The sequence below is a fragment of the Macaca mulatta genome, chromosome X (genome assembly GCF_049350105.2).
Source record: "Macaca mulatta isolate MMU2019108-1 chromosome X, T2T-MMU8v2.0, whole genome shotgun sequence".
Lineage (NCBI taxonomy): Eukaryota > Metazoa > Chordata > Mammalia > Primates > Cercopithecidae > Macaca > Macaca mulatta.
Genome location: NC_133426.1, coordinates 107,467,406 through 107,529,344, shown reverse-complemented (window position 1 = coordinate 107,529,344; position 61,939 = coordinate 107,467,406). Strand labels below are relative to the sequence as shown.

The window sequence follows — 61,939 nt, the reverse complement described above, 5'->3', positions numbered from 1 at the left end:
GGTACAATATATACAGGGGTCGGGGTAGCCCCTTTGGGTCTGGCTGTGGGCCTTATTCTGCTGCTGTCTCTCCCCTACTTTAGAAGTTAGGATTTCTCAAGTCCTCATCTTCAAAGGACTACAAAGGAGGTTACTGTAAAACTTTACATAAAGAAAGCAAGATTGACTTGCCTTGACTATTCAAAATGAAATTAAACAAAAGCTCCTCAGTTGCATATAAATGTTCCTTGAGTCAGGTCCAGGTGGAGCTCTGTTTCGCAGATAGTGGGCCTGCTCTGTTTGGGCCTTTGACCTGCTAGCATGTCCTGGCTTGCCACTTGAAGTGTTAGCGATAAACACAAGGAAGGGCATTCATCTCGCCCAAGGTGCAGTCTTTGCCTTTGGAACCACAGACCTAGTCTGACCAGAGATTTTCCACATGAACTCATTGTATCTGCCTTCTGCCCAAAACTTGCCTGCTGCCTCTCACAGTTCCCATATTTCCCTGGAGGGAAGAGGGAGAAGGGACCTTTTTGCTCCAACTTTGAACATTTCCTCCATGTTCCATTCTACCCAGCAACTCCCTAAATTTTTATTTTGCATTTAAAGAATGAGATTTCCACTAAAATCCCAGTGGAAGGAGCTTCTCTCTGTCTCACTGCTCCCCGCATTTGTTCTGGGCTCATGATTTATGTCCCATCACTCTGCTTTCAAGACTGAATTTTCTCAGGTTGAGAGCCTTTCATTTCCCTCTTTCCTCCTGAGCCCACTCTGAGCCTTGTGTCTGGGTAGGATTATAGAACATGGAAATTTTCTCCTTGCTTACAGCTTTCAGTTGTCTTTAAATGGAAAGTAGGAAAAGAAGTAGCATCAGGATGGCATAATGTCTAAGAACATTATGCCTCTAGAGCCAGGCTGCTGGTGTTGAAATCCTGACTCTGCCACTTACTAGCTGTCTGATCTTAGGCAAATTGCCTAATCTCACTCAACTTCAATTTCCTCATCTGTAAAATGGGGTTAATAACAGTACCTACCTCATAGGGTTCTTGTGAAGACTTCAGAGCCAATCAGTAGAGTGTTTAGAACAGCACCTGGCACATAGTGCTCGAGCATGATGAGCTCTGCCTCCCCATCCAGCCTGCTTCCTTCTCCCCTGAAGTCATCCACTGATGACCCCCTGAGTAAAGCTGAAGGAGAGAGGCTGCTGAGTCTTAGCTATGACTCTGGGTTTCATGACTGTATGAAAGAAGCTTCTCAGCAGCAAGAGAGAGAACACTTTTCTTTCAGACACTGGCACACCATTGAGAGGGACTGCAGTCAGAGCAGGGATCTGTGTGTGGCTCCACCTCGAATTTTAGGCCTGGTATGGCTTGATTTTTGTGCTGCTATAGCTCCCACCTGCTCTGTGCTCATCTCTCAAAAGGGGATGAGTATCTGAAGAAGTGAATACATGAGGCGGGTCTGTTTTGCTTTTCTTTCCCTGCAACCTGCAGTGGTGGTTTTGAAGTTTCCTAAGTAACAAGCTGGGAATTCCTCTGAAGAAGGGAGAGAATTGTTTGCCTTCTGCTACAGAAACGGGAGGCCTCAGGAAGAAGGGGTTCTTTCCCGTGAGCCAGCTGGAGGGCCCCAGAGAGCATTCTGCTCTGATTGGATACATCTTCCCAAGCTCTCTCCCACTGCAGGGTTTTCCTAACAGTGAAGTAATGGTTCAGATAACATTTGCTGCCCAATGCCCTAGAAGGGGAAATGACAAACAAGTTCAAGAGTGTTTTGGGCCGGGCATGGTGGCTCATGCCTGTAATCCCAGCACTTTGGGAGACCGAGGTGGGCAGATCATGAGGTCAGGAGATCGAGACCATCCTGGCTAACACGGTGAAACCCCGTCTCTACTAAAAATACAAAAATTAGCCAGGCATGGTGGCGGGCACCTGTAGTCCCAGCTACTTGGGAGACTGAGGCAGGAGAATGGCATGAACCCGGGAGATGGAGCTTGCAATGAGCCGAGATCGCGCCACTGCACTCCAGCCTGGGCGACAGAGCGAGACTCCATCTCAAAAAAAAAAAAAGTTTTGTACCCTGCTACCTCATCCTATAAGGAAAATCCAGCTACACTTGCTTAAAGTGTAAGCTGGTTTCTGTTGTGCTCATGCTGCCCTCTGCTGTCACCTCAGGGTAGAGGAACCAGTTAAAACAGCCAGTTCGTGAGTGAATTTAGGATTTACTTTTCTGAAAGACTTTGGAGAGCTGGGCAGGGGCCCGGGTTAGGAAAGGAAGAACTTCTACCCCCAACCCACTGCCCAAGGCCTGTCCTCAGTCCCTACCTAGCTTCTAGGGAAACTATTAAACAGCCCTAAAAGGATGCCTGGAAACGTTGTAGGATTTGGCAAACTCACCCACCTCAGAGTCCTGTCCCTAGAACTGTGGGAAACCATTTCCTCCTTTTATTAGGTCTCAGTTTCAGCTAACTAGAGGAGCTTTTCCGTTGACTTCAACCATGCCCTGGCTTAAGTTCACTCGCATATGTCCCTTTGCTCCCGGCGCTGGGTCAACTCCTGATTGCTCAGTAGGTAGTCATCAATGAATGTGAAGATTTCCTCGGGGGTGACAGGTTCCATGTAGCGGTCTCGGTCGATGCCCTGCTTGTCAATCAACACCATATTGAAGTAGGAGCGAGTGAGGCGCTGAAATTGCCTAGAGAGAGCAGCCCAGGGAGGTATGAGACCTTGTCTGGGCACCTATCCCCCCAGGCTCTACTACCCTCTGACTTTTTGCACCTCCACTCATGGACTAATTCCTTCCCCACCTCATCCCTGGTCCCCATCCCCTCTACTTCCTGTCTCAAGTCTCTTTGTTTTTCTGTGTTCAGACTCTACTCTTGCTGCCTCTATGCATCTAGTTCTGCTAAGCAGTCCCTTCCTCACCTCAGCTGCGACAGCTTTGTTATTAGGCAGTGCTTTCATTGTAGGCCCTTTTAAGCAGGGCTATCACATATTGCTGTGCAGGCTGCACAGGGTGACTCCAGGGGCCACCCACTGCAGAGACTGTGCTGTGTATGCACATCATACATGGCAGTCCTTAGGTTGATAAATACCTTCTGGTTAACTCTTCCATCTGTAGCTGCAAGTCTGCAGTCTCCCTCTGAGTGTTTTCTAGTCTCTTCTCTAATTGGGACTGAATCTTCCTGTCCCCGCTGAGACTGCGCTCTAGAGGCAGGTATAGTTTCTCTATTGTTTAGAGGCACTGCTCTAAAACAGAGCAGTAATGGCTTTCTTGGCCCTGAATATATGTGAAGGTATTAGAAGGGTGAGACTGGATAGATAATGAGAAAGACCCACTTCTTCCATTACCTGTCACCTCTAATGTTCTCTTCCCCTGGAGTTGATAGATATGACTCAGATTTCAGTGCTTAAAGATGCCTTTTGTGATGGGCATGGTGGCTCATGTCTGTAATCCCAGCAGTTTGGGAGGCCGAGGTGGGCAGAACACCTGAGGTCAGGAGTCTGAGACCAGCCCAGCCAGTATGGGGAAACCTGTCTCTACTAAAAATACAAAAATTAGCTGGGCATGGTGGCGCACACCTGTAATCCCAGCTACTCGGGAGGCTGAGGCAGGAGAATTGCTTGAACCTGGGAGGTGGAAGTTGCAGTGAGCTGAAATCGTGCCATTGCATTCCAGCCTAGGCGATAAGGGCAAAACTCCATCTCAAAAAAAAGAAAAAAAAAGATGCCTTTTGCTCCTTTGGAGACTGAAGGCAAAGAGATGAGGCCAGAAAATAAGAGCCGGGGCTTATCTGAGTCAAGTTTGGGTTTACTGTCTCAGCCCTGGCTGTGCTTCAGAGTCCCCTCAGGTGCCTTTGTAAAAGCACATTCCTAAGGTGGTGTAGGGTGGGCCTGGTCATCTGTATTTTAAGCCCTCATTTGATTCTGATGTTCTGCCAAAGTAAAGAACTCTCTGGTCTTACCTAATGCATCCATAAGAGTTCAAACACAAGAAGTGCCCCGAGAGAGTAGTGTCTGATGGTTCCCCAGTAGTCTGCTTTTGCCAGTGTCCTGCCTAGGGTTTCTCCCCCGGCCCCAGCCATCCTCCCCAACACCGCGCTTGGCAGCCTCCCAGCCTGGACCTGAGCTCCTCGATGATGTTGGCTGACAGCTGTTGCTCCCGGATGCGCCCCACCTCCTGAGGTGGCTGTCCCACCAGTTCGATGATGGTCACATGCCGCAAATCCAGTCCACAGGTGGATTGCTGGGAGGGAGAGAGAACATTTTACACAACAGGGCTGTGCGTTCAAACCTAAGGCTACTTGGCTGATTCCTCGTGGGACCACATGAAGCAGTGTGGGAAAGGAGCCCCTTCTCCGCCAGTGATCACGTAATCACGCTGTGGGGTCTACAACAACCTGTTCCCTGTGTCATTCCGGAAGTACTTGCCCCAACGGTGCTTCCTTCATTCTACTGAAACCAGTTACACAAAGTGGGGTAGAGAAGAGAAATTCAATGACTAAATTGCAGGAACATAATCATTGTTTAAGTTTGCATAGGTTTTAAATTACATAAGTTCTTAATGAATAGCCAATGTGATATGATAATGGCTGTTGTTTATTGAATACACAAACCTAATGCTTTGTAGACGTAATCTAATCCTCACAACACCCCTCACAAGCCAGGTGGTGACAATAACATGCTGAGCCAAGATTCAAACTGAGGACTGATGCCCCCTGCCCAAGCATGTGCTCTTTACCAATAGGCTACCTGGCCAGGGCCTTCGCTCAGTCTCCAGGATTTCTCCAAAACTGTGCCCAGTGCTCTTTTCATTACCCCTTGTTACCTTCCTCGCACTGGGCAGCGCAGCTTGCAGTCCAACCCCGGATCTCCGTCCTGCCTTGTCTTGCAGGATTACCTACTAGCCAGTTACCAGGGTGAGGTTTAAAGAGACCTTGAATACTCCCCGGCACCCCACCTCTGTTTCATCTTTGGGCTTCCCTTCTAGTCCTCACCCTCAGGGTCACTATGCTTGCTGACAGGTTCCTTTTCTTGTTCTTACTCCCTTGCTTCCAACTGAACTGTTGCCTTTGTCATCCTTTTTGGGTCTCTGGATGAATAAGGTCTTTTTGGTCTAGACCCTCCAGCTTTTTTTTTTTTGTAAAACTACTTCCATCCTGGGCCCCTGAATATTCACTCGGCAACTTCTAAGATTCAACCTTTAGAAACCTCCTAAGTAGCTTTTTCTCCCACATGGGTATCCAGCCCCTTGCAGCTCCCCAGAGCTGCTTCTGTTAGTTTTGTCAGCATACCCTGAATTATCTTCAGTAACCTAGCCTGTTCTTTTATAAGTCCCCATAATCATATTTATTCTGTCCTATCGACCTCTCCCTACCAGTGGCTTTGGCTAGGTATCTCTTATGTTAAAAACTGTCATGTAACTCTCATTTTACTTTGAGATATCATAACGCTTTTCCTTCTTTTCTGCTACTGGTAGTGGCTAAGAGCACAGATTCTGCAGCCAGACTCCCTGTGTTCAATCCCAGCTCCACCACTTACTAGCTAGTGACCTTGGGCAAGTGACTTAATCTCTATGCATCAGTTTCCTCACCTATTTAATGGGGATAACAATAGTATCTACCTCCAAAGGGTTGTGAGAATTGGATGAATATGTGTAAAACCCATAGATCAGTACTGGATACCTACGTAGCACTTACTGCATAAGTGTTCGTTAGTGCTCTTATTCCTTGAAAACATAAACATAGTTAATTCCCAACATTTACATTTGATCATAGCTGTCTTGCAAGTCTCTTCAGAGTGCTTTGCCACACTCCCTTCCCATCTTTCACCCAGCTCCCTGCAAGTCACAGCCACCACTCCAGTGACTTTATTGCCTTTTCAGTAAAAGCAGTTTCAAAAATGTGCTAAATATGTCTATGGTAAGACTGATCAAATGCTATCCACAAAAAGTTTCAGGAAGTAGGTAAGGTTTGTGCTGCAGAGAACATCTCTGATTTGGAAAAGGTAAGGGGTAATTTACAGGAGATAAGCCCTCATTAGGGGAATGGGCCTTACCTGTAGCATAGAGATCTGCATTTTATAATATCGGTTGGAGGGATCAGGAGCTGAGATGATGAGGAGTCGCTGTTTCTCATAGAATTGATCCAGGAGACCAGCAGCTGAGTTGACATTGACGTTAATCTTCATAGCTAGGGCAAAAGCAGGTGACCAGTCAGAGTACGGCTTCTCCTCCATCCCAGCTTAGGTAACCTAACATCTTGAGGTGTTCCAGTCTTTCAGGTTACCTCTCTCTGGCTGTTTCTCCTGTCCCTTGGGGGAAATCCTAAAAGAACACTTGGAGATTTTAAACCCTTCTTCTTGGGGTAGGAGTAGTCTATGGGGGAATGTTAGTCTTTAAATTAGACACATCCCAGAACCCCCCATTCCCACATCATATACATTGTTACTGGACCCCTGTGCCATGAGGAAGATCCTCCAAAGTTCCCCAGATCACCACATCCACTTGCCCCTGTTTCACTCACGAGTACAGATTGGTGGTGAACCTGACCACTGGCGGCTGGATTGACAGACCCGGGAGGGTGTCCCCTGGCGATCATAACCGCCATCACAGTGGTATTCACAGGTGGCACCATAGTTGTCCCCTGCTGAGGTGCAGGTGAGGTAGCCGTGCTGCGGAGGTTTCAGAGTTGGGCAGCGTCTCACTGTCAGGGAGGAGCTCAAGTTAGAAGTTATGGTGTTCCTTATAAGAAAGAAAGGCTAAGAGGGTGCCCATGCTGGGCTTTCTAGACCAGAAGACTTAGGATGATCAGAAAAATGGCCTTTCTATATTTCCAGTGGCTGGAGATGGAGCTGGAATTTTCCTTTCTTAAGGAATTAAATCTGAAATGCAGACAAAGGTTTGTAAAGTCTGGAAACACAGGTGAATATACATGTTGTCATCAAAAGACTGACAATCTTTAAAAGAAAATATTATCTGTTTCCAGACTTTATGGACGTGCTGTGTAAAGATGACTACCTTGCAGAATTCCTCTTAATAGCAGAAATAAGTTGGAGGAATCTTAAATGTTCATTGGTAGGAGAAGGGTTTAGCAAATTATGATATATTCTTAGAGTAGAATATTATGCTGTCATTAAAAATATTTCTGAAGAATTTTAAAATAACATGAGACAATTACTTTGTTAATGAAAAGTGAAAAGGATGATTTATGATTGGATATACAGTATAATCGCAACTATATGTTTTTTAAAGTATGTATAGAAAAAAGACTGGAAGGAAAATACCAAAAAGCTAATAGCAGTTGCCTCTGGATGATGGGGTAATACATTTTTCCCCTTTATATATTTCCTTATTTATCAAATGTTCAACAATAAGCATGAATTATCTTTATAATGAGAAAAGCAAAACAAAACAATACAACACAAAGCAAAGAGGAAGAATCAGGTAGCCAACACCACCAATTTTAGCAGAGGTGAATGATAGAATGAAGGCAGATTACATGTGATCATTTTGAAGTCTAAGAAGAGAAATGGATAAAGAATATCCTTGTGAATTTTATCTGGATTTAGGATAACGAGAGTCTTGTTGATGAGAGTCTTGTTGGAGAGTCAAGGTCTCAGAAACATGTGTATGCACATGTAATGTTGGCTTCCTAAATAAGCCTGTTTGGTGAACTTGTTTTTCTCCCTCCCCAGTATAAATGAGGTGTGTCTCTTCCAGGCATAGAGAGGAGAGACATGGGGTGGGTCAGGGTAGAGCAGGATTAATGAACAATATGGAAACTAAAGAATTCTTTCTGACCTTGTACTTTCACAATGAACTTGCAGCTGGCCCGGTTGTAGGCTCGGTCATAGGCAGTGTAACGAATCACGTGCTCCCCTTCAGGAAAGTGAGAGCCAGGCTCAGGGCCCCGAAGTGTCACCCTGCATGGGACAGGGTGAAAGAAACACTGAGGAAAGAAACCCTTAGAATTGAAGTCTGAGGCACATCCCCACTGTCACCTTAGCCTGTGCAGTTTCAGTGTGACCAGCCTGAATGACTGAGAGAAGCCGAGGGAAGGCATAAGCGGCATCCATTATTCAGGCTCACCTGGTGATGGTACCATCAGCAGAATCTTTCACCAATGGCGGGTCCCAGTATACTCGAGCAGTCAATTTCTCTGGCTCTGCCATCTTCTCACGTGAGTGGGGACAGCGGATCTTGGGGGGATCTATGTCTGCCAAGGTGAAAAATCAAGTGCTGACTCGTGGGCCCCCTGCTTTCCCTGGAGGGAATCCATTGAAGCAGTGCCACACACCACACACCACACGCTGGGTAGGTAAAAAGTTCAAGGTGCTCAAGGAAACTGGGGAAGGAAGCCCAACTCCAGGGGAGAAGATCATTTTGTTCAGCAAATACCCAGGGTGCTACCCTCATAGCTAAGAGGAATGCCTTCTGTGGTGAGAATTCCACATCTCTTGTCGATATAATGCTGAGGTGGCTCTTTGCACCAGGACAACTGGGAGCAACCAGCATTTACCTACACATACAGGCTCGCCTCCACTCCATCTCCCATCTTCCATGCAGATTCGGCTGCGATCACCTTCCAGGTGGTAGCCACTGGAACAGCTATAGTCACAGCGAGAGTCAAGAAGCACTCCATTTGTGCAGGTGTAAGTGCCACTAGTGATGAATGGCAGTGCGTGGCATCTCATCTCTAAGAGAAAACCAAGTGGCAAGCTCAGTGGCTTGTGCAACTATGTGGAGGTGATGTCTGGGCATCTAGCACAGGGAGAAACATATCAGAGAGAGCAGAAAATACAAAAACCCTACCTGAACTGCCCTTACATTTTTGTGCCTAACTGCCTTTTCCCCTAATTGTCTTTGTATTTTCGTAAAGTATAGCAGCACCCTTGGGCAGAGGGGTGTCAAAAAAGTAAATTACTTGTCCAACCATATAGACTTCAAAATCAGACCTAACATTGTACATTGCCAAAATCCATAGAATATGCAACAAGAGTGGGCCTTAATGTAAACTATGGAATTCAGGTGACAATGATATATTAATGTATGTTCATTCAACTGTAAAAAGTGTAACACTGTGGTGGGAGATGTTGACAACAGGGGAAGCTGTACATGTGTGGGTGCAGGGGATAAATGGGAAATATCTATATCTTTCATTCAATTTTGCTGTGAACTTAAAACTTCTCTGAACAAATAGAATCTATTTTAGAGGGGGAAGTAAAACAATTTATCAAGAGTAAAAAAAAAAATCAGACCTGAGTTTGCATCCCAGTTCTACTTCTTACTAGCTCTGTAACTTTAAGAAGTTGCCTCATCTCTTTGAGTCTCAGTGTTTTCTTCAGTGAAATGTGGATACTTCATAGGATTGTTGTATAAATTAAAAGAAACAATGCATATATCCTCTGGGCTCATTTAGGGCCTTAGCAACTGAGAATTTTTGTCTCTTATTCCTCAAATGCTAGATGCCCTTGAGCACGTTCAAAGCTGCTTTTCTCCTCCAGGCAATACTCATATAATTTTGGGGCTCCTTTAGGCACTGCTCAGCTGAGGCTCACTTACATGCCAACTTGGGCTGACTGGGCAAGAATACAAGTCAGAGCAGTGCCTGGAGGGCCAGGTGTGGTATTTGGTAAAAGAGGAATCCATGTGCCTTGGACACCACATGTGGCAGAGGTGGAGCCTGTCACCATGGATTAATTGTGAGCCTATGCTTGCTAAAGTCTTGTTGGAGATACCTGATACTTGAGAGAAGGAGGCCATATATTCCTTTAGGTTGTCTAACTTCTAATCCTGACTAAGTTCAATTGTTGAAGCTTTGAATAAAGATCTGTATTAGCTATATTCATTCTGTTTCTTGGCAAACCAGACTTAAAGATTATTGCATTTTCTGTTTTCCAGTGTCCCTTTGTAAAGACCTATGCAAAAATGACCTTCTTGAAATCAGGGCGAAGACAAAAGATTTGTCTCTTCAGATGAATGTGTTTGCTTAGTATCATATGACAGGAAATATGATAGATCCAAAGCATTTGCCCTTTTGTCTCTTATGAGGAAAGTCAAAGCCAGATTCAATGCTCAAATGTAGTAATTGACTCATTGTAGGCACCTGGAAATATGTATGTCACCATTCTTTTTTTTTTTTTTTTTTTTAAGATGGAGTCTCGCTCTGCCGCCCAGGCTGGAGTGCAGTGGCGCGATCTCGGCTCGCTGCAAGCTCCGCCTCCCGGGTTCACGCCATTCTCCTGCCTCAGCCTCCCGAGTAGCCGGGACCACAGGCGCCTGCCACTACGCCCGGCCAATTTTTTTGTATTTTTAGTAGAGACAGGGTTTCACTGTGTTAGCCAGGATGGTCTCGATCTCCTGACCTCGTGATCCGCCCACCTCGGCCTCCCAAAGTGCTGGGACTACAGGCGTGAGCCACCGCGCCCGGCCACCATTCTTTTAATTGATTTTATGTTCACTTGTACTTTACAGCTCTGTATTTTTCAATTGTATCAGACCGATTCAAATTCCTGTTGAAAATGATGGGATCTAAGTCCTGAAACAATTTAATTCCAGTCACCGAGAGGGGTGTGGTGACTGCCTGCTTTCTGGCTATCAAGCTTCTCTTCTCTACAGCATCTTCTCTGACTAGCCCCATTTCTATATGAATGCTCAGCACTTCTGCATCCAGTTACATGACATTCATGTGCACACATTTGTGTTTCTATCCCATTCATCTATAAGCAGCCTGGGAGTATTTGAAGAATTGAGTAATACAGGAAGTGACCAATACAGGGCTGTGCATACATGGGTGTCCTACAAATGGTGTTCTGCCATGGACATATGGACAGGAAAAGCTCAGCTGCTGAAAGGCTGTGGAACTTGAGTAAGAGGTAGAGATTTGGAAGCTGAAGGGGGAAATGATTTGGAATGTGTATATATCAGCATTTTCACATTCTAGACTTAGGGATTTTTCTTCTGACTTTCAGAAGAAAATGAAGAATAGCAGATGTTTCATAGCTTCACTGCCAAGGTCTTCTAAGGCTATAGGCCAGGAAGTACAGCAGTTGACCACAAGTGGAAAAGAGTCTAAGACCACACGTCCTTAGGAGCTCCAGAAGAAGATCTAGGTCCACATCAGACCTCAGGCCCAAGCCTTCGCTCTGGCTATGCACTCCTGGGCTCCCCGAGTCAGAAGAGATGGTTGCTCCTTAAATGCTCATATTGCTTGGACAGTAACCCAGAGAAACTGAACTCGAATGTTAGGATGGGGAAAGGCCCTGCTGGGGGGCTTGTGGAATATTCTCAATTTGCACTTGAGAGAAGGGCATATTAGTAACACCTCCAGGCATATACCCTCAGCAGCTGGCTGGCTGGCTTCTCTCGAATACATGCATCAGCATATGCACACACACAACTTACGCCTGCAGTAGGCAGTTCCAGACCAGCGACGGCTTGGCAGGCATTGCACCGACCTTCTTCCAATCAGTCGAAAGCCCCGGTCACAGGAGAGCTCACAACGTGTGCCCAGGCTGCTGTGATAATTTCCTCCCCTCGGTGAGTAGCATGTGGCTTCTCCATCCTGGATATTTAATGTATAACACCATCGGGGGACTGTAGCAATAGAAGAAAGACAAGCTAGAAGTACAGTAATCAAGACAGTGTGGTGTTGGTGAAAAGACAGACAAATAGGTCAATGAAAAAAAATAGCCCAGAAGTAAACCCACACAGGTGTGTTGAAATTATTTTTGACAAAAGTGCAAAAACAATTCAGTGGAAGAAAGCCTTCAGACAAATGGTGCTGGAGCACTTGTACTTCCATATGCAAAAAAAAAAAAAAAACCCACCTCAACCTAAGTCTCACACCTTATACAAAAATTAACTCAAACGGGATCATGGACTTGAAAAAACAGGAGAAAGTCACCGGGATTTAGGGCTAAGCAAAGTGGTCTTAGGTATGATACCAACAGCACAAATAATAAAAGAAACATTAAATTTTTTTTTTTTTTTTTTTTTTTTTGAGACGGAGTCTCGCTCTCGCCCAGGCTGGAGTGCAGTGGTGCAATCTCGGCTCACTGCAAACTCCACCTCCCGCGTTCACCCCATTCTCCTGCGTCAGCCTCCCGAGCATCTGGGACTATAGGCGCCCGCCACCATGCCCGGCTAATTTTTTGTATTTTAGTAGAGATGGGGTTTCACCGTGTTAGCCAGGATGGTCTCGATCTCCTGACCTCGTGATCTGCCCGCCTCGGTCTCCCAAAGTGCTGGGATTACAGGCGTGAGCCACTGTGCCCGGCCAGAAAAATTAGATTTTAATAAATTAATGAATTAATAAATTGGACCTTGTCAAAATTAAAAATTGCTCTGCGAAAAGACAAAGCCATAAAAAGGGACTAGTATTTAAAATATAGAAAGAACTCTCAAAACATTGAAAAAGCAAACAGTCCAGTTAGAATATGGACAAAAGATATAAACACACATGGCACTGAAGAGGATATACCGATGGCAAATAAGCATATAAAAAGATGTTCAGCATCATTAATCATTTGGGAAATGCAAATTAAAATCGTAATGAAATACCACCTATATATCCATCAGGGAGGGTATCCTTTAAAAAAAAACGGGTAATACCAAGTGTTTGTGAAGATGGAGAGAAACTGGAATTCTCATACATATCTGGTGGAAATGCAGAAATACAGCCACTTTGGAAAATATTTTGGCTATTTCTTATAAAGGTAACACGATACCTTCTTTTTTTTTTTTTTTTTTTTTTTTTTGAGACGGAGTCTCACGCTGTTGCCCAGGCTGGAGTGCAGTGGCGCGATCTCGGCTCACTGCAAGCTCCGCCTCCTGGGTTCACGCCATTCTCCTGCCTCAGCCTCCTGAGTAGCTAGGACTACAGGCGCCCGCCACCGCGCCCGGCTAATTTTTTGTATTTTTAGTAGAGACGGGGTTTCACTGTGGTCTCGATCTCCTGACCTTGTGATCCGCCCGCCTCGGCCTCCCAAAGTGCTGGGATTACAGGCTTGAGCCACCGCGCCCGGCCACGATACCTTCTTATAAAGAAAGGTACACTTACCATATGACTCTGCAATCCCACTTAAAGGTATTTATGCCAGTGAAATAAAAACCTGTGTCCACACAAAATCCTGTACATGAGAGTTAAAAGTAGCTCTATTCATAATTGCCAAAAGCTGGAAACAACTCAAATCTCAAAATTTTTTTTTTTTTTTTTTTTTCAAGACAGAGTCTCCCTCTGTCGCCTGCAGTGGTGCAATCTCGGCTCACGGCAACCTCCGCCTCCCGGGTTCAAGCTTGATTCTCCTGCCTCAGCCTCCCCAGTAGCTGGGACTACAGGCGTGCGCCACCACGCCCAGCTAATTTTTGTATTTAATTTTTGTATTTTTAGTAGAGATGGGGATTCACCTTGTTGGCTAGAATGGTCTCGATCTCTTGACTTCTTAATCTGCTCGCCTTGGCCTCCCAAAGTGCTGGGATCACAGGCATGAGCCACCGCACCCGGCCTCAAATGTCTTTCTACGGGTGAATGGCTGAACTAACTGGTGTATTCATACAAAAGAATGAAGTGCTGATACATGATGCAACAACATCAATCAATCTCAAATGTATTTTGGGAAGTGAAAGAAGCCAGACTCAAAAAACTACATACTGTAGAATTCCATTTATATAACAAAAATATAGGGACCTAGGCAAAAATACAGTGACAGAGTACAGATCAGTGTTTGCCAGAGATTAGGGGTAGAGGTAGGGAATAACATCAGAGGGGAAGCGCTGGGCAAGAGTTTGAAGTGATGGAACTGTCTCATACTGTGGTGGGAGTTATGTGACCCTATGCATTTGTCAAAACTCACAGAACTGTACACCAAAAAGAGTGAGTTTTTCTGTGTGTATGTTTAACATAAAAATTTAAAGGATAATACAAAAATGTAAACTAGAGAGAGGAAGGGAATGTGACATCAAAGAAGGCTTCTTTGGAATGAAAGTCTAATCCCAGTTCAGTACTGAGCACAAAAGGTTATAGGGCTGTTAAATCATAAAGGCATCATAAAGATGCCTCACAGGCTATACAAAATAACTGACTCTTTAGTGGGTTCAGAGTTTAAAGGGGCACATAAAAACAAGCAGAGAGCCACCTGCCCAAGGATGCACACACACAGCATGGCATGGGTCTGTTAGCCTAGGGTTGGGAAGGCTAAAGCCCCATATGAGTTGATTCAGTTCCCACATCCTAAGGGACAAAAAAAAGGGGGGAGCTTTGAAAAAAAAAAGTAGATGAGACACCAAAGGAACAAAGAAAAGCTAGAGCCTCTTTCTGAGTGCAACTGGAGAATGAAGACAGATGACAGTGAGAAATCTTTTCTTCAGTAAACACTACTCTTGGGGCTACCAGCATTACTTTTGAGCCTGTGGCAGTGACACATGGCTGCCATCTGGAGACACCATCTCCAAATTACAGAAAGTCTTTTAAGCACTACAGTTGCAGAGCTGTTGATTATAAGGCCACAACACATATCACAAAGATCTTACTTGGCAGGCTGGGACCTCAACAATCACTCCCATTCTATATCTCTCCCACAGTCTGTCAAGGAAAATACACATCAGATTGGAATGGGTAGAATAAGTAAGAACGGTAAAGGGAAATATAAAGGTCAGGCTAAATGCTGAGACAGTAGAAGAGGCCCCAACTATTGTAAATAAGTTCAAATTTTCTGACCCAGAAAAAATCCTGGCATAAAGACAAAAACGTTGAAAGGCTGGAGAGGAGCAAACACAATCTCAGTTTTCAAATAAGGAAGAAGTCTCTGGGAGCTATAGCCTAGTGACACTGACAGCACTGATAGCATAGTGTTCTAGACTATTTAAACGTAAGGCGTATGCGTTACACAGAGAAGTAGTGATCTCCAGGAACCCTCTGGAACAAGTAATTCCAGATTGACCTAATTTCCTGTTTGGGCAGGGTCACCAGACTGGTAGAGCAGGGGAAATAGTGGATACACTATGTGGAAGTAAGTGAGGCATGTGACAATGCTTTTCATGTCATTGATGTGGATGAGATGAAATACAAGAGAGGTGACAATATGGTTAAAATTTCATAAGTGGCTGAGCAACTGTACCCAAAGAATGCCCATGGGAAGCTGATCGAGGATGTGGTTAAAAGAAATCAAGAAGGCAATTCCATTTACAATAGCTACAAAGAAATCTAGAAATAAACTTAACCAAAGAAGTGAAAACCTATACACTGAAAATTATAAAACATCGATGAAAGAAATTAAAGAGGACACAAAAAATAGATATCCCGTGTTCATGGATCAGAAGAATTAATATTGTTAAAATGACCATATTGCTCAAAGCAATTTACAGATTCAATGCAATTTCTATCAAAATACCAACATCATTTTTCACAGAAATAGAAAAAGCAATCCTAAAATTCATATGGAACTAAAAAAGAGCCAGAATAGCCAAAGCAATCCTGAGCAAAAAAAAAAAAAAAAAAAAAAAAAAAAAAAGCTAGAGGCATCACATTACCTGACGTCAAAATATATTGTAAGGCTATAGTAACCAAAACAACACGGTATTGGTATAAAAATAGATATATAGATCAATGGAACAGAATAGGAAACCCAGAAATAAATTCATTTATTTATAGCCAACTGATCTTTGACAAGGCCATCAAGAACATACACTGGGGAAAGGACATTCTCTTCAATAAATGCTGCTTAGAAAACTAGATAACCTTTTACAGAATAATGAAATTGGACCCCCATCTCTCATATCCAAAAATTTACTCAAGATGGAGTAAAAACTTAAATGTAAGACCCAGAAGTACAAAATTACTAGAAGAAAACATAGGGAAAACTCCTCAGGATATTGGTCTAGGCAACAATTTTATGGTTAAGACCTCAAAAGCACAGGAAACAGAAACAAAAATAGACCAAGAGGACTATATTAAACTAAAACGCTCCTGCACAGCAAAACAACAACAACAAACAACCGAGTGAAGAGACAACCTCTTGAATGGGAGAAAATATTTGCAAACTACTTATCCATCAGGGGACTAATAATGTCCAGTATATACAAGGAACTCGAACAACTCAACAGTAGAAAAACAAATAATTCCACTAAAAAAATTGGGCAAATGACACGAGTAGATATTTCTCAAAAGAGGACACACAAATGGCCAACAGATATATGAAAAAATGCTCAACATCACTAATCATCAGGGAGATGCAAATCAAAATCACACAATGAGATATCATCTCACCCCAGTTAAAATGGCTATTATTAAAAAGTCCAGGTGCAGTGGCTCATGCCTGTAATCCCAGGACTCTGGGAGGCCTATGCAGGTGGATCACCTGAGGTCAGGAGTTTGAGACCAGCCTGGCCAACATGGTGAAATCCCGTCTCTACTAAAAATAAAAAAATTAGCCGGGCATGGTGGTGGGCGCATGTAATCCCAGCAACTCGGGAGGCTGCGGCAGAAGAATTGCTTGAACCCAGGAGGTGGAGGTTGCAGTGAGCCAAGATCATGCCATTGCACTCCATCCTGGGGGACTGAGTGAGACTCTGTCTTAAAAAAAAAAAAAAAAAAAGAGACATAAATAACAGATGCTGGCCAGGATGCAGAGAAAAGGGAACCATACATTGTTGATGAGAATGTAAATTAATATAATCACTAAGGAAAAGAGTATGGAAATTTCTTAAAAAATGAAAACTAGCTGGGCGTGGTGGCTCACACCTGTAATCCCAGCACTTTGGGAGGCCAAGGCAGGTGGATCACCTGAGGTCAGGAGTTCGAGACCAGCCTGGCCAACATGGTGAAACTGTTTCTACTAAAAATACAGAAATTAGCTGGGCGTGGTGGCAGGTGCCTGTAATCCCAGCTACTGGGGAGGCTGAGGCAGGAGAATCGCTTGAACCTGGGAGGCAGAGGTTGCAGTGAGCCAAGATCACACCACTGCACTCCAACCTAGGCAACAAGAGTGAGACTCCATCGAAAGAAAGAAAGAAAGAGAGAAAGAGAGAGAGAAAGAGAGAAAGAGAGAGAAGGAAGGGAGGGAACTAGCACTACCATATGATTCAGCAGTCCCACTACTGGGTACCTATTTAAAGGAAAAGAAATCAATATATCAAAGGGATCTGCATTCATGTGTTTATCACAGCACTATTCACAATAGCAAAGATATGGAATCAACCTAAGTATCCATCAGTGGACTAATGGATAAAGAAAATGTGCTACATATACATAATAGAATAGTATTTGGCCATAATAAAGAATGAAATCCTATCATTTGCAGCAACATGGATGGAACTGGAAATCATTATGTTAAGCAAAATAAGCCAGGCACAGAAAGACAAATACTGCATGTTCTCACTTAATTGTAGGTGCTAAAAAAGTTAATCTCATGGACATAGAGAATAGAATGATAGATACCAGAGAATGGGAGGGGTAACTAGGTGGCAGGGGGGATGAAGATAGGTTTGTTGTGGATACAAATCTACAGTTAGAAGAAATAAATTCTAACGTTTGATAGCAGAATAGGGTGACTGTACTTAGCAACAATGTTTTGTATATTTCAAATTAAGTAGAAGAGAGGACTTGATAACAACACATAAAAATAGTAAATACTGAAGGTGATGGATACCGCAAATACCCTGACTTGATTACTCCACAGTCTATGCACATGACACTCAACATGTGCCCCATAAATATGTTAAGTATTATGTATCGATAAAAGAAAAAAGAATGTGGTTAAATACTGTATTGCAGGCTGGGCGTAGTGGCTCATCCCTGTAATCCCAGCACTGTGGGAGGCCGAAGCAGGCGGATCACCTGAGGTCAGGAGTTCGAGACTAGCCTGGCCAACATGGTGAAACCCTGTCTAGTAAAAATACAAAATTAGCCACGTGTGGTGGTGTGTGCCTGTAATCCCAGCTACTTGGGAGGCTGAGGCAGGAGAATTGCTTGAACCTGGGAGGCAGAGGTTGAAGTGAGCCAAGATCACGCCATTGCACTCCAGCCTGGGCAACAAGACCAAAACTTTGTCTTAAAAAAAAAACAAAAAAAACAAAAAAACAAAAAACTCCCCTGCCCCTGCCCCACCTAAAAAAAACCCAAAAATACTGTATGGCAAAATTGTCTGGTGGGAAATGTGTAAGTCTTTATTGTGTATCTCCTGTGTTCTAGGCACCATGCTACATGTTTTCCTTTTCACATATATCATCTCATACAGTCCTCCCAACAGCCCTGTAAGGTATGTAGGTGTCTTTCCCTCTTTCGCAGATGAGGAAGTAAATTGCCCAGGATCCCTAAGCAAGTAGTGGGTAGAGCTGAAATTTGAACCCAAGCTTTGTCTGCTCCAAACCCCATGTCCTATGTAACCGCAGTGTCTGCCACTGCAGATATAAAATAGGCTACTACTTTGAAGTAAACGCTGACCTTGTTGAATAGATAATATATCCACATGACTCAAAACCTCAAAAGTATAAAAAGTTACAAAGTACAATGTCTTCCCCCAACCCCTGCTCCCATGCCTACCCTGACTTAGTCCCCTCCCAAAGAACTACTTTTAATATTTCTTTGTGCAAATAAAGCAAATGTTGGCATAGCTTCTTATTTTTCCTTCCTTTTTAATACATAGGGTAGCATATTATGTCCACTCTTCCCTCCATTGCTTGTTTGGTAAACTTAACAGTTGTATTTAGAGATCTTTCCATATCACTACATAGTAAGCGTGCAATTTATTTAAATGAAATAACATTTATAAAATACATAGCAGTGACTGGCACATAATAGGTGTTTGTCCAGAGTCCAAGAGCTGGAAGGGGGAGAAGCTGAGATTTGAACTCAGGCCCATTGTCTCTGCTTTCTGTAGCTATTCATCTGTCTATCTCTTTTTAAGGTGTATGCAGAAAATAAAGTGCTGACAACAGTTTTGAAAGGGCCTTCTCTGTTATCTTCTATTATCTTCAGATAACCCAGGCAGTGTGACTAGCTTGCTCACAGATGAGGCAAGCTGCAAGGAAAGCAACAGCCCAGCTGACTCCAAGCTAGGAGTCAGGATAAGGGAATGACAGAAGGTGCAGGATGAGTGAAGATGATAGCAAATGACATACCAATTTGCTTTGAAATAATGGTCTGGTTGTTCTGGTTTTTTTCCCAGTCTTCTTTTCTAGAACAATGAGTTATATTTTTGATGAAAGAGATGGATTAAGCATGGCTCTAGAGTCAGACAGATCTGAGTTTAAATTCTCTGTGACTCTCTGAATCTAAAACTTCCCTGAGCTTAGTTTCCTGGTTGGTAAAATGGGGGATAATAAACCATACCATAGGGCTGGTTGTGAGAACCAAACGAAATTTCATTTGTAAAATATTCAACCCTGTGAATGTTTTTCCCTAAGTCAGTGTCTGGGTTTGAGCCAGTGTCCCATCTTTCCTGAAGCAGCAACATGCTGTGGTTCCCAGCATTCATTTGGAGCACGTGACTGAGACACACGACTGCCATCTGGAGACACCATCTCCAAATTACAGAAAGTTCTTTAGCACTACGGTTGCAGAGCTATTGATTATAAGGTCACAAAGACTTTACATGGGAGGCTGGGGCCTCAGGTTGTACTTTTCCTGGACACTCCCTCCCCCTCATCATTGCTAACTTCACTCAATTCATTTTATGCCAAGACTAAGTCCTAAAAGGAGCTTTGAGACACTAGACCTCCAAACCAAAGGCCCTTATGCAGCTTATATTTCTCCAAAGGGCTTTATGCTCATTTAAGAAGAACCAATGAAGAAGGTTAATGTTAATAATAGGGCTGCAGACTCTGTGAAAGTACCTTCTGCATCTGTTGCTTTTTACTAGCCACCTCTCCAAACTATAGTCTCCCATAATCTGGCTTCTGCTCCCAGGATGCTAGTGGTCAGCATCTACTTTTAACCATGGCTGTGTGAGAGTAACACACATGACTCCTTAAATATAGTTAAATACAGTTGAAAACAGTTAAATACACAAGTACAGTTAAAAACAGTTAAATACAGGAATACAGTTAAAAACAGTTAAATACACAAGTACAGTTAAAAACAGTTAAATACAGGAATACAGTTAAAAACAGTTAAATACAGTTAAAAACAGTTAAATACAGTTAAAAACAGTTAAATACACAAATACAGTTAAATACAGTTAAATACAGAAATATAGTTAAATACAGTTAAATACAGAACTATTTTCTTGAGGGTAATGAAAAGTAAACCAAAGAGGCAGTGCATAATGAAGGCCAAATAAGTGTGTCTAGACAGTAAACATTTATTTCAGAAGAGGTACCTAATAAGTACTCAATAAATATTCAATGAACGAATAAATGGGCAAGGGAAAGCTCAGTGTGGGCTAAAGCAGTTGGGAACACAGTACTGAACACAGCCTGACCAAAGTGCAGATTTCGTGTAGGGAGAACAGGTAGGAAGTTGTTAGTCTGGGAAGCTAGGCCGAGGCCAGATTCTGATTTAAAATGATCATTGTGGGTCACTAGGTTTGGGGGAGGGGGAAACATGAGTCAGATAATCCAGTTAGAGGCAACTGTATTATCCATGTGTGAGGTCAAAGTTTTATTCCCATGGATTAATAAAGAAATGACAGGTCTTTGTGACTGACTGGCAGGAAGTGATGAGGAAAAGGGGGCTGTTAAAGGTGACAGGACCTATTAGAGGTGACACTGAGGTATTCTGAAGTCTGAGTAACTAAGAGAATGATGGTAGTGTTATCAGAAGTAGGAAGGTCAGTAGGTGGAACCCTTTTCAGGAGAGAGGAAATATTTTTGTTTTAGACATCTCCAAATGGAAGTGTGTAGCAGCGGTTGGAGATGTAGTCCATCAGCTCAGGAGACAGGTCAGGGTTGACCCAAGTTCAGATCCTAGTCTCATTCTCTCTATTGTCACCACCAGAGAGTCCATCTCCTTTCCCAGTTTCAGCTCTGACCAGAATTGTGAAATGCCATGGAGCCCAAGGAAGGGGGATTAAGAAGAAAGGAAGGTGCTCACTGCTGCTGGAGAGACTGAGAGACACGCTCAAGAAAGGGTCATGGAAATTGGTTCTCTCATGGGAGAAAACTTTTGTCTTCAAGAGATGTCATTTCAGGTTGTAGATTTGTGAGTGGGTGAGAAACAGACTGTAGAGAGTTTAGGAGTTAGTGGGTGCTGAGAGAGAGAGGGAGTGGGTGTGGACCATTTGGCAGTGAGAAGAACATGAGTAGATGGTAGCTACGAAGGAGCTCAGAGGAGCTCAAAGCTCTGATAATTTCTCAGTTGAAACTGTTTTTCTTAAAGGTCACTGTTTACCTCCTTGCCAAATAAAATCTTTTCTCTACCCTCAATTAGATTTCTTTGCAATATTTGACACAATTTATCTCTTACCCCTTCCTTTCCTTAAAACTCTCTTCTCCTGTGGCTTCTGTAATATGACAGGTACTGCCCAGATATCTTCCTACATGACTGACCACTAATTCTCTTTTTTTCCCCTTGCTGGTTCCTCTTCTCCTACTCATGTCTACAGATGTCTTCTAAAGCTCTGACCCTGGCCTTCTGCTCCCTCAGACAACCCATCTATCTAAGCTGATGACTCACACAACTTCATCTTTCTGCTTCCAGCTGCCTGTAGGGCATCTTTACCAAACCAGTTTTCTTTTTTAACATTGTCTTTCTGAGAGGGGTCCTACAATTCTTCCAGGTGTACAGACTGAGTGCTTTCAGACATCAGTTTGTTTCTTAGCCTCTTGGTACATCAAGTCTGTACTAAGTCTCGTCGTCTCTTTCTTTGAAACATTTATGGGGTTCATCTGTACCTTCCATTTCTTTGCCACCACCCTCAGTCATCTCTAGCCAACATTACTGTAGCTGGTTCCTGGAGAGTCTCCCTGACTCAGGCCTAACCACTGAACCCCTATTTCTGCATAGAATAATCAGGTTAATGTTCTAAAATGACAATTTATTGTGTCATGCCCCTGTGCAAAAACATGTGATGGGCTCCCTGTAGATCCTAGTACAACAGGTAAACTCTTCTGCCTGGCTTGCAAAGCAAAGAAACAAAGAATCAGAAATGGAAGGGATATCAGATACCACCTGGCCTAACTTCCCTTTTAATGCAGGAATTACTTACTGTGCAGCATTCATCACAGATAGTTTTCCTGCCTCTCATTAGTATTGTCCCTAGATCACGGAGTCTTTCCTAATTTGGTCTCACTCTTTATATTTAACTTTTTTTTTTTTTTTTTTTTTTTTTTTTTTTTTTTTTTTTGAGACAGAGCCTTGCTTTGTCGCCCAGGCTGGACAGCAGTGGTGCCATATCAGCTCTCGGCTCACTGCAACCTCCACCTCCCGGGTTCAAGCGATTCTCCCGCCTCAACCACCGGAGTAGCTGGGATTATAGGCACGTGCCACCATGCCTGGCTAATTTTTTGTAGTTTTGTTAGAGATGAGGTTTCACCATATTGACCAGGCTGGTCTCAAACTCCTGACCTCGAGTGATCCACCTGTCTCGGCCTCCCAAAGTGCTGGGTTTACAGGCATGAGCCACTGCACCTGACCTATATTTAACTTTCTTTGATACTACTCCCTCCACCTTCCATATCCTCCAATCAGGCCGGTTTCTTCTTAGCTCCCTTCTCTACCAGGTTTGTTCTTACTTCCACATTTTTAGCCATCTGCTTTTCTGGCTGCTCTCCCCTCCCCTTTCTAGTTCTCAAAATCCCACCTATCATTCTAAGCTTAGCCTAAATGTCATCTTTCGTGACCCCTTTCCTGACTTCTTTTTCTTAAATCCTACTGCATTTACTGCTATCACATAGCTTCACACTTACTTGCCCTACATGTGCTAATTTTATACACCCCCATCACCCCCAACAGAATGTCAGCTACATGATGGGGACAAAACCCTATCTGAGACCTTGTATCACCCACAGGCTTACCTTGCACAGGATTAGGCATTGAGTAACTAGTCGATACTTAATGATTAATAATATATGGAGAACCTTCAGGCTGGAGAGGTGAGGTCACACAGTAAGTCAGTAACCCAAGTTCATGACGAGAAATCACAGCCCCTGATTCCCTGTGCTGCAGTTTGGGCACATGTGAGCCAAGCCTGATGGGGATGCTTCAGGGAAGGGCCTAGGTCTGAGGCCAGAAAAGAGCTTTTCTGGGCTTGAGAAGCAGGGTAGATTACCTCGGTAGTCCAGGGCAGGAGCCCGTGGGACCTCCTCTGCATATACTTCATTGTAGCTTTCATCTGGATAGTAGCCAGAACCTAGAATAAGGAAGACAATATCAAGATGGTGTCTTGATTTCTCACTCAAGTCCTTCCCAACCTTCCCCCTCTCGTCCAACTTTGTCACTTCCTTAGGACATGGCATTCCATGGGTGGGGAGCCAGGTGGATATTTAGTGGGGGAAATCCTGTGTTGTAAGGCAGCAGAACTATTGTGGGTGAATCTCAGCACCTCAGTTGCATAGAGGGCAGGCTCATGGTTGTGGGGCCAGTTACTGCGAGCACTAGAAGACTCCATCTAAAAGAAAAAAATTGAACCTGACCATACATCAATCCTGTCAATCTGGACTATAAATGACCCATTTCCTTGAAGCAACACATGAGTCTTGGTAAGACACTGGGGACTAAGCTCTGAGAATGGACTGTGGTCCCAGATAGGAGGAAAAAACAGAACCTGTGTCTTCCCCCTAGTGACAGTCCTGCTCACAGTCCTCAAAGAGAAACAGTTACTCAGGTTTCCACTAGCCCACAGGGCACGGGCCTTTTTGTCATTGGATTACCATTGCTGGGGGTGGCGTGCCAAGGCCAAGAGGGGTGACTTATAAGGCAAGAGGAAATGAAAGCAGTTTTGTGAGCACTTTGCCCTGGTTTGGAGAACAGAGACGGCAGAGTCCTTCGGATAAATTTTCTGTTTCTCTAATCACAAGGAACTTTAACGGAGCTGCCGAGCTAGGGAACATTCCTAATCTATCTCCATCCAGTTAAGTGGCCCAGTCCCTAGTGGAGGCAGGTCTGCGGCTGTCTGGGAGACTAAACAGTGTGTTCCACCAGACGGCAGGAAATCGGTCATGAATACGAACTAATTGGAAAACAACTTGGTCCTTTCCGGAGCAAAGTTTCCGGAAGCCTTCCTTCCAGCCTCCCCGAGCCCTAACGCACGCACAAGAATAGCGTAGCCAGCTGTGTTGGAGTCAAGAGACAATTCCGTTATTTCCAGGAGAGGGTGTGCTTCCAGGACAGGGCTGGGTTTTAGTGCTGGAGCCCTTTGGCCTGTGTAAACACTCAGGCCACAAGCTTGCCTCCTCCTCTTGGGAAGAGGCACAGGGCCCCCTGCACTAAAGGGCGGAGCAGAGGGCGAGATGATGAAGCTCCTCCATTCCCCACAAGCCCAGACTAGGGGTGGGGGAGGTGAGGTATTGGGAAACCAGTCCAATTTAGTGAACAAGGGAATGAATCAATTGAAAGTTTGCCTTATGAAATCATGTCCTCGTTGGTTTGCCCTCATTCCAAAGGAAAGAGTTCATTTTTTCTTTTTCCCCTCTTTCTTTTTTTCTGTTTTCCCATTTCAGTTCTTCTGGCTTCTGTTTATTTCTTCTCAGGCCTCATCTCCCCTGCTCTCTTTTCTCCCATAACGGGAGGTTTCATTGGTGGGCGCGGGGGAGGAGAGGGGGGTCATGGAATTCTCGTCAGCGGTTTCAGTTTGGTATTAGCCTCAAAGCCTTATAGGTCTTGTAAACAGGAGGCCAGATGTGTGTGATTCCCTAAAGTATTAGGTCTCCCTGCTCCGGTTACAGAGTCCAGCTTTTGAAGAAATGCTCAGCAGGGAGCAAAGGACTGTTTACCAGAAGAGAAAACAGGAGTGTCAAAGCCCTGTGGCTTGATAATGGTAACAACAACAACAAGACATGACAATGGCTGCTAACATCTCTCAGCTTACATTCTGTGTTAAGCACATGACATATGTTAGCTCATTATGTCACCATAACATGTCAGCAGGGTAGGTATTACTAATGTGCTCCAATATAAAGCCAAAGAAACGGGCTTGAGGAACCAAGGGGGTTGTCCAAGGTCTCCCAGTTATTAAGTAGCAGAGTGGGCATTCCAGCCCAGGTCTGCTTGACCCCCTAGATACCAAACTCAGACACTCCACTGAAGATGGTGATTAGGGGAGAGCTTTTGACGATGTCCAACTGGGGTAAAAGTCCAAAATCTCTTTTGCAATCCAGCTTTTTTACTGTGTGTGTGGGATCGAAGGCCACCAAGCATTTTACATCATTCCAGATTTACAGGGGGTGTAGGAAAACTGTGGGGGAAGACTCAATAAGATAATTACAGTCTCCATCAGGGTGCGGAAGTACGCTTTGTGTGGAGAAAGTTCAGACCACCTTGCCACTTTACACCTTTCCATTTTCCCATTTCCCCTCTTTGCCTACCTTTGAGTATTTTTTTCTTTTTTGCAAATGGTGGAATTCTTAGATGGGTATAAGAATGAAATTAAAGGGGAACACTCCCTACATTATTCTGTCTGCTTGTCCCTCTTTAGCCCTGGGGGAAGGACTTGGGGAGCATTCCTCAGTTCCTTTAGATCAATCAGTGCTTGGTTACTGTGTGGTCTGTTACTGGGCTCCTCCAACCTCCATAGTACAGTCAGGCCCTCTAAGCACTGCCCTTCACAAAAGTATAGTTAGACATGTAATTGATAGTTAAAAGACTATTTCAAGATTCATATTAATCCTTGGTTTATGATGACAAATACAGTCTGACTTTCTGGGCTGCACAGATACGCCAGCACACACTTTTAACCCATTCTTTGCTTTATTTATATTCTTAACTTTTCCCAACCACTGCTGATTATTCCTGGACCCTTTTTCTGATTAGCCCTGAATCCACATTTGGCTGCTTTTCTGTGCTATGCTCATTTGAAGACAAGGCTGTAGAAGTAAACAAAACAGTCCTGGATGCATAAAGAGTGCTCAATAAATATTTGTTGAAGGAATGAATGAACAAATGCATGAAGGCAAGCCCAACAGCTGAGCTAGCAGTATAGGGGAAATGTCTCTCATCATGTGGTCTCCTAAGGATAGAAGAGGGAAGGATGAGTGGGATTGCAGGGCTGGCGGAGGCCTCACCAATCTGAGCTCCTCAGGAGTGGTGACTCGTGATTCATGTGGAAGTGGGGAGTTCCATCTTTTCAAATAGCCCTTTGAGAACCTCAACTGAATCTAACTTTTAAAAAACTGCTCTGTGCTCACGACTCCAACAGCTCAGGCTTCTGTTTTGGGAAAGGTAAAGACCTTTGCATGCCATGAGGTTTCATACAGGTGTTCAGAACTGGGCTTCGAGCCATGTAATCTCCACTGCTTTAGTCCTGTGGTCTTTGGCTGGATTTTGGTCTCTGTAAATGAACTGAAGCTAGGGGAGGTTGGGGAGGACAGTCGCATATTTATCTCCTGGAGACTTGGGGCACCTTTAACCCCAAACAGGATATGCTCTGCCAAGGGCTTGACTTGAATTTTTTCATCTCAATGTCAGTCCTTGTGCTTCACCCCCTACAAAGCCAGGTTAAGCCAAAAAGGGGAAGAAGTTTGCATATTTGTTTGAAAACTTGATGCAGCTGTTCCAGACAAACAGAGCTACTGCCAAAGGCCTCCACCAGGAGCTAAGGGCATGTGGAAAATTTTAGCTGCAATGACTGTGGCTGTGATGGGAGCAGTTTGTTATTTACTCATCTCTGGATATTTTCCTAACCCCATTGGTTGGGCCTGTCTCCTTCCCCCATTCCTCCCTACTGGCCCCTGTGAGGGCAGACACTGCAGGCCACAGAATATTCTTAGCACTTGGAATGCCAGCTGGGCCCCATATAAAACCTCTGTATGCCACTTCATTATCCTGCCCTCATCCCTTCCCTCTCCCCTTTCCCTCTTCTCACTGAGTTTGTTCTCTGGCTCTCTGGGTGAAGAATGAAATGTTCAGGAATCCAGAAAACTCCATCCCTTCTGAAGTAAAGAACAAATGAAAAGAAACTGGGAAATTCCTGATTAAAAGGATGTGATCTGTATTACCACTAACAGCTTTGGCATAAAAGGGCTATAAAAATCTCATTTTATAAATAAGGTCAGGGAGGGAGGGAGGGAGGGAGGGAAGAAGTCTGATGGATTCTTGTTTCCCTTGAATAGATTGCCTGCTCCCTTATTTTTCCCAAATGAGATTTGTGGTCTAAGTCCATTTTTGTGGTCTTGACAAGGGTATTTGACTCATAAAAGGATTAATATTAATAAAGATTTGACTCATAAAGGATTTCATATTAGAAAATGGTTTTCAGGGAGCTAAGTACACAAGCAGGTGAGACAATGGCCTCAAAGGTGATGTCCAACCTTCTCATGTTTGTACTAGTGTGGCCTATTTCAAATAGCTCTTGTTAGACTGCCTTAAAAGCCTCCTTTGGTAGTCTGTTGCAATGTTTAACCATCTTTATTGTCCTTTAATACTTTTCTGTATAGAAAATAAGTGTCTCTTTTTGTAGTCTAACTCTTTCTTCTCCAAGTCTTGGTCTAGGACTTATCCTTCCGGGAAATAACAGACAACAGCTCCTAGAACTTACCTGCATACCATGTTGGTGTCACTGCTGGAGTCAGGAAGAACAGCAGAGAGAGAGCTCCTCTTTGAGTTAGTTGACTGGCCATCCTTGAAAGGGAGGATTATGGAGACAAGAAAAGATGTATGTATGGCCTGAAGTACCAGGGTAAAGGAAAGTGACTTTCAGAAGTCAGCCATCAATTAACTTCCAAAAGTGGGGAAGCAGAAATATGGGATCTGTGAGGAAGAAGAGAGATTTTATAATTAATGAATGCTTTTTATATTATCTCCCTCATAAGAATCTTTCATGTTATAGAATAACAAGACTCTGTTTGTTATTCGTGGTCCCTTTTCCTCCCAGGAGGAGGAGGACGTAAAACAACCAATCTTCAACTGACCCTGGTGGGATCAGATGCAAATGCTCCATGGTCCAAGTTATAGAGAGGGACACTGAAGTACTGAGACTAGGAAAAGGCCAACATAAAATTACATGGAACCAGTAGGGAACCTGGTGACCTAAAGGCTACCATTAGGTTTCATTCATTTAACTAACATTTCCTAGCCACTAATCTGGGAAAGTGTTAGCATATGTGGTCTAAGAATTTGAACACTGACGTTACACAGGTCTGGATGTGAATCCAATTCTGTCATCTGTTAGCTATGGGGTCTTGGACAAATTTTTTAACTTCTCTGAGCCTCGGTTTCCTCATCTATAAAATCGGAATAATAATACTCTCTACCTCATGAATTGATTATTGCCTGTCATATAGGGAAGTAATTTATATATTAGACAATATTATTACCAATTTTGTATTGGACAGGACTGAATGTTTCCCTTCTTTAGTCTCCCAGGCAGTAACTATACTCTGGCTCTGTTCTTAGCTTTGGGTTTTAAGGCTTAGTGGTTTGGTAGTGGCTTCTGGCTTTCAAGTCCAGCCTAACCCTCTAGTTTTACCTTGCTGGGCCAGCAGGAAGTCAGCGAGGTAGAGGAGGACCTGCTGAGGTACATGAGGAGAGGGTGAACAAGCTCCAATTGCCCTCTCACTTCCTACCCTGTCCTCACCCTAATGGGATGAGAGTTTTGTGGTTCTCAGTAGGCAAATACTTTGTAAATGACAGTATTAAAATTTGCTGCCCATTGGTATAAATTGGCCACTGGGCATTTCAGCAAGCACCCATTCACTCACATGCTTTCAATGAAATGCCATGCTCAGGGGAGGAGTCAGTCCTAGAAATAGAGAAACAAAAACGTGGTAGATTCTGGCCAGAGTTCCTAAGGGACATGCAAAGCCCAAGAAAGGGAAAATTTTATTTTCTAATTCATTGCTACTTGGTTTCAGACTTTGTCTAGAAAGTGACAGGGAGGCAGGATGGAGAAAAAGAGTAAATGAAGGAGAAAAGGGAAGTAGAAAGATGTGGGATGGAAGGAAAGAAAATCTGACAGAGCTGAAGGAAAGAGATGGATAAACACAGAAAGAGGCAACAAAAGGAGGAGAAAGAGGAGATTAAAGAGAGATCTGGGAAAACAAACAGTTAGATAACTAATCACCAACCCCTCTCCCACATCTAGCCTCCATCTAGTTCCTTTGTTCTGGAGCAGAGGCATTCCTTTTTCAGACCCAATACTCTGAACCTGTGACCTCTTACGTGTCCAGCTTCTCCCCAATCTCAGGCTTAATACTTGACTCACTAGAGTCAACCATCCCATCCCTCTGCTGTGGGCCAAGAAGTTGCTGGGAACATGTGTTTGCAGTCAGGTCACAGCATAAATGAAAAGCAGCATATGATCCAGCTTCATAAAATAACTTCTCCCCCGACCTCCACCCCCAGCCATGTTGCCCAAGTTCTGGATCTCCTTATCCCCTTCACAATTGTGCATTGGGGTAGTGGAGTGTGGAGGGATTAGTTGCAGATCTTACCTGTTTTATGGTATTTTGTGCCCTTTTTCTCTCTCCTCTTTCTCCTTCCTCTCTGCTCCTCTCATCAATTGGAAAAAACCTTCTACTTCAACATTCCTAGAACGAGTGGCTCCTGGTCTGTCCCGACCTCCGGGATTCTGTTAACACTGCCCAGATGTTACGACGTCCGCATCTGCCAAAAGATTCCTTAAAGCTATATTATCCCCGAAGCTATAGTTATTCCTGTCTCAGAGAAGGGTTTTAGAAAGATGGGGGAGAAGGAACACAGGGATTAGAGGAACTCAGTCTGTCTGCTGCAGAAGAGGGGGAAGTGTGAATGGCACTGGCTCCAAGCCTGTGAGTATAGTGATGACTAACACAGAGGCTGGCTTAAGCGGCCTCCAGAGATGTGTTGCACTGAAGAACACTTCTTTTTATGACTCAGCATGACATAAGAATTGAATGAAAAGGAATTTCACAAACAGAAACACCAAAGAGAGGGGAAGACTGTAGCTGATTTTGACATTCCCTACAAGATTTCTCCTGTAATTCCTTAGGCTCCCAACTCTGAATTATCTTGCAATCTATATGGTATCAGGTCAGATACACTTTGAAACCCTCATGCCAGTGACCTAACTTCTCTGGACTTCAGTTTCTGTTAAGATTATATTGTTTACAAAAAAAACCCATGTACTTCTTGCCTGAAGAATCAAGACTGATTTCCCTTACTAAGAATGGAAGGAAAGCATGCCTGGAGAGGCTTTAGTGGGAGGCTGTTTGAGCAAATCTAGCTGCATCCCAGTGGTCTCTGATGGAGGGTTACATTTCACTCAGCAAGATTTTTTCATTTTAGTATCTGATAATAAGACTGTTCTGCCATAGCACAGACCAGCTACTTACAATCTCCCTCCCCTCACAGTTGACATTTCCATCTCTTGGAAAATCAGTGGTTATAGAAGGAAGAATTTTAAGCTGTTGTAGAAAGGGTGTTTCTCCTGTGTATGCAAGCAAATTGGTAACCCCTTCTCAGTCATAATGGGAAGAATTGTACTTATGATAATACAAAGTTCAAAAGCAAGCCTGAGCCTGCTTCATTTCCAATCCACCTGTGACAAATATGTATTGAGTATCTACCATGTGCTTAACAGAGTAATACCTATGTAAAGAAGATGTGGCTGGGCGCAGCGGCTCATGCCTGTAATCCCAACACTTTGGGAGGCTAAAGAGGGCAGATCACGAGGTCAGGAGTTCAAGATTAGCCTGGCCAACATGGTGAAACCCCATCTCTACTAAATACAAAAAAAATTAGCCGGGCGTGGTGGTGCCTGTAATCCTAGCTACTCAGGAGGCTGAGGCAGGAGAATTGCTTGAACCCGGGAGGCAGAGGTTGCAGTGAGCTGAGATCACGCCACTGCACTCCAGCCTGGGTGAGGGAGTGAGACTCCGTCTCAGAAGAAAAAAAAAAAAAAAAGAAGACGTGATCGTCATGGCCTTATTCATTCCATAAATTTATCAAGTATCTACCACGTCAAGAGTGGTGGATGTAGTGGTGAACAAGACAGACAAAATCCCAGGCATTGTAATTCATAATTAATTCAACAAATACTTGTTGAGCATCTATTATGTGCCACACGTGGTTCCAGGTATTTGAGAAACATCAGTGAACAAAACAGACAAAAATCCCTGCCCTCATGGAACAGAGGAGACAGACATCAAACAAGCATGTTCTTAATTACAATTGCGTGTGTTTAGGGAATCTTTATTGGTCATCTACTATAAGCTGAGCAGTGCAGATACAGTGGTGAGCAAGTAATGTGTGATTCTTGATCTTATGGAGCTTACTGTCCAGCTCCCGGAGTTTATGTTTAGTAGGGGAGAGAAAAGGGACGCAATCAATTATAAAACAATACAACTCCCTATGGTAATAAACTACCAAAAGCTGCGTTACAGACTTTAAGGACGCTAGGAGGAGGTCAGAGGAGGGGGGCATCTGAGAAGAGGTGGGCCTTGGTCTAGTCTCAGGCAAAGGAAATGCCATCAACAAGAGCTCACTGTTAGGTCAGAGGAGGGAGGGGCCAACTGCTAACAGGTTTCAGGGAGAGACAGAAAACAAAGTTGAATAAATAGGGTAGGGCCAGAAAATCAGATATAGGAGGTTATTTTAAACTTATATGTGAGAAAATAGTGAATATATTAAATTTGTGTGTCTGTGTGTTTGAGTGTGTGTGTGTGTGTGTGTGTGTGTGTGTGTGTGTGTGTGACAGAGAGACAGAGAGAGAGAGAGAGAGAGAGAGAGAGGAATATGAGAGAGAGAGAGGGAACAAGTAAAGTAATACATTCTACCAGAGTTTTTCTTTCTTAAACCCCCCTTTACTGGCTCCCTCTTGGCATAGCATACAGTCTGAGTTCCTTAGCATTGCATACCATGCTCTTCACAAGCAAACCCCATCTATGTCCTTAGCCTAGTATTAAGCACATCCCATGCCTCCTAATTCTGGACACACTCCGCCTCATGCTCTTCCTTGAGCTTCTTGTTCTTCCTTTCGCACCCCGGAGCCTCTGCACAGACGTGTTCACTCTGCTCTATAGTCCCTTCCCTCCTTTCTTGGCTTATTGGAGCTCTACCCACCCTTGCTGCTGAGAAGCTTCCCCCAGCCCATCCCAGCCCAAGTTGGTTAACTTTGCCTGCCTTTTCTCTCACAGCACTTTGTACATATCTCCATTTTAGGACTTTTCACACTTATTGACATTGTTCTTTACTTATCTCTGACTCCTACTAGACTATGAGTGCTTAGAGGGCAAGAACCTTATCCTAGTCTTCTTCATATCCCCAGCCATCCAACACAAAACCTAGCACATGCCAGGGTGAAGATGCTGCGTAAGGCCTCAATCCCACTGAAAGCTGGAAGGAGTGGGATAGAGGGGTTCCAGAAAGAGGTTAAAGAAGAAAGTGAAGGGGGAGAATATGGAAATCATAGGGAGATCAAAGTAAGGGGATATGTCAGAGGAGAGGGACAGCATTCTTGTGAAGCATTGGGATTAATAATATAAAGAGCTCACCCAAAACAAGTGAGGTTAATCATAATAACCCCAATGTTTCTGCAGCATGTACTCAGTGTGTAAAACACAATGTTAGACACTGCAAGGCTATAAAGTGAAATAAAACACCTCTCCCTATGGTTTGGTTGGGAAGATAAGACAAAGGTAGATAAGGAGACTGACAGCATCCAGGCATAGTCAATTTCTTAAGTTTCTTAAAGTTCAGTACCATTTTCAACTTTAAGACTTTTAATATGAAGCCCCTCAGCAGTAAATAAGGTATTGTTTTATGAAATATTAGATATGGAAACTGACTTCCCTAGTTGAGATCTCAGGAAAGCTCAACCAGGCTAGACTAGAAACAACTTTCTTAGAAAATGGACATAGAATTGTGAATTTTAATACCATTTAAAAGTATTTATCATGTCTGTGTGTCCCAAACTATATATTATGAGCTTTTTTGAAGAAGGCAAGATCAGGGATGGAAAGGGAGTAAAGGTTTCACAGAGCATCTGAAAGGAGTGGATGGGAAAAAAAAGGAATAAAAATAGACAAAGAATAGAAATTCAGAGAAGGAGAATGGAAATACACAAGAGACAATAGAAATAAGGAGATATTCCATTAACGCAACGGATTTTTAAAACTGTACATATGAATTAGCTCTTTAAATAATGAGGTATCTGATGGCTGTAATACAAAATGTGAGACATTAAGAAAACAAGTAGGATGTGCCTTTAAATTCTATGATAGTCACTTAGCCAAAGGTAATTGAAGGGATGCTAGAAAACGGATTAGAAAATGAAAATGGTAAAGTTATTATGTGAATAAGAGATAAGATGTACTCTCAGTGATACAGCTGATTTTTTTTTTTTTTTTTTTTTTTTTAGTGGTTCCTAAGAGAGACAGTAGGAATGTCCCAAGACATTATCTAGGTACTCAATTTAATTTTTTCTGTTTTATGATAGTGTGATACTGGGATGGCTTAGACATTTAATTTTTTATTTAATTTCAACAATCAATCCTGAGTAATTACTGTGTGGTTACTCCCAGAGACCAGTTATGACCTCAGTGAGCAATCAGCTCAACAGGGATTGGCCGAGCAGAAAATGAACTCATCAATAGGGCATTATGTCCTAGGGTACTGAGGACAGTATAAAAGGGGACACAGGGGCCCTGCCACACTAGCTCTTCAGTAGTTTCTGAACATCTAGACGGTAGGATGTAGAATAGGTAAGTAGAAATGCAAAGCAGATATTGCAGTAATTGACTAAACGGCTGAGTTAATGGGAGTGAGTGTGTAGTTTAGACAGTTATGCTGTTAGAGAAAGAGGTGAGGGAGGAGGGGCTTTTTACTGAGTTGGGATTGAGCTGGATATTCAGTAGAAGCAGAAAGTATGAGTGAAGTAGAGGGTGGGCAGGGACTAGGAAATAGGACTTGTTTATTGGGGGGTTGATCGTACTTACCTGGTACAGAGCGGAAAATTCACATTGGAAAAGCAGTAGGAAATCAGTTGAGATTGTATTGGGATGAGGGGCTTGGTAGGGATGGAGGGAGGTTGGAGGTGGCACAAGGGAGGTCTGACTTAACAGTGAGCCCTTGTTTATGTCATTTCGCTTGCCTGATGTCTAGCAATGAAAAACATTTACACCTAATCTTGAAGGTTACAGGAAGTTAATTGGGAAGGGAGAGTACTAAATGTTCAATGTAAAACAAGCAGTAACAATACTTAAAGTATTTTCCTTTTTTTCCTACGTGGTTGGCATCAAATTGTGTTTCTGTGCTCAGAAAGAGGGAGAAATTAAGAGGTTGAACAAGAAAAAGTTCTGAACTCTCTGCCTTATCACTCTGGGGCAGGTAGGGTTACTTCCTAGGTGACTGGGCTATTGGAGTGAAGGCAAAAGCCAAACTCAACCAAAAAACCCCAAGTGCAAGGCAGAATTGGGGCAATCATTGAGGTTCTTAAGCTTCAGAGGTTCCGAGGGGCCCTTGTTTGTGGTTAAATGTCTGTGCAACAGCAGTCTTTACTCAGGTTACTCTGAGAGGAGGCAGCTGTGTGTACAACAGCAGCTACGTTTCATCACAAAGTGGGCCCCATTTCTGATGAAAGACACAGAAGTTACCCAGGTTTAGTCCTAGGCAGCTTACCTAGCCTCTTTCAATCTGTTTCTTCATCTGTAAAATGAAGGTGCTAGGTGTGTCAACCTCATAATAGGGTTTTTGTGATGCGTGCATATGAGGTAACGTGTATCAAGCACTTAGTGATAGTGGTTGGTATATAGTCAATGCTCATTATCACAGTCATTATTAATACTTTAAAGAATACATTTATCTAATGGCCTAGGGAAATACTTCTTAAATTGCCTTAAATGGGATTAGATGCCCCTTTGGTCTGGGTTTGTACCCAGACCCAGGCCTAGGTTTGAACTAAATTGAATTTCTGGGTTTGGTGCCATGGTGGGCGTGGGGAGATGGAAGTGGGTGTAGCAGAGTAGGAGGCAATGGTGCAAGGTGTTGTGGCCATAGGAATATGAATTTCCAGGTCAGCATTTGGTTTAGTTTGGCACCGAGTGTTATTCAAACAAAGCAGCGTTGTGAGTGGTAGAGGAAGGGAGAGGAGGAAAGTCAACACATTCTTGGAAATAAGATGTGGCTTTTGCTTTGCTATTTTGTTTTTTCTTCAGCTACAGATATATTTCTTTGCTCTTGGGCTCACACTGTAAATCCCTTCCAGTACATAGTACAAATCTAAATTTCAGAGAAACTTCTCTTTAAGATGACAAGAAGTTATCAAGACTTCCCTTGATCCTTGTTTTTAGTATAAGAACCCCTCAGTTGGGGTCATTTCGCCTAGGGAGAAATCTTTGCATGTACTTAGACACCTCCCTCCACCATGTTGAATATCTGCTATTTCCTAACGACTTTACCTCAAAGTGTTTGAAGGTGTATGTAGATGTACATTTATCCATTCTCCATGTATTTGTGTATTAGGCCTTTCAAATTTTAGTAAAAAATTTTAGTATAAAGCCTGGCAGTGCAATAATTAATTTTCCAATAGTTGCTGCCTTGCACCTCAGACGTCTGGCAAGATGTTATAGGATCTGGTCCTAGGTCAATATTCGAAGCACAGGGAAGCTCTGTGTGACCAAGTCAATGGAACTTTCCTGTGTTCTGGTCCTGAGATGTACGTTTAGAGCAACGTTTCAAGCAGAAAAGTCTGAGTATTCATCTCTCCTCCACAAATACAGGTCTTTTTGCAATGGCAATAAAGTAAATAGCCACTTGTGATATTAAGCTTGTGTCAATGATGAAGGGTTGGATTGCATAGGGAACTGATATAGCCTTCTAACCCCATTCCTCTAGAGATAACACATACTCACTTAACACTGTCTTTGCCCTCAAAGAGCTGACGTTTTTGTTGAGAAATCAGACCTTAACACACCTCCTGTGCTGTAACAACATAAACCGATATGTTCACAATACATAACATTAGGTTTTAACCTCTCTGTAATCAGCTGGGTTTTGATGGGAAAAAACAGGTGGCTGGAATATACAGTGCCTTTCTGTTTTAACATTTAAGAGGAGGTCACACTCACCAGGGATGAAATTTCCATAGCACTCTCTTTTTAAAAGTTTGCAGCGAATAGCTGAACTTACATTTCACTATTATGTAAAAATACTTTCCTTCAACTTTCCAATTACTTAGGGGATAAAAGAAGAGAGGAATACTGGGGTTTTGCAAAGTCCTACAGGGAAATTCTAAAAGTCATTATTATCTTTAATACCTAGCTTAGAAATTCTTTCAACAAGTGGTTATTATTTTCCTCAATTCATTCATATTTCCCCTTCCTACCCCATAAAACAATGTTCACAAACCGAAAAGCACACAAGTGAGAAAAAAATCAGCCTAATTCCACCAGAGGTAAATTTCACTGTTCCTTTCAGTTTTTGTCTAAGCACACGTGACTGTATGTATTGCTTTGCAACCCGCTTTCTTTTTGCAAATATATTTCTTGTGGGTATTTTCCCATGTATTTTCCTAGGTCACTTTTAACCTCTTCATTCTTTTTCTTCTCTCTAGGGCACCAGGGGCCAGGGAGGCCCAATCTCAGAGCGCTGCGGGCTCTGCTGGTGATATAAACAATATGGTGAAGTTATAAGGAGAGGGGAGGGGTGGGGGGGGACGGGAAAGATTCCTTAGGATAGAAAAAAAAATGAAGAAAGCTCCACTAGAAGACCTACGAAATTTCCGACACTAGAACCTTTGTATATAGTTCTCGGTAACCTTCGGCAGGGGGCGCTTGGAAATTGTTGCCACTTTCCGGACAGCCTCCCGTACTTTACCCTCTAGAAAATTGTACAGTGTTTCCGGCCCTTCTCAGTTGTGGACGCTCGTAAGTTTTCGGCAGTTTCCGGGGAGACTCGGGGACTCCGCGTCTCGCTCTCTGTGTTCCGATCGCCCGGTGCGGTGGTGCAGGGTCTCGGGCTAGTCATGGCGTCCCCATCTCGGAGACTGCAGACTAAACCAGTCATTACTTGTTTCAAGAGCGTCCTACTAATCTACACTTTTATTTTCTGGGTGAGAGACGAAGGCGCCTGGGGCTGGCAGGGGATCCTGGGCTTTTAGGTGTGGGGGGGTGTGACCCTGAGCGGCGGGAGCCCAGGTCGGGGATGGGGTGGGGTTTGGGCGGCCATCGCGCCTGGGACCCTGACGCCGGCGACCAGTGACTGGGCCTCGAGCAAAGAGCTCAGGCATCTCGCCGGCGCTGGGGTCGGAGTGCGGGACGAAGGTAGCCGACAGGCTGAGCTGGGACCCAGACGTACCAGCGTTCGAGTTCGATACGGGAGGCGAGGTGGGCGTTAAGCCCCCAGAGCAAGCAGACGGTGACCCTGGACATTTGCAGAGGCAAGCAAGGCTTGCCCGGCCCCATTGAGGGCTCACTTGCATAATAGTGTCTTTCTTTTCACTGCTTCATAAGAGAGGAGTGTTTCGCAGGTAAGTATGGGTATGCCTCCACTCCCGCCAGTCTATCCTTGGGCTTGCTTTTGTGTACCATTCCTTTGTACCCTGTGCTCATCCCTAACTGGAGAGGATGGGGGAAGTTTCTGGAATTCATAAAATCACTTTTTTTTTTTTCACCTTCAAGGTTTTCTTCCTAAGGTTGGAGTAAGACAATTAAGGAAGTTTTGATCCCTAGGGTAAAATATGCCATGGGCTAGTGTTTACACACAAAAAGATGAATTTTAAGAATTTTGATAAGATGCCTTGTCCACGGCCTACTCTTGTGTGCAGCTCTGCTCCTCATCCCTTCTACCCTTCCCCCTTATCTGCCATATCCCAGAATATCACACCTATTGTGCTTTAAATACCTCATGCTTTGTGTTTTGAAGATGCTGCTATACACAGTGTGTAACTGTTTGTATTCTCTGAATTCCCACATAGATCACTGGCGTTATCCTTCTTGCAGTTGGCATTTGGGGCAAGGTGAGCCTGGAGAATTACTTTTCTCTTTTAAATGAGAAGGCCACCAATGTCCCCTTCGTGCTCATTGGTACTGGTACCGTCATTATTCTTTTGGGCACCTTTGGTTGTTTTGCTACCTGCCGAGCTTCTGCGTGGATGCTAAAACTGGTGAGTCCTTGTTTTCATTAGAATTGATTCTTGGTTTTAGAAAAGTTTTGTATGTTATAGGATTCCTTTCTTGGAACTGGCCATGGCCCTTTACAGTTTTTCCTGTTCCTTATGAAAACTTGTCAAGTAACAGTTCAGCTGCCAGTTTCCACTTTCAAAATAGACATGTTGTTATTTTCCCTGCCCTTTTCAATGAAAACATGATGAACCAATTGAGAAGACGACCATTATTTTTTTCTTTGACTCCCTTTGCAGCTGTGCTATATCTTATTTATGCTGACTTGGACTTTCTTTCTTATCCTGCAGTATGCAATGTTTCTGACTCTCATTTTTTTGGTCGAACTGGTCGCTGCCATCGTAGGATTTGTTTTCAGACATGAGGTAAGCCTGAATTAGGGAAGCTTAGCATGTTAAATTTATCCTCTAAAAGATAAAAATGGATTTATTTAAGTAGAAGAGTCAGACCTCTGTATTTAAACCTGTAGCTGACAGTAATGGCCTTCTTGTAAACATTCTGGTTCACTTCTAATTTAAAAGAAAATTTAGAAAATTGTAAAGACTGATAGTCACCAGAAGAAAATGACTTGTATTTCCTGTCATTTTTCTGTGTGTAAGTACCTATTAAAACAGAGATAGTACAATTTATAACTTTACTGATAGGAAAATATTCAAAGCACAAAATTGATAACCTTCTTATGCCTTGCATTTTGAAAAGATTAGATATACTTAATGCAAATCATCAAAAGTTTAATATTGGGCCAGGCGTGGTGGCTCACGCCTGTAATCCCACCACTTTGGGAGGCCAAGGCGGGCGGATCACGAGGTCAGGAGATTGAGACCATGCTGGCTAACATGGTGAAACCCTGTCTCTACTAAAAATACAAAAAAAAAAAAAAAATTAGCCGGGCATGGTAGTGGGTGCCTGTAGTCCCAGCTACTCGGGAGGCTGAGGCAGGAGAATGGCGTGAACCCAGGAGGTGGAGCTTGCAGTGAGCTGAGATCGCGCCACTGCACACCAGCCTGGGCGACAGAGTGAGACTCCATCTCAAAAAAAAGAAAAAAAGTTTAATATTGAATTAGAAATCAGGTAAACTTGGGGTAGTTCAAATATCATTCGGTGAGTAGCAAAGGCTCATCAATGAGAGTTCTTATAAAGTGGTAGCACAGTCTCCCAAAGTAAGGTTTTGTAGCTTACAAATTCCATAGGCATCGAATTTGTACTCAGTTTAAAGTGGAAAAAGATTAGCAGGGTGCAGAATACAGCAGTACTGCATGGCCACTCAGATAAATACATATTCCCACAGCACTTTGAACTTGTAGTGGTTCTCATCATATATTTTAATGTTTTGCTTAGTAGTCCCCTCAGCTAACCTATATCCCTTAGAGGACAGGATTGTACCATGGAAGTTAATTACCATACATGTTGCTGCTGTCAAAGATATGACCATTGGTCAGATTCAAGAACTTACTTGACCTGAAACCAAAAGAACTTTCTAGAGGATTTTCTTACTGACATTGTGTTTCTTTGCTATAGATTAAGAACAGCTTTAAGAATAATTATGAGAAGGCTTTGAAGCAGTATAACTCTACAGGAGATTATAGAAGCCATGCAGTAGACAAGATCCAAAGTACGGTAAGTGGTCACCACCACCTAGAGGGGAACACATTCCCTGCTGCCTCAGAGAAAAGAGTAGAATCTGGCTACTAGATGCTATCCACTTGTAGGGGAAAGAAGTGTGACGTGTTTCATTTTCCTCACATGTGCACCTGTTCTCTTCTGTCCCTGCTTACATCATAGTCCGGGTACTGTTAGTACCAACTATAGCAGGAAAGTAAAGCCAATACAAAACTGTCATGCATGGTGCTAATCAAGGACCCAGTGCTCATCTCTTGAATCAATTCAGGAGAGAGATCATTGAGATTAGTAAGTGTTTTGAGCACAAATTGCAATATTAGGTTAAATGTTTGACTACAAAGTTGTAATACGAACTGTAAATGCTTTTGTTGGGTTTTTCAGTTACATTGTTGTGGTGTCACCGATTATAGAGATTGGACAAATACTAATTATTACTCAGAAAAAGGATTTCCTAAGAGTTGCTGTAAACGTGAAGATTGTACTCCACAGAGAGATGCAGACAAAGTAAACAATGAAGTAAGGTGCCTTTTAAAACTTTCTATTTGACAATATTTGAGGACTTAACTGAATGCAAAATTGACCCAGTTTTTAATTTTTTTTTTTTTGAGACGGAGTCTCGCTCTGTCGCCCAGGCTGGAGTGCAGTGGCGCGATCTTGGCTCACTGCAAGCTCTGCCTCCAGGGTTCATCCCGTTCTCCTGCCTCAGCCTCCTGAGTAGCTGGGACTACAGGCGCCCACCACCACGCCTGGCTACTTTTTTGTATTTTTTAGTAGAGACGGGGTTTCACCGTGTTAGCCAGGGTGGTCTCGATCTCCTGACCTCGTGATCTGCCCGACTTGGCCTCCCAAAGTGCTGAGATTACAGGCGTGAACCACTGCGCCTGGCCAGTTTTTAATTTTTAAATATAAGCTGAAATAAGGCAGGTAAGACTTGAGTTCAGATAGCTAGCAAGTAACACTTTTTTGTTTATTTATTGTTTAGTACTTTTTCTAAAGACAGTGTTTCTCTCTGTCACCCAGTCTGAAGTGCAGTGGTGTGATCATAGTTCACTGGAGCCTTGAACTCCTGGGTTCAAGTGAAGTAACACTTTTAAATATATAATCCAAAAGGTGGAAATAGTTGGGAATAATTATTTGTTCTGTTGAGAACATACGGAAGAGAGTAGATTTCAATAAAATGAAAATCAAAGGCTCTGATACATACATCTTTCTGCAGAGGTATATGATTGAAGTATTTATTACCCTAAATATATCTTCCTGCAGAGGTATATGATCGAAGTATTTATTACCATAAAGAAAAGCACAGGCTGCTTGTACTGTATTTAATCTTTGTTTTTTTCCTCCCATTAGGGTTGTTTTATAAAGGTGATGACCATTATAGAGTCAGAAATGGGAGTCGTTGCAGGAATTTCCTTTGGAGTTGCTTGCTTCCAAGTAAGTCTTTGTAGTTACTTAGGAAATATTTCATCCCTCTTGTAGGTGTAAGCTAGAAATTTTTTCACTTTTTTTTTTTTGAGTTGGCGTCTTGCTCTGTTGCCCAGTCTGGAATGCAGTGGTGCCATCTCAGCTCCCTGCAACCTCTACTTCTTGGGTTCAAGCAATCCTCCCACCTCAGCCTCCCGAGTAGCTAGAATTACAGGTGTGTGCCACCACGCCTGGCTAATTTTTTTGTATTTTTAGTAGAGATGGGGTTTCACCATGTTGGCCAGGCTGATCTCGAACACCTGACCTCAAGTGATCCGCCCACCTCGGCCTCCCAAAGTGCTGGGATTACAGGTGTGAGCTACTGCATTCAGCAATATTTTCACTTTTATGGCTTAAAGTTTTTGCTTCAGGGGCCTGGATAGTGAGGACATTTTTAGGGAAGTTGCATTTTCACAAAACTCTCAGTTACTGGTCACAGTATAAAAATACTTTATTTAGGAGAAATACCTGATGTAGATGACGGGCTAATAGGTACAGCAAACCACCATGGCACGTGTATACCTATGTAACAAACCTGCACGTTCTGCACATGTAACCCAGAACTTAAAGTATAATAAAAAAAAAAAAAAGAAGAAGAAAAAATGTAAGATTTAGAATTAACTGGCAGCAGTACATATCTTTTGAAAGCAGTCAACTGTGGAAAGACTCAGTGCCCTCTTAGTTATGGCAACTTTCCAGTATCATAGTTCATGAAACAAAACATTAGATAGGAACCTTGGTTCTCTCTGCGGTCAGTCAAGATTCTAAAACGTTATCAGGATCTTTCCTGGGCTGCAACTGCCTGATGAGTTGCATACAAGTTCCAACCTATTAAAATTTAGATGATGCTACCCCCATATTCATTATGCACCAGTTGTTTTGGGTTGATTCCACGTTGTAGATCAAATTATGTTTCTCAAGTTGTGTTTCTCACTGTAGCATGAAGTTTGTTTTATGGCTCTGAACGATTTTCTTTTTTAGATTAAACACTAGAAATAAGACTAATTCAAGTTTAGTCTTGATATATTTTTAAAGTAGCAAGCAAAGCTATATCTAAATCTATGCTAATGCAGTAGCCACTAGCCACCTTTGAGTTGTTATAAATTATTAAATAAAATTAAAACCTCAGTTTGCTGGAGATTTGAAATACTTAGTAACCATGTGGCTGCTGCCTACTATATCAGACAGTACAGGGATTCTAGAACGTTTTCATTACTGTAGCACTGCTCTGGATCTTTCCAGGAAAATCTCTGCCCTCGTTGATGGAGATTTCACTTGTTAAGATACTTACTGAAAACCATGTCTTTGTTTTTTTCTGGGAAATGAGAGTAAGAAAAGTTTCTCCAAAACTTGTGACTGAATCTTCCTTGAGTGACAGTTTGCTGGATTTTCCTTTGGTAAGAGTTGTGAAATTCTGGGTCATAGTGGCAATAAAACTTCACTTACATTCTTTGAATGTGATCTAGATGCTGCAGAGTATTAAACATAACTCTAGAAAAACTCAAGGAAGAAAATTTATAGGCGAATTACAGGTGAGAGGGGAATATAGTTTGAGGTCTTCAAGCTGTTTTGTGTATGTATTTAATTTTGTTCCTATTTTATTTCTAGCTGATTGGAATCTTTCTCGCCTACTGCCTCTCTCGTGCCATAACAAATAACCAGTATGAGATAGTATAACCCAATGTATCTGCGGGCCTATTCCTCTCTACCTTTAAGGTGGGTTCATTTTGGTCCTCAGCTCTGTCAGTGTTGATATTTATTCTAGCCTGTGTATATGATGCATGGACTAAGTTTGCCAAGAACGTCTTGTCTAGTAGTATATTTAAACCTAGCTGGTGCTATGTAAGCCCTGTGTAGGCAGGTTAGGTCTCTATACACAGGGCATGGTCAGAAAGTAATGACTTAGCTACAGCTTCTCTATGCATGCTCTCTGTTTTTATGCAACAGAAGAGTCCCCGTGTGGGTTTATATATTTACATACACATGGCAGCCTAGAGATCATAAGTGGTCCCTTTTCTAACATGTTTCAGCCTAGAGAGAAGAGAAGCAAAGAATCCCAATAATGACCTTACTTGTGAGGTTCCCTGGCAGGTGCACTCTGCTCATCACCAATATTGACATTTTCCCTAGTCCTTTTCATAGTTTTCATTTACCACAGTCCATCAGTCGTTGAGAGTGTGGCTTTCTTGGTAAAAAGATGTTTTTGGTGGGCTATCGTTCAAGCCATAAACTCATCTGGTCTAGTAAGGAACCAGATTTTGGGAAGACGTGTGTTTCAATGGCATTAGTATTTGAGTGGTAAAATACTATGAGAACTGTTGTTGACTGAATTGATCCCTAGGGCACACTTTGCATTTTACTTGAGCCACTGACTAGGAGCACATAGGAAGGCCTTCATTAGCAGGAATAGATTAGAATGTATGTAAGCAAATACGGATGTTGAAATTTGGGTAACAAGTACATTAACTGTTTTTGTTTAATTTTAGGACATTTAGGTTCCCCCCGTGAATTAGAAATTGCCTGGTTGGAGAACTGACGACACTACTTACTGATAGATCAAAAAACTACACCAGTAGGTTGATTCAATCAAGATGTATGTAGACCGAAAACTACACCAATAGGCTGATTCAATCAAGATTTGTGCTCGCAATAGGCTGATTCAATCAAGATGTGTGTTTGCTATGTTCTAAGTCCACCTTCTGTCCCATTCGTGTTAGATCGTTGAAACCCTGTATCCCTTTGAAACACTGGAAGAGCTAGTAAATTGTAAATGAAGTAATCCTGTGTTCCTCTTGACTGTTATTTTTCTTAGTGGGGGGCCTTTGGAAGGCACTGTGAATTTGCTATTTTGATGTAGTGTTACAAGATGGAAAATTGATTCCTCTGACTTTGCTATTGATGTAGTGTGATAGAAAATTGACCTCTCTGAACTGGCTCCTTCCCAGTCAAGGTTATCTGGTTTGATTGTATAATTCGCACCAAGAAGTTAAAATGTTTTATTACTCTCTGTTCTGATGACAGGCAGAGAGTCACATTGTGTGATTTAATTTCAGTCAGTCAATAGATGGCATCCCTCATCAAGGTGCCAGATGGTGATAACAGTAAGGGACTACTGATGTTCTGTGATACATCAGGTTTCAGCACACAACTTACATTTCTTTGCCTCCAAATTGAGGCATTTTTTATGATGTTCATAGGTTCCCTCTTGTTTGAAAGTTTCTAATTATTAAATGGTGTCGGAATTATTGTATTTTCCTTAGGATTTCAGTGGAACTTATCTTCATTAAATTTAGCTGGTACCAGGTTGATATGACTTGTTAATATTATGGTCAACTTTAAGTCTTAGTTTTCGTTTGTGCCTTTGATTAATATCGCTTTTATACAATAAATACTGTTTTCCTCTAAAAAGATCGTGTTTAAATTAACTTGTAGAAAATCTGCTGGGATGGTTGTTGTTTTCCACTGAGAACGCTAAGCCCTACATTTCTACTCAGAGTACTGTTTTTAGATGTGAAATATAAGCCTGAGGCCTTAACTCTGTATTAAAAAAATTAATGTTCTTGTTTAAAAAATCTGTTCCCATAGGTACAGCAAACCACCATGGCACATGTATACCTATGTAACAAACCTGCACATTCTGCACATGTATCCCAGAACTTAATGTAAACAAAAAATCTTAAAGTGCAAATATTAACTGTTCCCTGTGAAAAAATTATATTCCATGTTATAAAATACCATATGATTAGTGTTCTCCTAGAGATCAGACTTTTTTGATTGTATAGTTTGCATTAAAAAGTTGTATAGGGAGGAATGTAACCTGTATCTTCAGGATAATAAGGAAATAAGGAAAATAATAATTACCAAAATTTGAGTTGAAGTCAGGGAATTATTTCTTTGGTTTTGAGTCTTTTTATACATCCATTAGTAGAACCTATCTAGTTTGATTGCCACAGTCCTTGAATTGATGGTAAGGGGGAGTTAGTTACAGTTAGAAAAAAAAACTGGGCAAAAACTACTAGTTAAATAATCATTAATTTTGAGTATGGGTTTTAAAATGCTTGGAGTTATTGCAGAAAAAGGATATTCTCCATTAGAACATTTGACGTGTGGCCTTTGACGTAAGGTAAGGTGATAAGAAAATTAAGTTGAAAAATAGTGACTCAAGTATAGCAAATCAGATTTTTGGCTACTGAGATTAAAGAAGCAAATATTTAAAGGATTATCAGCAATTTTCAAATACATATTTTTCACTGCAGTGGTTTTGAAGAACGTTTTAAAGTTATAGTTAGAATTTTTTTTAAAAAGTTTTCCCTCAGCTGGCATGGTGGCTCACATCTGTAATCCTAGCATTTGGAGAGGCTGAGGTGGGTGGATCACCTGAGGTCAGGAGTTCTAGTCCAGCCTGGCCAACATGGTAAAGCACCATCTCTACTAAAAATGCAAAAATTAGCTGGGTGTGGTGGTGAGCACCTGTAATCCCAGCTACTTGGGAGACTGAGGCAGTAGAGTCACTTGAATCTGGGAGGCAGAGGTTGCAGTGAGCCGAGATCGTGCCGCTGCACTCCAGCCTGGGCGACAAGAGTGAACCTCCATCTCAAAAAAAAAAAAAAAAAAAAAAAAAAGTTTTCCCTCATTATTAAAAATGAAAAATTATAGAAAATTAAAATATAGAATGTAGAAAGAGGGAAAACACCACACATCACTCTTCAGGTGGATTGGTTTATTTTTAAGATGGTTTTATTTTGGATAGCCAGTTAGAAAACTCACTTATAGCTGATATGTGCATATGCGTGCTGAATTGTATACTTAATTCTGAAAGTAATGAGGAAACATTTCACCTGATGATAACAGGTACAAAGGAAAGTTCACGTGTCTTTAATAGTTTGCTAATTAGACTAGCCGGTTAGAAAGAGGGATCACTAGATGGGAGAGAGAGATCCAGTTTCCACAGGAGGCGGTAGGTCTGCTCGTTTCCATGGTGACAATCCTAATGGCAGAGGGAGTGAGTTTCCCTTAGTGGCACAGGCTGGGGGTTTTGAGCATTTGAGTTTTATTTTATAGAAATCTGGAGAATTTTACATTTTACTTCATTTTATATCCATGTTTAAAATAATTCATTTTTGATGTCCCAAAATTGATGTGGGTTGCCTTATTTCCAGGCACCAGGTTCCTCACTGCAAGGTGACATTTTGAGAAGCAGAGATCTCTAGGTATATCTTCTGAAAGTGTGAAAAGCTTGGTAGATTTCAATGGCCTATTCCAGGTGGGTTGTTGGGTTTATGTTGTAAGCATCAAACTTTTGTGGAAATAAATACCTAATACAAGGTATAAATACCATTTCTGGTTTTCCTCAGAGCTCACAAAAGAATCTCTGGGACTTGATGTTTTCAGCCTCCTGTCAGAATCCAAGTTGGTGATGCACCCAAGCAAACCTGTTAAAATATGAGATACAGGGCCGGGTGCGGTGGCTCACGCCTGTAATCCCAGCACTTTGGGAGGCCAAGGTGGGTGGATCACGAGGTCAGGAGATTGAGACCATCCTGGTTAATACAGTGAAACGCCGTCTCTACTAAAAGTACAAAAAATTAGCCAGACATGGTGGCGGGTGCCTGTAGTCCCAGCTACTCGGGAGGCTGAGGCAGGAGGATGGCGTGAACCTGGGAGGCGGAGTTTGCAGTGAGCAGAGATGGCGTGTCTTTAATAGTTTGCTAATTAGAGTAGCTGGTTAGAAAGGGGAATCACTAGATGGGAGGGATCACTAGATGGGCACTCCAGCCTGGCGACAGAGCAAGACTCCGTCTCAAAAAAATATATAATAAATAAAAAGAGACACAAAGCATATATGCATTTTCTTGTGAAACAGTAAACTTTGGTTCCTTTGAACTATTCTGTGAGGGTTTTTGTGTTTGCAGAAAAAAAAATAACCTAAGATATTAATGCCGTTTCTGCTTTTCCTCACAGTATATATAAGATACTTTGAGATTTGATTTTTTTTTTAAGTTTGCTACTTTTCTAGGTTGACACTTTATGATGTGGCAAACCAAACTTTACTAATTTAAAAAGGAAAAAAAAGGCTAATGTGTCAGAAATGAATATATAAACTGAAACAGCTATAGGGAAATAAGACTTTCATTTTTAAGTCATTGCTTTAAAACTTCACCCAGATTGCTTGTGAGAGAGAAGCCACTATGATTTAATTATGGTTTTTCTATTAGGTACCCTGACCCCATGGAGCTTAGTAGCATCAGGCACTTGTAAGAGCACAGTAAATGCTAATGGAGTAAATGAATGAATGAGTGAGTCTAATTATAATGGCCCTTTAATGTTCTGTGTGAAATAAGATGATCTCAACATCTCATTCTATGTAAGCCACCATTTATATAATAGAAACCACCTGCCCAGTCAGAAACCACTTAACCTCAGAAACCACTGCTAACTTCCTCCTGGTCAAATCGCTTTTTGCTGCTTCTCTTTCTTGAAGTCTTTGTTGCATTTGGTACCACTAAAAATATTTTTCTTTTTTTTGTTTTGACTGTGTAACATCCTGATTTTCTTCCCTTTTACTGCTCTTTCTAGTTTACTTTGTTGTTTGAATTTCCTCCTCCTTTTCAAGTGTGGCTGACCCCAAGGGCTTATATTTAGCTTTTTGCTCTTAGATTATGCTGACCTTACCTTGAGGAAGTAAAAGTACATGATCATCAGGCCTAACCTCTTATTCTTGGGACATGCACTTTAGTTATGTGTTGGTCATAGCAGCTTGCTTATATTCCTACCCCTCTCCAATACCTAAAAGTTTAGTAGCATTCCAAACACTTAAAAAATTTTAAATATTCCTCCTGTAAACATCTAACACATGAACAGTAAGTACTTATTTGACATTGACCTACCTGGCTCTTTCACCAGGGAGGACATGGCTTATGGAAACTGGGGAAAATGGGTCACCTGTTCTAACCACAAGCATTTATCAAGTGCACATCAGTTCTTTGGGATTGTCATGCTTCATCTGATGGTGTTCTCATTACCATATCCTCAAAATTTTCATTAAAAAAAAGTGAAGTGGTGAGTTGGTAAGGCTCTTGTTTCTTCCAGTCGAAGTTTCTCACCACTTCTTTTTCTGGGAAAACACAAACCTATTAGCAACATCCACAAAGCAAATCAAACTGACATAGCACTTGCCTGGATATAGACAATTCACCAATGGCTATATACAGCGTATATAGGAGGGTACATATATACTCAGAATCATGACTAGAAAGGTAAAGTATGTACACAGGGCAACATTATGTACACAGGACAACCTAGGGTACAGCGTAAGAGATTCTGCACACATTTTCCTGTCCAGAAAGGCCATGCACTTCCTCAGCAGGAAAGTGGCAGATAAGGGCCTGTAATCCCAGCACTTTGGGAGGCCAAGGCAGGCGGATCACCTGAGGTCAGGAGTTTGAGACCAGCCTGACCAACATGGAGAAACTCCGTCTCTACTAAAAATACAAAATAAGTGGGGTGTGATAGTGTGTGCCTGTAGTCCCAGTTACTTGAGAGGCTGAGGCAGGAGAATCACTTGAACCCGGGAGGTGGAGGTTGCAGTGAGCTGAGATCGTGCCATTGCACTCTAGCCTGGGCAACAAGAGCAAAACACAGTCTAAAAACAACAACAACAACAACAAAAAGAAAGGGGCATATAAGAGAAGGTAGGCCATTTGAAAAGACCCTTTTTCCCCTGTGTGTGTGTGTGTGTGTGTGAGAGAGTGTGTGTGTGTGTGTGTGTGAGAGAGTGTGTGTGTGTGTGTGTGAGAGAGAGTGTGTGACAGAGTCTCTCTCCATCACCCAGGCTGGAGTGCAGTGGTGCGATCTTGGCTCACTGCAACCTCCACCTCCCAGGTTCAAGCAATTATCCCTGCCTCAGCCTCCTGAGTAGCTGGGATTACAGGCTCCCGCCACCACGCCCAGCTAATTTTTGTATTTTTAGTAGTGACGGGGTTTCGCCATGTTGGCCAGGCTGATCTTGAACTCCTGACCTCAGGTGATCCGCCCGCCTCGGCCTCCCAAAGTGCTGAGATTACGTGTGTGAGCCACCGCGCCCAGCCCCCTCTTCGGTTTCTTCTCCTATAGTGGGGAAATAAGATAACTAATGTGTATTGAGCTTTTACTAATTGCTTCAGTAGACTACCTTGTGTGGGGAGGTAGTGCTATCCTCATTTTCCCTAAAAACAAAAAAGTTGAGGGTTAGGTTAAATAACTTGCCCAAAGTCACGTAGCCATTGAGTGGCAGATCTGGAATTTTAACTGAAATCTGACTCTGAAGCCTATGCTTCTTTTATTGGATTTTGGTGCATCTTAATAGCAAAGGGGATTGTGTGACACTGGTCCATAGCCAGAGAATGGAAGGAAGAAACAAAAAGATTCTCTTCTCTAAATATCCTTTAAAAAAAAAATTATTAAGGCAGAGTCTCAATCTGTTGTCCAGGCTGGAGTGCAGTGGCAAAATCTCGGCTCACTGCAACCTCCGCCTCCCAGGTTCAAGCGAGTCTCCTGCCTCAGCCTCCCAAGTAGCTGGGATTACAGGCGCCCGCCACCACGCCCAGCTAATTTTTTGTATTTTTAGTAGAGACGGGGGTCTTGCCATGTTGATCAGGCTGGTCTTAAACTCCTGACCACCTCAGCCTCTCAAAGTGCTGGTATTACAGGCATGAACCACTGCGCCCGACCTCTCCAAATATCTTTTAATCAGTCTTTATTGAATGTGAAATCTTTAAAGAGAAAACCTTCGTGAAAGAATATCCTATTCTCTCACAATATGCCCTTTGTAGGGTGTTAGTGTACAATAATTACATATTAAAAACAAACCAACCAACCTTGTTATTACTCCTCAGCTCCACAACATTATCGAACCAAGGGAATGATTACAAAGAGTTAATAGCAGTCTAAACATCAACTCTTTCCATTTTCTTTTAAGCATCTTGACAGTCTAATGCTTCCTAAAGTTTATAAACTAATATTTCCTATGTTAGGAAAGATACTCCACAACACTTAGTTGCTTTCATAACATATTCCCATTTGAGTATCTTTAAATATTAAGTGAAACAAACAAGAACAAAAACACCTGTGCTACACACTCACACATGGGGGCAGAATCACTCCTACCCTTTAGGTACAAGTCCAAACTCCCGCTTTCATTAAATGGGTTTATTCGCACATGTGCACATGCATGCAGATAATCTATTCCCCTACAGAACAGAAGCAATTTCTGAAGCAGCTAGCCCCACCTTAGAGTGTGCCAGGGAATCCAGGGAGTTCAGAGCTGCACACTACAGCTCAGGACAGCCTTAAATCCAGCCCAATCACAGTCTTGCCCAAGCAGAGCAAGCAATACAGGCCCTTCTTTCATGACGTTTTCCTTAGCCTCCTACCCGGCCCTTCTTGGCCTCAGCCCCATCTTGGGACTCTGACACTGTCTTAGACAAAATGTAGCAGAAAACATGTCATGGTAATTATTAGAGAACTTGGCCCGAAGACACACATATCCCAAAGAACATGGAAAATGTAAAAATGTTCAGGGAAATTAAAAGTGTATAATGTAACAAATCAAAGATAACCAATGTTTTGATTTAAAAACAGAAGTTTCTTATCTACAAAATGAGTACATGAATTATTAGAAAAATGTATAAAAATTTCAGAGTTCAAAGAAGTATAAAGTAATAAGTGAAAGTCTTGTTTTGCTGCCCACCCTCATTATTCCCACTTCCCAGAGAGGATCACTGATTAAAGTACCTTATGATTCCTTCCACACATTGCCATATACATGTGTATTTGTACAGTTTTTTCTTCCCACAAATGGAAGCCATGGTTAAGATCGCAGACTCTAGAGCCAGACTGACTAGGTTTGAGTTCCATCTTTACCAATTACTGGTTGTGAGCTCTTTGGCAAGTCACCTAATCTATCTGTGCCTCAGTTTCCTCATTTATGAAAAGATAAATTATATTACTTGCTTCATAGGGCTGTTATAAGGATTAAATGAGTTGCTTATATGCCAGACACTTAAGACAGTGTTATATAAGTGTCAGTCTAATATTTAAAGGGTCTTTATTGAGATATATTTTGCGTATCATAAAATTCGGCTTTTTTTTTTTGAGACAGAGTCTTACTCTGTCACCCAGGCTGGAGTGCAGTGGCGTGATCACGGCTCGCTGCAGCCTCGACCTCTAAGGCTCAGGTGATCCTCCCACCTCACCCCTCCAGTAGCTGGGACTACAGGCACGCGCCACCATGGCCGGCTAATATGTTGTATTTTTTGTAGACACAGGGTTTCGCTATGTTGCCCAGGCTAGTCTCGAACTCCTGGGTTCAAGGGATCTGCCCGCCTTGGGTCTCTCAAAGTGCAGGGAATACAGGTATGAGCCACTGCATCCAGCCGAATTAACCCCTTTTAAGTGTGCAATTCAATGATTTTTAGTAACATTACTGAGTGGTACAATCATAAATGAGTTTTACAACATTTTCACTCTCCTAATAAGGATCCCTCCTGCTCATTTACAGTTAATCTCTGTTCCCACCCCCAACCCTAGGCAAGCATTAGTCTACTTTCCATTTCCAAATATTTGTCTTTTACAGAAATTTCATGTAAATGGAATCATACAATATGTGGTTTCTTTTGCCTGGATTCTTTCACTTCACAAAATGTTTGTGAGGTTCATCCATGACACAGCATGTGTTAGTAGTCTGTGATTTTTATGCTGAGTAGTATTCTATTATGCCACACTTTGTCCATTTGCCAGTTGATAGACATTTAGATTGTTTCCGGTGTATGACTACTACGAATAATGCTCCTGTGAACATTTCCATGCAAGTCTTTGTGTAGTCATATGTGTTAATTTTTCTTGGATAGATATCTAGGAATGAAATTGCCAGGTTGTATGGAAGTTATATGTTTAACATTTTGAGGAACTGTCAAACTGCTTTCAAAGTGGCTGTACCATTTTACGGTCCTATCAGCATTTCATGAGAGTTTGCATTCTTGCACAATCTCACTAACATTTGTTCATTTGTTGTTGTTTGTTTTACTTTTCATTCTCATTCTGCCGGGTGCAAAATGGTATTAATAGTGGTTTTAATTTGCATTTTCCTAATGACTGATGTTGGGCATCTTGTCATGTGCTTATTAACCACTTGTAGATCATCTTTGATGAAAAGTATGCTCATAGCTTTTGTACATTTTAAAATTGGGTTGTCTGCTTAATAACTTGCAAGAGTTCTTTCTGTATTCTAAATAGAAATTCTTTATTGTATACGTATTTTGCAAATATTTTCTTCCAGTCTGTTGCTTGTCTTTTTGTTCTCTTAATAGTGTCATTTCGAAGTGCAAAAGTTTTGAATTTTCCTAAGGCTCAATTTATCAATTTTTTTCTTTGATGGACTGTGCTTTTCGTGTCATATCTAAGAAACCTTTACCTAACCTAAGGTCTTGTAGATTTTATCCTATGTTTTCTTCTAAACATCTTACTGTTTTTAGCTCTTACATTTAAGTCTATGAAAAATTGAGAATAAATTTTCCTGTATGGTGTGAGATGAGACTCTAACATAATCTTTTTCATGCACTGATCATATATCCTGTGGCCTTGGTGTACTTCTAATAGTTTTTGTTTTGTTTTGTGGATTCCTTAGGACTTTCAATATACAAGATTATGTCATATGCAGATAGAGTTATTGTACTTCTACCTTTTCAGTCTGGATGATTTATGTTTGTTTTTCTGCCTTAATTCTCCCGATAGAACCTCCAGTACAATGTTCAATAAAAATGGTGAGCGCAGATATTCTTGTTTTGCTTTTGATTTTAGGGGAAAGTTTTCAGTCTTTTACATTTAAGTCTGATTTTAGCTGTGGGTTTTTTTGGTAAATACCTTTTATCAGGTTTAGGAAGTTCCCTTTTATTCCTAGTTCGTTGAATATTTTTATCATAAAAAGGTATTGTACGTTGTCAAAAGCTTTTTCTGTGTCTACTGAAATGACGATGCGGATTTTGTCTTTTAAAATATTTTAATTGATCATTTTAGGTATAATATGTTGATTGATTTTCATATGTTGACCTAACCTTGCATTCCCAGAATAAATCCCAACTGGTTATGATGTATAAATTTTTCTTTACATTGCTGGGTTTGGCTTGCTGATATTTTGTTGAGGGTTTTTGTGCATATATTTATAAGGGATATTGGTCTGTAGCTTTCTCGTTATGTCTTTGTTTTAATTTGGCATCAGGGTAATATTTGCCTCATAGAATGAGTTGTGAAGTGTTTTCTCCCATTCCAATTTCGGAAGAGTTTATGAAGGATTTCTATTAATTCTTCTTTAAACTTTTAATAGCATTAACCAGTGAAGCCATCTGAGCCTGTGTTTTTCTTTGTGGAAAGTTTATTGATTCCCAATTCAATCACTTGTCATAAAGCTACACAGATTTTCTATTTCTTTCTGAATTAGTTTTGGTAGTTTGTGTGTTATTCTAGTAATTTGTTCATTTCATGTAGATTATCTAATTCGATTCCATGCAATTGTCCATAGTATTCCTTTATAATGTTTTTATTTCTCTAAAGTTGATAGTGATGCCTACTCTTTCATTTATAATTTTAGCAATTTGAATCTTTGTTTCTTGGTCAGTCTAGCTAAAGGTTTATTAATTTTGTTGATCCTTTCAGAAAGTCAGCTTGAATTTTGTTGATTTCTATTGTTTTTCTGTTTCCTAGGGTAATTAGTCCTACACTATTTTTTAAATCAGTATATTTATTAAAAGTGGTTACTTATTCATTTTTCCTCATGTACCCTTTTTACATTATACATGTTACACGTTCTGTTTGACATTCATCTGAAAAATATAATTTATATTTGATATATTGGATGATTTCATAATTGACAATAAAATGCTTTCTTTTTTTCCCCTCAAATTTATTTTAAGTTCTGAGGTACCTGTGCAGGATGTGCAGATTTGTTACATAGGCAAACAGGTGATTTTGCTGCACAGATCATCCCATCACCTAGGTATTAAGCCCAGCATCCATTAACTATTCTTCCTGATGTTCTCTCTCCCTCCCCTAACCCCCTGACAAGCCCCAGTGTGTTGTTTCCCCCAATGTGTCAATGTGTTCTCATTGTTTAGCTCTCACTTGTAAGTGAGAACATGCAGTGTTTTTTTTTCTGTTCTCGCATTAGTTTGTTGAGAATAATGGCTTCCAGCTCCATCCATGTCCCTGCAAAGGACATTATCTTATTATTAGTATTAGTATTAGTATTAGTATTAGTATTAGTATTAGTATTAGTATTTTGAGACGAAGTCTCACTCTGTTGCCGGACTGGAGTGCAGTGGCGCAATCTCGACTTCCTGCAACTTCTGCCTCCAAGGTTCAAACGATTCTTCTGCCTCAGCCTCCCAAGTAGCTGGGACTACAGGTGCATGCCACCACACCTGGCTAATTTTTGTATTTTTAGTAGGGACCGGGTTTCACCATGTTGGCCAGGATAGTCTCCATCTCCTGACCTCATGATCTGTCTGCCTCAGCCTCCCAAAGTGCTGGGATTACAGGCATGAGCCACTGTGCCTGACCAATCTTGTTATTTTTTATGACTGCATAGTATTCCATGGTGTATATGTACCACATTTTCTTTATCTAGTCTATCATTGACGGGCATTTAGGTTGATTCCATATCTTTGCTATTGTGAATAGTGCTGCAGTGAACATATGCATGCATGTATCTTTATAATAGAATGATTTATATTCCTTTGGGTATATACCCAGTAATGACATTGCTGGGTCAAATGGTATTTCTTTCTATAGGTCTTTGAGAAATCACACTGTCTTCCACAATGGGTGAACTAATTCATACTCCCACCAACAGTGTAAAAGCATTCCTTTTTCTCTGCAGCTTCACCAGCCTCTGTTTTTTTGTTTGTTTTGTTTTTACTTTTTAATAATCGCCATTGTGATGGATGTGAGATGGTATCTCATTGTGGTTTTGATTGGTTTTGATTTGCATTTCTCTAATGATCGGTGATGTTGAGCTTTTTTTTTTTTATGTGTTTGTTGACCCCATGTATGTCTTCTTTTGAGAAGTGTCTGTTCATATCCTTTGCCCACTTTTTAATGGGTTTGTTTTTTTCTTGTAAATTTGTTTAAATTCCTTGTAGATTCTGGCTGGATATTAGACCTTTGTCAGATGAATAGATCGCAAAAATTTTCTCCCATTCTGTAGGTTGTCAGTTCACTCTGATGATAGTTTCTTTTGCTGTGTGGAAGCTCTTTAGTTTAATTAGATCCCATTTTTCAATTTTTGCTTTGGTTGCAATTGCTTTTTGCATTTTCATCAATAAATCTTTGCCTGTGCCTATGTCCTCAATGGTATTGCCTAGATTTTCTCCTAGGGTTTTTATAATTATGAGTTTTACATTTAAGTCTTTAATTCATCTTGGTCTTATTTCTGAGATCTCTATTCTGTTCCATTGGTCTGTGTGTTGGTTTTTATACCAGCACTATGCTGTTTTGGTTACTGTAGCCTAGTAGTATAGTTTGAAGTCAGGTGGTGTGATGCCTCCAGATTTGTTCTTTTTGCTTACGATTGTCTTGGCTATACAGGTTCTTTTTTGGTTCCATATGAAATTTAAAGTAGTTTTTTCATAGACAGTATATAGTTGAATTGTGTTTGTTTTATCCATTCTGTCAATCTCTATATTTTACTGGAAAGTTTACTCCATTTAAATGTAATGTAATTACTGATTTTAAAGAAAGGACTAGCATCTGCCATTTTGCTATTTGTTTTCTGTATGTCATATCACTTTTGTACCTCTGTTTTTCCATTATTTCCTTACTTTGTGACATATAGGCATTTTCTAATGCCCTATTTTAATTAATTTGTCATTTCTTTTATCACATATCCTTAGTGTTATTTTCTTAGTGGTTGCTGTGGGGATTACAATTATTATTTTAAAACAATCTAGGCTGGGCAGTGGCTCACGCCTGTAATCCCAGCACTTTGGGAGGCCGAGGCAGGCAGATCACCTGAGGTCAGGAGTTCAAGACCAGCCTGGCCAGCATGGTAAAACCCCATCTCTACTAAAAATACAAAAATTAGCTGGGCGTGGTGGTGGGTGCCTGTAATCCCAGCTATTCGGGAAGCTGAGGCAGAGAGAATCGCTTGAACCCGGGAGGTGGAGGTTACAGTGAGCTGAGATCGCGCCACTGCACTCCAGCCTGGCGACAGAGCAGAACTCTGTCTCAAAAACAACAACAACAAACCAATCTAGCAATCTAGTTGAGATTAATAGAAATGTAATTTTAATAGTATACGGAATCATTTTCCAATATAGCTCCATTCCCGCTCTGTTGTTTTGGTGCTGTTATTGTCATAGAAATTATATATTTTACATTATTAGTCTATCAACACAATTTTATAATTATTTCTTTATGCAATTATATTTTAAATAAGGTAGGAGAAGACAAAAGTTACAAAAATATGTTTACATTATCTTTTATGTTTACCTACATAGATACCTTTACTGGTACTATTTATTTATTTGTGTGGATTTGAATTACTGTATAGTTCTTTCATTTTAGACTGAAGGACTTCTTTTAGTATTTCTTGTAGGTCAGATCTGCTAGTGAAAAATTCTTTCAGTTTTTGTTCATCTGGAAATGTGTTAATTCTCTTTCAGTTTTGAAGGATAGTTTTGCCAAATACAGAATTTTTAGTTGACAATTTTTTCCTTTCAGCACTTTGAGGGTGCCATCCCAATGCATTCTGTCCTCCATGAAAGCAAGAAGGCATTCTGTCCTTTTTGATGAGAAGTCCACTGTTAATCTTTTTTTTTTTTTTTTTTTTTTTTTGAGAGGGAGTCTCGCTCTGTCGCCCAGGCTGGAGTGCAGTGGCCGGATCTCCGCTCACTGCAAGCTCCGCCTCCCGGGTTTACGCCATTCTCCCGCCTCAGCCTCCCGAGTAGCTGGGACTACAGGCGCCCGCCACCTCGCCCGGCTAGTGTTTTTGTACTTCTTTTTAGTAGAGACGGGGTTTCACCGTGTTAGCCAGGATGGTCTCGATCTCCTGACCTCGTGATCCGCCCGTCTCGGCCTCCCAAAGTGCTGGGATCTTATTGAGAGTCCCTTATATGTGACGAATTGCTTTTCTCTTGCTGCTTTAAGAGTCTTTGTCTTTCAACAGTTTGACTATGATGTGACTGGGTGTAGATATCCTTGTGTTGACCCTACTCGAAGTTTGTTGCACTTTTAGCTGTGCAGAGCAAAGTTTTTCATAAAATTGGGGAAATTTTTGGCTATTATTTCTTCAAATATTCTTTCTATTTGTTTACATCTCCCTCTTCTCCTTCTGGGACTTACATTGTATGTCTATTGGTATGCTTGATGGTATACTACAGGTCTCTGAATCTTTTTGCTTTCTATTACTCAGACTGACTTACCTAAATTAACCTATGTTTGAGTTCTCTGATTCTTTTTTTCTGCCAGCTCAAATCTACTATTGAACAATTTTAGTGAATCTTTCATTGCAATTACTGTACTTCGCAACTCCATAATTTCTGTTTGCATCTTTCAAACGCTTTTTTTTTTTGGAGACGGAATTTTGCTCTGTCAGCCAGGCTGGAGTGCAGTGGCATGATCTTGGCTCACTGCAACCTCTGCCTCCTGGGTTCAAACGATTTTCCTGCCTCAGCCTCCCAAGTAGCTGGGATTACAGGCATGCACCACCACACCTGGCTGATTTTTGTGTTTTCAGTAGAGACGGGGTTTCGCCATGTTGGCCAGGCCGGTCTCAAGCTCTTTAAAGTCCACTACAAACACTGCATTCCTTAGATCTTTCTTTTAAGTTTTTGGACAGGCCCTGGCTCGCCCAAACTGGTATAATCACCTCAGGCAGTTGTGATGTTAAACAATTGCAGCTGATTACTTTTGATAAATGCACTAAAGATAGGGCTTTTCTTGTCGAGCAAGCTCAGAGTCAGGTCACATATGAAAGTATTGTATAAATGGGGCTTTCCCAGAGAGATATGAGACAAGTCAAACAGTAACAATGCTGTGGGATAGTTTTTTGAGGAGCTCCAAACCCAGTCTGCCCCCTCTAGTGGCTGTAAAGCTGTTGCTTTTTTTTGTTTTTGATTTTTTTGTTTGTTTTGTTTTTACAGCTCCTCAGGCTGTGAGTTGGCTGGTTTTCAAGGGAACTGTGGAGCTCGGGAGAGAAACATGGGAGTAGGCCAAGTTAAAAATGTAAAATTTTCTTACATAGGTGCTGTGGTTTTTCTTGACTAAATGCTCCTCAGATTGCTTTAGACCTTTGGTTAATTTCCAGATTTGTAAAAAAAAAAAAAAAAAAAAAAAGTTGATTTTTATAATTTTGCCAGTATTTTCATTGATTTTATAGAGGAGTGGATTTACAGAGATCCTTACTCTGCCATTCCAGAAGTCTCACCTGGTTAGCTATTATTTTATTATACAAGCTGTTCCTTGCCTTGCTTTTTCCTCATTTTAAAATGCCTCTTACATTTTTTTTAACACCAGGTCATGCAGAGCTTCTGTAGTGTTCCAGAGTAGGGAAACAACATAATTTATTTAACCATGCCCTATCATTAGACCGAGATTTTTTTTCTACCATAATCAATGCAGTTTAGGTTTTTTCCAATTTTTTTCATATGACAATCAATGCAATGAATACCCTTTGAATTATATTGTTTTATATATTGAAAGTATATATATTTAGATTAGATTCCCAATTGAAGAACAGCTGGTCAAAGAGTATATGCAGTTCTAATTTTGACTGATATTGCCAAATTGCCCTCAAGATAGCTACACTAATTACACTCTTCTTACTGCTATATCAAAGTGTCTCTCTTCACATACATTTACCAACACTGAAAATCTTAATTTTTGCTAATTCAATAGTTCATAAAATAGTGCCTTATTCCATTAATTCACATATTTACCTTAGGATAAGGATATCTATTTACCTTACACGTGGTTTGAAAACTGCTTTGAATTGAGGCTTTGCTACAGCAAGAGGAGAGAAAAAAAATGGTTTTAGATGTGGGGACCATCACAGAGCATACCCTGTTACCAACATGGTTTTTGTCCAGTGGTTTGTAAAAACCAGTCTGGGGATAAAGCTATCAATCAATCCCTTTTATTACCATTGTTTCGTGAATTTGGGTAATTTCACACTCTCAAGACTCATGGCAATTGATGGAAGGATGAAGTTCTACATCTTGGAATTTGGCATGATGACTCAGTATATAAATGCAGCCCCCTCTTGCAAATTGTTCTGGGGCATTGATAAACCCTGGCTGGAACTTACAGTTGCTCACAAACATTTTAGCTAGCTACTGCTAACCTTTTTCTTTCATAGTTGCAACTAGAAAGAACTGCACATGCTTTGGGCTCATGAATTGTTTGTAGAGGGCAGGAGAAGGATACTATTGTGTCCAAGTTGCTTTAAAAGTATTTTATGAGGGAGGTATAGAGAAGAAAATAGTGATATTTAATGTGAGGTTTAAAAAGACAGGGAAGAAATTAAAGGTCTGCACTTGAAGGTCTAATATACCTAAATGCCAAGTAAAGTTCAGAGAGAGATTTATTATGACAACCGTAAAGAGAACACCTCTTTTGTCTAGGCTGACGTCTTCAATTACATTGTTTGTCTTTTGGGCACTAGCATGGTTTCCAAAAGCCAGGACAAGTTTGCTTAATACACAGCTTGTTCTTTTATATCTTTCATATATGGCCATTCCTAGGCTATGGATATTATGCTACTTAAATCAAGCCAGTATGTAAAGGGATTGAGTGGTGAGCATGCAAGGATTGGGTGGGGAGGGCCAACATGGAGGATGAGTAGAGGTCTTACTACACTGCTGTAGGGTTGAAGAGGGAAAGCCATCTGAAGGGTCACAGAAAATGAACTGATAAAAGACAGATTAATGGGAGAAAAGGGCATGTAGAATTTCTTTAACATGCACGAGAGGGTGGGGAAATCACCAAAACGTGATTACCCAATAACCTATGAGGCCCAGAGGTGTATATACCCTTCTTCATAAGGGAGGAGGAGATAGGGAACATAGGCAATTCTTTTGAGGGGTAGTAAATAATTATTAGGGAGAATGAATGAACCTGGGAGACAGAAATTAACTTGTAAATGACTCTTGGGAGTTTGAATGAGCCTGAGAAACAGACATTTTGTGAAAAAGTCTGTCCAGCTGTGGCTGTATTCCTCAGTCTTCTTTTCTGGGATAGATAATGAAATTTCAGGGAAGAAATGGAAGGCAATTGTGTTCTTTTTTGCAGGTCCTGTCTTAATTCAGATGAAGGAATAAAACTTCTTCCAGCATCTACTGACCTTCAAGGGCCTTTAATTTAAAATAATCAACATACCAGGGTGACATATTTTGAAGTGAAATTCCCTGGGCTCTTTCATTGCTGCCATCAACTCCTTGGTGATTTCAGAAAAGTTGCTTAATGTGTCAGTTTCCAAATCTAAGTGAGGCAATGAATTTGTAGGGAACACAAAAAGCATTACAAAAGCATTGTAGCTGTTACCAGAAAGGGGTCCTGATCGAGACCCCAAGAGAGGGTTTTTGGAGCTTACACAAGAAAGAATTTGGGGCGAGTCCACAGAGTAAAGTGAAAGCAAGTTTATTAGAGAAGTAAAGAAACAAAAGAATGGCTACTCCATAAACCGAGCAGTAGCATGAACTGCTTGACTGACTATACTTATTATTATTTCTTGATTATAGGCTAAACAAGGGGTGGATTATTCATGAGTTGTCCAGGGAAAGGGCAAACAATTTCCTGAACTGAGTCCTCCCCTTTTTAGACTAATAGAGTAACTTCTGAACGTTGCCATGGCATTTGTAAATGGTCATGGTGCTGCTGGAAATGTCTCTTAGCATGCTAATGCATTATAATTAATGTATAATGAGCAATGAGGACGACGAGAGGTCACTTTTGTTGCCATCTTAGTTTTGCTGGGTTTTGGCTGGCTTCTTCACTGCATCCTGTTTTATCAGCAGGATACCAGTCCTGCCGACCTCCTATCTCATCTTGTGACAAAGACTACCTAACCTCCTGAGAATGCAGCCCTGTAGGCCTCAGTCTTATTTTACCCATCCCCTATTCAAGATGGAGTTATTCTGGTTTAAACGCCTCTGACATAGTGGATATTGCTGTGATCACACACTATTCAGGGAAACTGAACTTGATCAAGTAAGCCACTGATAAAGGACTACATTTTAAAACCTTTTTTCTACTCAATAATTTTGTGCCTTAGTGGGTAGAGTCAAAATATAATCACAAAGAAAAGAAGGCTCATATTTTCCCTTTGAAATGTATATAGTTAGTATAGAGAATGGTTAGGTACGTGAGTTCTGGAGCAGACCTGCTTGCCTTCATATCCTGGCTCTGCCACCTAACAGGGTGTATAATCTTGGTCAATGTCTCTGTTTCTGTATTTGTAAAATAGGAATAATAATAGTTCTACCTCATTCATAAGATTGCTATGAGGATTAAATTAACATAAGAAAAGCAGTTAGTACTGGGCAAATAGTAAGCATTCAGTAAGTGTTAGCTTTTATTATCACTATTAATTAAAAATACTTTCCTTTGCTTAAACACCAAACAGGAGTCAGTAAGACAGGTGGAGGCAGAGAGCTGGCACCTATGAAAG

The 61,939-nt window shown here is 41.6% G+C and overlaps 2 protein-coding genes across 3 annotated transcripts; one reads left to right on the top strand and one right to left on the bottom strand.

Moving 5' to 3' along the window:
• Positions 1-1,245: 1,245 nt before the first annotated feature.
• On the bottom strand, positions 1,246-29,871 carry SRPX2 (sushi repeat containing protein X-linked 2). 2 transcript variants are annotated; one of them, XM_015127795.3, is made up of 11 exons: positions 29,497-29,871; positions 27,603-27,814; positions 23,181-23,261; positions 11,380-11,571; positions 8,495-8,671; positions 8,065-8,191; positions 7,777-7,898; positions 6,500-6,679; positions 6,033-6,166; positions 4,100-4,221; positions 1,246-2,670 (listed from the first exon to the last, which is right to left on the bottom strand). In XM_015127795.3, the coding sequence occupies exons 2-11, from the start codon at positions 27,682-27,684 to the stop codon at positions 2,490-2,492; spliced, it is 1,398 nt and encodes a 465-aa protein (XP_014983281.1). In that variant the 5' UTR covers positions 27,685-27,814; positions 29,497-29,871; the 3' UTR covers positions 1,246-2,489. The 2 variants fall into 2 exon arrangements, with proteins under 2 accessions (XP_014983281.1, XP_028698085.1); XM_028842252.2 differs by having other exon boundaries at positions 27,603-27,685; positions 29,497-29,617.
• Positions 29,872-36,869: 6,998 nt separating this feature from the next.
• TSPAN6 (tetraspanin 6) lies at positions 36,870-44,652 on the top strand. Its single transcript, XM_015127798.3, has 8 exons — positions 36,870-37,091; positions 37,956-38,144; positions 38,451-38,525; positions 39,679-39,777; positions 40,162-40,296; positions 41,131-41,214; positions 42,853-42,960; positions 43,731-44,652. Exons 1-7 carry the CDS (start codon positions 37,005-37,007, stop codon positions 42,919-42,921), a joined length of 738 nt encoding a protein of 245 aa, XP_014983284.3. The 5' UTR covers positions 36,870-37,004; the 3' UTR covers positions 42,922-42,960; positions 43,731-44,652.
• The last annotated feature ends 17,287 nt before the right edge of the window (positions 44,653-61,939 follow it).

Coding starts and splice junctions, on each gene's coding strand:
- SRPX2 (XM_015127795.3), bottom strand. CDS start 27,684: ATGGCCAGTCAACTAACTCAAAGAGGAGCTCTCTCTCTGCTGTTCTTC. Junction 11,572..23,180: donor TCCTGCCCTGGACTACCGAG/GTAATCTACCCT, acceptor CTATTGCTACAG/TCCCCCGATGGTGTTATACA. Junction 8,192..8,494: donor AGGCGAGCCTGTATGTGTAG/GTAAATGCTGGT, acceptor TCACCTTGGCAG/ACATAGATCCCCCCAAGATC.
- TSPAN6 (XM_015127798.3), top strand. CDS start 37,005: ATGGCGTCCCCATCTCGGAGACTGCAGACTAAACCAGTCATTACTTGT. Junction 37,092..37,955: donor TCTACACTTTTATTTTCTGG/GTGAGAGACGAA, acceptor ATTCCCACATAG/ATCACTGGCGTTATCCTTCT. Junction 38,526..39,678: donor GATTTGTTTTCAGACATGAG/GTAAGCCTGAAT, acceptor TCTTTGCTATAG/ATTAAGAACAGCTTTAAGAA.